The sequence below is a fragment of the Schistocerca piceifrons genome, chromosome 9 (assembly GCF_021461385.2).
Source record: "Schistocerca piceifrons isolate TAMUIC-IGC-003096 chromosome 9, iqSchPice1.1, whole genome shotgun sequence".
Lineage (NCBI taxonomy): Eukaryota > Metazoa > Arthropoda > Insecta > Orthoptera > Acrididae > Schistocerca > Schistocerca piceifrons.
The window spans coordinates 211,633,862-211,705,950 of record NC_060146.1 but is presented as its reverse complement, the minus strand read 5'-3'; the positions used below and the strand labels follow the sequence as shown (position 1 = coordinate 211,705,950).

Below are 72,089 nucleotides of genomic sequence, written 5' to 3'. Positions count from 1 at the left end.
TCTTATTCCCACATATCTCTGATACTTGACAAAAGTGTCTATACATTTATCTTCATGACTGTGTATAGTAATATGGTAATCTTATTAGGCACAGACTGAAACTAGACTATAGACTGGTACAGGCTAATGCAGACTCATACAGACTGGTGAAGACAAATGCAGACTGACTAATCGGAGGTCTGTACACTCGTTATAATACCTCGAGCGTTCAGGTATCACTGCACGAGTGTGATCCCCGAGGAGAAAATGTTCTACGTTAGCAGCAATCTCATTGGCTGCGTTACATATTAATACGCGGATCGGTGGAAGCAGAATTTGGTCCGTCTCTAAGGCAGCGCCATCTCGTAGTGCAGAGACGGACGAGCGCTGTGCCTGCGCTGTTGTGCTTAGCGGGGCGCGCTCTAGTGGGAAAGTTGTGTACGCGCTGACTACGCAGAACTATGTACACAAGTCTAGCTTGCATTTATGACTACTCAGTTAAATAGAGTCACGTAAATGGAAAGTGTTGCACCGCGAGGCACCAGTCTCGGGTTTCTCGAGCTTTGTGGAGATATTCATCACTTAATGGGCACTACATGATTAAGTGTCAGTGTCATGTCTGGGCCCCACAGGCAAGAATACAGCCTCGTATTCTTCGTGCTGCGGAAGCCATCCGCCTCTGAATGTCGACTTGAGGAATTCTTGTCTTGCGCGAAACATGTACCGTGTCTGTACGTGGAGAGGGCTGTCTCCCCATCGCTTCCCACATGTGATGCGTGTGTTACAAACCAGGCTACTCAGCAAAAAAAAAAAAAAAAAAAAAAAAAAAAAAAAGGCTCTGAGCACTATGGAACTTAATTGCAGTGGTCATGTGGTCATCAGTCGCCTAGAACTTAGAACTGCTTAAACCTAACTAACCTAAGGAAATCACACACATCCATGCCCGAGGGAGGATTCGAACCTGCGACCGTAGCAGTCACGCGGTTCCACACTGTAGCGCCTAGAACCGCACGGCCACTCCGGCCAGCGGTACTCAGCAGACCAGTCGAGTATCCGTACACTCCTCGAGCATTTTGGTCTCTCATTATCCTGCTGGAATATGCTATTTTGTATACTACTGACTGACAAGAGAGTTTTTTTTTAAATACATTATTGATACAACACAAGATATTAATACAATTGAAAACAAGTATTATGATACAACATTATGTTATACACACTAACCCACCACCTTATTTAATTATTATTACACAGGGTGGCGCAGCGGAACGGGAAATTTTGAACGTTACAGTTGGCAGCACTGTAACGCCGGCAGAAGTTCGAAACTTTGCACAATTGATGTGAACGCATTGCCATTTAGTAATCATGGAGAATTGGACTGGTGCGGAATGTGCAGTAGCTTTGAGAGCGTTTTACAGAAACGGTGATAGTGCGACTGCCGCGCAGAGAACATTTCGACAGCATTACCAGCTTGGACGTCATGGGCGTGTCCCATCTGCGCATGCAATTACAACGTGGGTGCGTAATTTTGAAGAAACAGGATCTGCCTTGAAAAAGAAACCTCCAGGTGGCATTCCAATGGTACGTACCCCAGAGAACATTGCAGCTGCTTGAGCTGCAATTGAGAGAAGTCCTCGCCGCTCCGTTCGACAGCACGTATCTTCGCTAGGGATTAAGCGACGAAGCTTACAAAGAATACTGCACGAATTAGACTTCCATCCCTATAAGTTGCAGGTTGTTCAACTCTTACATGAACGAGACCCAGCGTCACGTATGGAGTTTAGTAGCCAGATATTGGCTAAAATCAACGAGGACGCGAATTTCCATTTCCACCTGAACAAACAGAATTTTTGTTACTGGGCGCAGGACAATCCTTGTGAGTTTCACCAGCGACCTCTACATAGCGCCAAGGTCACAATATGGTGTGCTGTATCATGTCATAGTGTTGTCGGCCCTTATTTTTTTGAACGTGAGGATGGTAGTGCAGTGACGGTAACATCCGCTCGATATGTTGAAATGCTTCAAACATTCTTTACACCGAGACTGTACGAGCTTAATCTTAACGTCGAAAACATGTGGTTTCAGCAGGACGGAGCCACGTCACACACTGCTCGACAATCGATGGCAGCAGTTCGTCAATTGTTTGGAAGACGCATTATTTCACGTAACGGTGGCATTGCATGGCCTGCGAGATCCCCTGATCTTAGTGTGTGCGACTTCTTCCTGTGGGGATATCTCGAAGGCAAGGTGTACCGTACACGTCCTGCAACAATCCATGAACTGAAGGAGAACATTGAAAACGAAATCACTGCCATTCCCCAAGATTTGCTACACCGCGCATTCCAGAGTTTTCATAACAGGCTGTGAACGCCGAATGGGAACACATCTTTCCGATGTCATCTTTAAAAAGTAAGCCGGCCGGTGTGGCCGTGCGGTTCTAAGCGCGTCAGTTTGGAACCGCGTGACCGCTACGGTCGCAGGTTCGAATCCTGCCTCGGGCATAGATGTGTGTGATGTCCTTAGGTTAGTTAGGTTTAAGTAGTTCTAAGTTCTAGGGGACTGATGACCTCAGTAGTTAAGTCCCATAGTGCTCCGAGCCATTTGAACCATTTTTTTTTACAAAGTAAAGAGACACTTTTGGACATTTTGATTGTAAAGACGTACTGAATAATGGCATACTGAATACATTCACATTCGTTAATAAATTACTAGTTTCGTGAATTTATTCATGGAAATGACGTTATTTCGAAATTTCCCGTTTCCCTGCGCCACCCTGTACATAACAAAGCAGCTTATACTAATTGGTTAATGATGGCACTTGCTATGGACAGGGTTAATCTAACTGTTTGGCTACACTGGGTTATTCTGAGACTATCTACCCTGCAGCGTTGCAGATGTGCCAGATGATGTACAAACCTACTATTAAGGCCTGCTCACAGAGCTAATCCAAGTGAGCGAGCCCCCAGCATTGGGCTGGCCATCTACTTTAAAATCGCTGCAGTCCCTACCAATGTTAGTAATGTTAAGAGTTTACCATTCGTGCGACATTCTGGCTATAATTCAGCCTCCCCGTCAACAATTACCGCATCAGTCCTGTTGACACATCCAGCACCCCCCGCTGCGTGACTGCACGGGATGGAGTGGTATGGGCATCAAGAATCAACCAGTTATTCTACAGGCACGCTGACATGGATCTGACAGTCAGCAGTTGAACCGAGTTTCATCTTCAAAGACCACAAGATGAAATTCAGTGTGCTAGCTGAGTCTGGATCCACACGTTGAAAGATTTTGTTGCTTGTAGTCTAGTGTGAGTGGTTAAAGTGCCATACCACCCAGTTTCCGGTAATCTCTTCCCGATAGTTCATGGTGACACTTTGCTTGTAATCTCTGCCTCGATTTCAGCTGTTGTCAACCATCTGCTCGTCAGTCAGGCAAACAATCGTACAGGGTGGCCCACTGGTCGTGACCGGGCCAAGTATCTCACGAAATAAGCGTCAAACGAAGAAACTACAAAGAACGAAACTTGTCTAGCTTGAAGGGGGAAACCAGATGGCGCTATGGTTGGCCCGCTAGATGGCGCTGCCATAGGTCAAACGGATATCACCTGCGTTTTCTTAAATAGAAACCCCCATCCACGATATTTCGACTGGGGCTCTCCGCCTAAGTACTTCTGATCTTTTAGCTAGTTTTGACGTGGTGTCTCTTTTTACAAAGGTACCTCTTGCAGACTCCTTGGCACTGATTGGCAATAAGTTTCAGGTGGGAATCACTGCTTTGTTTCGCCACGCTCTCTCCTCAACATATTTTATGTTCAACCAAAAATATTTTGAACAGATTGACGGCGTCGCCATGGGTAGCCCCTGGTCTCCCTTGGTGGCCAAGCTTTTTATGAAGGATTCTGAGGAGAGAGCACTTGAATGAGCAGACCTCAAACCAACTGTTTTTTGGAGGTACGTGGATGACACTTTCGTAAAAAAATGGCTCTGAGCACTATGGGACTCAACTGCTGAGGTCATTAGTCCCCTAGAACTTAGAACTAGTTAAACCTAACTAACCTAAGGACATCACACACATCCATGCCCGAGGCAGGATTCGAACCTGCGACCGTAGCGGTCTCACGGTTCCAGACTGCAGCGCCTAGAACCGCACGGCCACTTCGGCCGGCGACACTTTCGTAGTGTGGCCTCATGGAGAAGAAAAATTAATGGAGGTTTTAGATCACCTCAACTCCATTCATGAGAACATTCGGTTTACCATGGAATTCGAGAAAAATGGTTGCCTCCCTTTCTTGGATCTGCTAGTTAGACGGAAGAGTGACGGTTCTCTGGGGCATTCGGTTTATCGGAAGCCCACACATACTGATTTGTATTTAAATTCGTCCAGCTGGCATCACCCATCGCAAACAATGAGTGTACTTAAAACACTTGTACGCAGAGCTGATGTAGTGTCAGATGCAGATAGTTTGCCTGAAGAGCTTGCCCACCTGAAGAGGGTTTTCAAAGAGAATGGATATTCCACCCGGCAAATTAGCAAGGCACTTGCAATTAAGCCAAAGAAACAGGGAGTGGAGAAAGAAGAGAGCACTCCTACTAGAGCTTTAGCTTTTCTTCCCTTTGTTGGCAACATTTCCTTCAAAATTGCAAGAATCCTCCACGGTTTCGAAGTGAAAGTAATTTTCCGTCCACCATCGAAGATTTCCGACCTGCTGGGATCAGTGAAAGACGATCTGGTATTGCGGAAGGCGGGAATTTATAAAATACCTTGTCAGTATGGCATGCCATATATAGGACAAACATTGCGAACAGTGGAAGAACGTTGCACTGAACATCAACGCTGTACTCGCCTTTTGCAGCCTAGCAAGTCTGCAATTGCTGAGCATTGCACCTCCACTGGACACTCAATCGATTATGAGAAGGCCACAATTTTGGCCACAGCAACATCCTTTTGGGACTCCGTCATAAAAGAATCAGTCGAAATTCGCATGACAGACAATCTTATCAACCGTGACAATGGCTACCAGATAGATAATTCGTGGAACCCCGTCATCTCTGAGATCTGCTCCAGACGAAGACGTCAGAGTACTCCGGCGGTCGCGGCAACTGACAACGCCGAAGGCAGCTGAGTTCTGCAGCTCCACCAGCGAGGGCGCTGCCGGCGGGCGGTGTGGTTCGTCTGTCAATACGATTGTGACGCATGCGCGGAATACTCGCTGCACGCTATATATTACGGAACGGAGGGCGTCTTCGTCGGTCTTCGATGGCTCACCCGAGGATGGCTGGCAGGTGTCCAGTCGAAATATCGTGGACGGAAGCTAACGACGACCGGCTGCAAGCCCGAAATCTTTTTGAATACTTAGTTCGCCGGGAAAAAATTTTAATTTTCGCAGAAACCCCCATTTTTTATTACATATTCGTGTAGTACTTTTTTTCGCTTTCTGATAGATGGCCTTTTAATAGTCACAAACACATGGCTCACAATTTTAGACGAACAGTTGGTAACAGGTAGGTTTTCTAAATTAAAATACAGAACGTAGGTACGTTTGAACATTTTATTTCGGTAGTTCCAATCTGATACATGTACTTTTGTGAACTTATCATTTCTGAGAACGCATGCTGTTACAGCGTGATTACCTGTAAATACGACATTAATGCAATAAACGCTCAAAATCATGTCCGTCAACCTGAATGCATTTGGCAATACGTGTAACGACACTCCTCTCAACAGCGAGTAGTTCGCCTTCCGTAATGTTTGCACATGCATTGATAATGCGCTGACGCATGTTGTCAGGCGTTGTCGGAGGATCGCGATAGCAAATATCCTTCAACTTTCCCCACAGAAAGAAATCTGAGGACGTCAGATCTGGTGAACGTGCGGGCCATGGTATGGTGCTCCGACGACCAATTCACCTGTCATGAAATATGCTATTCAATACCGCTTCAACAGCACGCGAGCTATGTGCCGGACATCCATCTTGTTGGAAGTACATCGCCATTCTGTCATGCAGTGAAACATCTTGTAGTAACATCGGTAGAACATTACGTAAGAAATCAGCATACATTCTACCATTTAGACTGCCATCGATAAAATGGGGTCCAATTATCCTTCCTCCCATACATTAACCCTCCAAGGTCGCTGATGTTCCACTTGTCGCAGCCATCGTGGATTTTCCGTTGCCCAATAGTGCATATTACGCCAGTTTACGTTACCGCTGTTGGTGAATGACCCTTCGTCGCTAAATAGAACGCGTGCAAAAAGTCTGTCATCGTCCCGTAATTTCTCTTGTGCCCAGTGGCAGAACTGTACACGACGTTCAAAGTCGTCGCCATGCAATCCATGGTGCGTATAAATATGGTACGGGTGGAATCGATGTTGACGTAGTATTCTCAACACCGACGTTTTTGAGATTCCCGATTCTCGCGCAATTTGTCTGCTACTGACGTGCGGATTAGCCACGACAGCAGCTAAAACACCTACTTGGGCATCATCATTTGTTGCAGGTCGTGGTTGACGTTTCACATGTGGCTGAACACTTCCTGTTTCCTTAAATAACCTAACTATCCGGCGAACGGTCCGGACACTTGGATGATGTCGTCCAGAATACCGAGCAGCATACATAGCACACGCCCGTTGGGCATTTTGGTCACAATAGCCAAATAGCCATACATCAACACGATATCGACCTTTTCCGTAATTGGTAAACGGTCCATTTTAATACAGGTAATGTATCACGAAGCAAATAGCGTCCGCACTGGCGGAATGTTACGTGATACTACGTACTCATATGTTTCTGACTATTACAGCGCCATCTAACACAAAGCGAAAAGAGTGGTCCAACTAAAACATCCACATTTCTTTACGTACTGCACGAATATGTAATAAAAATGGGGGTTCCTATTTTTAAAAAACGCAGTTCATATCCGTTTGACTTATGGCAGCGCCATCTAGCGGGCCAACCATAGCGCCATCTGGTTTCCCCCTTCAACCTAGACGAGTTTCGTTCTTTGTAGTTTTTTCGTTTGACGCTTATGTCGTGAGATATTTGGCCCGGTCACTATGAATGGACCAGCCTGTATAGTCCCGTCGTTGTGCAATCCATTTGGAAGCACCTGTGTCTGTTAGTCCTGCCAGGCTGCTGTCCTGAGTTCGTTTCGTCACCAACCGTTGTAGAGTGATTCCACTGCAGACAACTGTCTCTGAGATTTGTCTGTGTGACACCGCCTTCCTCGCCCTTGCCCCCACCCTGCAACGCTCCCAACGCCTTCTCCAATCCCATCTTAACCGGTTCACCGCTTGGTGCAACCAGTGGTTGCTCAAGGTCAATCCCTCCAAAACCCAGGCGATCATTGTAGGCAAAACCACCCCTTCCTTCCGCCTCCTTGATTTCTATCTCACCGTCTATGGCCGTCCTATCGCCCTCACTCCCACCCTTAAGTACCTTGGCGTCACCCTCGACCGTCGCCTCTCCTGGACTCCCCATCTCCAGACAATCCAAGCCAAGGCACGTTCCCGACTCCGTCTCCTCAAGCTCCTTTCCGGCCGCACGTGGGGTCTGGACCCCTCCACAATCCTCCACACCTATAAATCCCTCATCCGCCCTATCCTTTGTTACGCCCATCCAGCCTGGATCTCCGCCCCCCCCCCTACCTTCTATAAATCCCTCCAAATCCTTGAACGCCATGCTCTCCGCCTTGCCTATCGCATCCGTCTCCCCTCCCCCACGCGGATCCTGTATGATCTCATCCCCTTCCCCCACCTCCTCCTTTTCCTTGAAAGGATACGTATCCTGTACACCTCACGTAAACTTGATCCTCCTCACCTGCTCATTTCCCCGATCCTCTCCCACCCCCGCCCGCTGCCGCGCCTGTATTCCCACGTCCCACCCGGTCTCCATCTCTCCACTCTCCATACCCTCTCCCAAGGTGGCTTCCGCCAGCTCCCTCTCCCTGATGATGTCCTCATCCCCTCCATCTACCCCTCCTATCAACTTTGACCCTGCCCCGCCCCCCACTTCCCGTGTCCTTTCCTTTCGGCACCCTCCCTCCCTTCTCTTCTCTTCCCTTCTTTTTCCATCTCCCTGTCCCCTCCCTTCCCCCTCTTCCCCCGGGCTTCCTCTCCCCCTTCCTCCCTCCCCCCTATCACCCCTGCCCGTGGCATCTCTGCTCTCCCCTCTCGCTCTCCCACTCCCCTTCCTCCTCCTCCTCTCTTGGCAGGTCCCCGGACTCGCACACGTATAGTGAACATTCGCGCGCCGGAGATCGTCGCCTTTTGTGTCTCGTGTGTGTGACGTCGTATAGTGTTTTTGGTGTCCGCCGTCCCACTCCTACGTTCACTTGTGCCGTCGGACTCATCAGTGTTTTGTGCGCCGTGCCAACGTGTTTTCAGTGTCGTTATCGTCACATGTGAACGACTCCGTGTTTTTTATGTCTCTGTGACCTCTCTCTTTTGCCCGTCACTTTGTTCATTGTCATTCACCATGTTTTATACTCTTGTAAAACGCTATGGCTGAAGAGCGGCGTAGTGTGCCGCTGCCAGCCTACCTGAGTTGTACAGGTTTTAAAATAACAATAAAGTAAAAAAAAAAAAAAAAAATTGTCTGTGTGAAGCTCCCATGTCCACTATGCCAATCAACCAACATGCCAATGATCTGCGCCTTTACAGCCACCGGACTTTTTGTGAAACAATCTCTACCTGAAAAGTAACGTAACGTGATACACACCCAACAGCCATCACGCACTCTCTCCTTGCTTCATCCATAGGAATGACTATTTTTTTCTGTATTGAAAGGCTTGAGCCGTCCGGAGTGACCCAGCGGTTCTAGGCGCTACAGTCTGGAATCGCGCGACCGCTCCGGTCGCAGGTTCGAATCCTGCCTCTGGTATGGATGAGTGTGATGTCCTTAGGTTAGTTAGGTTTAAGTTGTTCTAAGTTCTAGGGGACTGATGATCTCAGCAATTATGTCCCATAGTGCTCAGAGCCATTTGAACCATTTTTGAAAGGCTTGAAATATACGCTCGTAAGGGTGAGATTTTGGTCAACACATCCCTCAGACACGGAAATACGACAGTATCAGTTTGCAGGCGTTCGGTCAGGGTGTTCACGGTGTAGCATTGTCCATTTTCATCAGTGTTTAAGGGGACAACGCGTGAACGGGCTGCAATTTTAGCTTCATGGTGCAACTGACCTATAAATGAGAGGTAGCTCAAATCTCTTACACACCGTTAGGGTCATTAGTCAATGCATTTACCAAAAACTCACTGTGATATTTATTATATTTTGGTACTGACAACAATATATATAATAGTATAAAAAACGGAACACTATTTCACAGCAGTACCATTTTCTTTGGAAACACTGACTGCACAGCTTGGAAAAAGAGGCAGAGTACAGACAACATTCACAAAAGTGTTTTATACCTCCAGTGTCCTTCCCTGATGCTGATCTGTGAGAAAGACAAGTAATTTATTTTACTACAACAAAAAATATTTAAAAAATGTAGCTCAAATCTGACCGACATCATCATCATGTTATAAATTTTTCAGGAAATTGTAGCCAAGGGAGGTAGAGGAGGACATTCTAAATATCTGTACCAATTTTTGTGAGTTTAACTTTAGTCATTTAGGAGAAAAGTGTACCTGAGTGATGAAAATTCAAGTTTTCGGTAAATCGCAAAAGAAGATTTACAGATTTATTAACTTATCACTATACTCGTTTAAAACATTCCAGCTGCACACTCCAGTTGTCCTCCTGTTTCCCTATCCTTCATACTCTTTCTCTTCGTTTTTTTCTTTATCCTCGACTCTTCTGCTTCTGCAGCTGTCTCTGCTTCGGTTACCCGCCGCTTATCCATAGCAGTTAGAGCTGAAGCCATATGCCTTCCCCTCTGGATATTCAATTTCTTCCTAACATTGATCCTTGAAATTGCACCATCATTGATGTTATTATTGCATCCATTTCACCAGCGCTGTCAGCCCAACAAATACAGTTTTGGGTATCCTCTCCCTCATACAGCTCCTGAAGCTTTCATTTGCATTCTGAGAGAGACCGTGCAAACATTTCCTAAGTAGATTTTTATTTGCCACTTCCCTATATACAGGGTGTTACAAAGAGGTACGGCCAAACGTTCAGGAAACATTCCTCACACACAAAGAAAGAAAATATGTTATGTGGACATGTGTCCGGAAACGCATACTTTTCATGTTAGAGCTCATTTTATTACTTCTCTTCAAACCACATTAATCATGGAATGGAAACACATATCAACAGAACGTACCAGCGTGACTTCAAACACTTTGTTACAGGAAATGTTCGAAATGTCCTCCGTTAGCGAGGAGAAATGCATCCACCCTCCGTCGCATGGAATCCCTGATGCGCTGATGCAGCCCTGGAGAATGGCATATTGTATCACAGCCGTCCACAATACGAGCACGAAGAGTCTCTACATTTGGTACCGGGGTTGCGTAGACAAGAGCTTTCAGATGCCCCCATAAATGAAAGTCAAGAGCGTTGAGGTCAGGAGAGCGTGGAGGCCATGGAATTGGTCCGCTTCTACCAATCCATCGGTCACCGAATCTGTTGTTGAGAAGCGTACCAACACTTTGACTGAAATGTGCAGGAGCTCCATCGCGCATGAACCACATGTTGTGTCGTACTTGTAAAGGCACATGTTCTAGCAGCACAGGTAGAGTATAACGTGCTCCATTGAGCGTAGGTGGAAGAACATGGGGCCCAATCAAGACAACAATGCCTGCCCAAACGTTCACAGAAAATCTGTGTTGATGACGTGATTGCACAATTGCATTCGGATTCTCGCCAGCCTACACATGTTGATTGTGAAAATTTACAGTTTGATCACGTTGGAATGAAGCCTCATCCGTAAAGGGAACATTTGCACTGAATTGAGGATTGACACATTGTTGGATGAACCATTCGCAGAAGTGTACCCTCGGAGGCCAATCAGCTGCTGATAGTGCCTGCACACGCTGTACATGGTACGGAAACAACTAATTCTCCCGTAGCACTCTCCATACAGTGACGTGGTCAACGTTACCTTGTACAGCACCAACTTCTCTGACGCTGACATTAGGGTTATCGTCAACTGCACTAAAAATTGCCTCGTCCATTGCAGGTGTCCTCGTCGTTCTAGGTCTTCCCCAGTCGCGAGTCATAGGCTGGAATGTTCCGTGCTCCCTAAGACGCCGATCAATTGCTTCGAACGTCTTCCTGTCGCGACATCTTCGTTCTGGAAATCTGTCTCGATACAAACGTACCGCGCCACGGCTATTGCCCCGTGCTAATCCATACATCAAATGGGCATCTGCCAACTGCGGATTTGTAAACATTGCACTGTGCAAAACCACGTTCGTGGTGAACACTAACCTGTTGATGCTACGTACTGATTTGCTTGATGCTAGTCATGTAGAGCAATGAGTGGCATGTCAACACAAGCACCGAAGTCAACATTACCTTCCTTCAATTTGGCCAACTGGCGGTGAATCGAGGAAGTGCAGTACATACTGACGAAACTAAAATGAGCTCTAACATGGAAATTAAGCGTTTCCGGACACATGTCCACATAACATATTTTCTTTATTTGTGTGTGAGGAATGTTTCCTGAAAGTTTGGCCGTACCTTTTCGTAACACCCTGTATAGGCCTAACTGCCTCCATTACATCAAGTAGTAAGGAATGCTTGTGGGTATATTGTATGCCTGTAGCATTGCTCAACCAGTACGTGCACCACGAATCTTCCCCTTTTGGAAACAATCCATGTTGTGGGGTTTCATCTGTTGACACTCTCTCGAAACCATTTTGCCCAAACAGCTCGTCTCATGTTCTCCAAATCTCCTACATTTCTCCTTATTGATAGTCCATAATATTGAGTCAAACAATCAATTTCACTTTTTGTAAGAAGACCTGGACCACCTATGTGTTTTCCGTCTGACGGTTTTTTTCCACTGAAGTCTTTACATAATTTTCTCAGCGGAACTCCCACTCTTGTTAGTAGTACATGCCCAACACATTAAAACTTGTCTGTCAGACCATACGGTCTGTCATTAACAACAGGAGTGTGTCCTTTATAGTCTCCATCCCCAAGTAGCCTACATACTTTGCACCATGACTGACCTAAAAATGTTCAGAACTTGTTTCGTTTCCATGTTTCCATTTGGGCCATCAAAGTTCTTTACACAAACGTGGGTGCCAATAATTTGCACTGTAATGTCGACTATCAGTTACTGGCGATGTCATAGTATCACTGTGCTTCTTACACGAATTACAGGCAATCACTAACCGTCTTCAAAAACCTTTCCTTGCTGAAATGTCCTCGGAAACGTCAATACTATCTTCACAATTGCAGTACTTACATTTCACAGCACTCTTCGAAAGTCTTGACAGGATATTTAGGTTTACAATAACATTTCCGTCGTTATTACTGCTCACAATACTACTAGACTTGTTCTTATTACATTCAGAAAGCGAAAGTTTACGTCTAGAAACACTGCCTGTGGACACAGTTTCCACGGGCGCCTTTTGAAGCAACTGATGTGTATTATTCGGTTGGAATTGGTTGCAGCGAAACTTTCGTCTGATGCTAAATTTCTTTACTCTCGGCATTTGTAGCACGGGAAACACACACGCAGAAACAAAACAACACACAATAACTACAAAACCACACGCGTATATTCTTAGATCTCTGTTTACATTGGAACTATACCTTCTAGACACGCCTGTACTTTCGTTCCTGGAGTCAGTGCCTTCTAGAATACGCCTGTGTTAACGATCCATAACTAACGGCGGAGAAAACGGAAGAACAAAATAATGCATCACGTATTCTGAGGTACTTCGAACTGAGAGATGGGCGTGGCCCCTGTGCAACATTACGTTCAACCTCAATTTTAGAACGAACGGAAAACGATAATGCCCGTGAACTATACATTTTTGAAATCAGCACGAAATGTTCTTTTCTATAGACCAAGAAATTTTTTTTTCAAATTTCTGGTCATTTTCACGAGCATGTCCCCTTAACTGTATGTACTTGACATACACAGGAGTCTATCAAAATTATCGAAACGTCAATGTTTGTGGCGCTAATAATTCTATTTTGAAACTTCTCTATTGGTCCGTGTTCGCATACGAAAACAACAATATGGGAATTGGGTCAACCGTAAATACCAAAACACTTTTGATATTTATTTATTTATTCCCAAACTAGTTTCAGCGACAAATATCGCCGTCATCAGTAGCTTCTTTGATTCTGAAAGAACCACTTACCCATCACACACAGAGACACAAATAAGCAACAGAAGTCGTCAGAACTGCCCCTACAATTGTCATAACCTTCTCGCAGTATGCGATACATTTCTGGCGACACACGCGAATAGCAGGTTGGCATAAGAAGGTGCGAAAGTTGTGTCTTTCTGTGTCTAAAAGTAGCAAGCCGTCCAAGGACTGCGAGTACATGGCGCACGACCTAGTACGCGCCAAAACTGTATCCACAACACTACGGCAATCCCAGTTGCACAACTCTGACAAAATACATAAGGTCACGTTTTTATATTTGTTTACCAACAACCGCTCATGCGGCTGCAGATGACATGATGTACGCAAATAAAAACGGGAACAGCAAAATGCAGAAAACATGCCGGAGACAGCGGTAACAATCGCAAAAAAACATGCTGTAACGCACAGTAAAGAAGATATTATGAAGTTTTTCCAGAAAACAATGTTTTCAACCGAACAGGCATGTAACAATATTTTGCAATGCAATATTTGTCGCTGAAACTAGTTTGGGAATAAATAGGTAAATAAATAACAAAAGTGTTTTGCTTCAAACAGGACCCACAATCCCATACTGTTGTTTGTGGCACTATTCGTTGTTCTGTTAATTCACTAGCCACACAAACGTATTAAAAATTGGATATCTACATACATATGGGATCAGAAGGTAATCAATGCATTTTAACATATGTTGTTTTCACGTTTTTCTAGTTGTTGTTGTTGTTGTGGTCTTCAGTCCTGAGACTGGTTTGATGCAGTTCTCCATGCTACTCTATCCTGTGCAAGCTTTTTCATCTCCCAGTACCTACTGCAACCTACATCCTTCTGAATCTGCTTAGTGTATTCATCTCTTGGTCTCCCTCTACGATTTTTACCCTCCACGCTGCCCTCCAATACTAAATTGGTGATCCCTTGATGCCTTAGAACATGTCCTACCAACCGATCCCTTCTTCTAATGAAGATGTGCCACAAACTTCTCCCCAATCCTATTCAATACTTCCTCATTAGTTATGTGATCTACCCATCTAATCTTCAGCATTCTTCTGTAGCACCACATTTCGAAAGCTTCTATTCTCTTCTTGTCCAAACTATTTATCGTCCATGTTTCACTTCCATACATGGCTACACTCCATACGAATACTTTCAGAAATGACTTCCTGACACTTAAATCAATACTGGATGTTAACAAATTTCTCTTCTTCAGAAACGCTTTCCTTGCCATTGCCAGCCTACATTTTATATCCTCTCTACTTCGACCATTATCAGTTATTTTGCTCCCCAAATAGCAAAACTCCTTTACTACTTTAAGTGCCTCATTTCCTAATCTAATTCCCTCAGCATCACCCGACTTAATTAGGCTACATTCCATTATCCTTGTTTTGCTTTTGTTGATGTTCATCTTATATCCTCCTTTCAAGACACTGTTCATTCCATTCAACTGCTCTTCCAAGTCCTTTGCTGTCTCGGACAGAATTACAATGTCATCGGCGAACCTCAAAGTTTTTATTTCTTCTCCATGAATTTTAATACCTACTCCGAATTTTTCTTTTGTTTCCTTTACTGCTTGCTCAATATACAGATTGAACAACATCGGGGAGAGGCTACAACCCTGTCTTACTCCCTTCCCAACCACTGCTTCCCTTTCATGTCCCTCGACTCTTATAACTGCCATCTGGTTTCTGTACAAATTGTAAATAGCCTTTCGCTCCCTGTATTTTACCCCTGCCACCTTTAGAATTTGAAAGAGAGTATTCCAGTCAACATTGTCAAAAGCTTTCTCTAAGTCTACAAATGCTAGAAACGTAGGTTTGCCTTTCCTTAATCTTTCTTCTAAGATAAGTCGTAAGGTCAGTATTGCCTCACGTGTTCCAGTGTTTCTACGGAATCCAAACTGATCTTCCCCGAGGTTGGCTTCTACTAGTTTTTCCATTCGTCTGTAAAGAATTCGTGTTAGTATTTTGCAGCTGTGACTTATTAAGCTGATAGTTCGGTAATTTTCACATCTGTCAACACCTGCTTTCTTTGGGATTGGAATTATTATATTCTTCTTGAAGTCTGAGGGTATTTCGCCTGTCTCATACATCTTCCTCACCAGATGGTAGAGTTTTGTCAGGACTGGCTCTCCCACGGCCATCAGTAGTTCCAATGGAATATTGTCTACTCCGGGGGCTTTGTTTCGACTCAGGTCTTTCAGTGCTCTGTCAAACTCTTCACGCAGTATCATATCTCCCATTTCATCTTCATCTACATCCTCTTCCATTTCCATAATATTGTCCTCAAGTACATCGCCCTTGTATAGACCCTCTATATACTCCTTCCACCTTTCTGCTTTCCCTTCTTTGCTTAGAACTGGGTTTCCATCTGAGCTCTTGATATTCATACAAGTCGTTCTCTTATCTCCAAAGGTCTCTTTAATTTTCCTGTAGGCGGTATCTATCTTACCCCTAGTGAGATAGGCCTCTACATCCTTACATTTGTCCGCTAGCCATCCCTGCTTAGCCATTTTGCACTTCCTGTCGATCTCATTTTTGAGACGTTTGTATTCCTTTTTTCCTGTTTCACTTACTGCATTTTTATATTTTCTCCTTTCATCAATTAAATTCAATATTTCTTCTGTTACCCAAGGATTTCTACTAGCCCTCGTCTTTTTACCTACTTGATCCTCTGCTGCCTTCACTACTTCATCCCTCAAAGCTACCCATTCTTCTTCTACTGTATTTATTTCCCCCATTCCTGTCAATTGCTCCCTTATGCTCTCCCTGAATCTCTGTACCACCTCTGGTTCTTTCAGTTTATCTAGGTCCCATCTCCTTAAATTCCCACCTTTTTGCAGTTTCTTCAGTTTTAATCTACAGGTCATAACCAATAGATTGTGGTCAGAGTCCACATCTGCCCCTGGAAATGTCTTACAATTTAAAACCTGGTTCCTAAATCTCTGTCTTACCATTATATAATCTATCTGATACCTTTTAGTATCTCCAGGGTTCTTCCATGTATACAACCTTCTTTCATGATTCTTAAACCAAGTGTTAGTTATGATTATGTTGTGCTCTGTGCAAAATTCTACCAGGCGGCTTCCTCTTTCATTTCTGTCCCCCAATCCATATTCACCTACTATGTTTCCTTCTCTCCCTTTTCCTACACTCGAATTCCAGTCACCCATGACTATTAAATTTTCGTCTCCCTTCACAATCTGAATAATTTCTTTTATTTCATCATACATTTCTTCAATGTCTTCGTCATCTGCAGAGGTAGTTGGCATATAAACTTGTACTACTGTAGTAGGTGTGGGCTTCGTATCTATCTTGGCCACAATAATGCGTTCACTATGCTGTTTGTAGTAACTTACCCGCATTCCTATTTTCCTATTCATTATTAAACCTACTCCTGCATTACCCCTATTTGATTTTGTGTTTATAACCCTGTAGTCACCTGACCAGAAGTCTTGTTCCTCCTGCCACCGAACTTCACTAATTCCCACAATATCTAACTTCAACCTATCCATTTCCCTTTTTAAATTTTCTAACCTACCTGCCCGATTAAGGGATCTGACATTCCACGCTCCGATCCGTAGAACGCCAGTTTTCTTTCTCCTGATAACGACATCCTCTTGAGTAGTCCCCGCCCGGAGATCCGAATGGGGGACTATTTTACCTCCGGAATATTTTACCCAAGAGGACGCCATCATCATGTAATCATACAGTAAAGCTGCATGCCCTCGGGAAAAATTACGGCTGTAGTTTCCCCTTGCTTTCAGCCGTTCGCAGTACCGGCACGGCAAGGCCGTTTCGGTTATTGTTACAAGGCCAGATCAGTCAATCATCCAGACTGTTGCCCTTGCAACTACTGAAAAGGCTGCTGCCCCTCTTCAGGAACCACACGTTTGTCTGGCCTCTCAACAGATACCCCTCCGTTGTGGTTGCACCTACGGTACGGCTATCTGTATCGCTGAGGCACGCAAGCCTCCCTACCAACGGCAAGGTCCATGGTTCATGGGGGGGACGTTTTTCTAATGAAACCAAAATCCGTGAATTTCACGTGACAATGAAGCAGTGACAAGTTGTACACCGAAACTGCACTGCATGGGTGTGGTCGCAGCCCTAACTCAGTCTGCGGGTCGTTGTTTGAGACCATTGCAGTCCTCACCCTTAGCGTACAGCTGATGTTACCTGTATGTTTGGAAAAGCCTCTGTATCAGACTATTCCTTCCATGTTTCCAGTCTCCTTTGGCAGTCAGTGGATGTGCTCCACAAGCCTAATTTGGCATGCAGTACTTACGTAGCCATCAGAATTAAAGCTAGCTCCGAACTGTCTTCCGCTTCTTAATCATCTGTGTTTCATCTCTGCATGAGCACGTATCTTCGCAACCCCAACACCAGTAAGCGCTGAGGTATGTCATGTAACCCTGCTGGGGAGTACTGGTTATGTTCAAGAATGGTTCAAATGGCTCTGAGCACTATGCGACTTAACTTCTGAGGTCATCAGTCGCCTAGAACTTAGAACTAATTAAACCTAACTTGTAAGGTGTCAGGCAAATCCAACACCTTCCATGAAAACCCTGACATGATAAGCGAATCCAGTAGTATGTCACATGTTGCGACATCATATCGTATTATTTCAGCCCAATTAAGGTCTGCAGTGAACAAAGTCGGTTGCAAGAACAGTTGCAATATCATACTTTTTCTTTTCTTCCAGGTTATTGTTGAAGATGCGGAACACAGCTGCGACACTCTACTTCGCATGGAGCAACTGGCTGGACCCGAGCGACGCCTTGTAATAGTGTCGTATAAGAAGGACGACTCGTTTCTAGACTCATGCAAGTTAGGTGATATTAGTGAAGAGAGCTGGAAGGAGCTCATAGATGTCTCTGTCAGACTGAACAGTGACCAACATTCGTGCTGTCTGGCAGATCTCTGTGACGAAGAAAGTCTCAAAAAGATCTTAGATGGGAAACCTGAAGCAATACTCTCCCTATCGCAGCTGTCAGGCCCTTTGAGGATGGGTCAAGACTTGGATCCACTACCAGTGAACCACATTCCCAGAGAGCTCACATTTCGGAGGCGTGAAAAACACGAATTTTTCTCATTACTCGGAGACAGGGAAGTGTGCATCATGGATGAAGTCTCCTATAAGCTCCTCACCGAGAAGTCTATTTTGAAGAATATTATCAAGTTTGAAGACTTTGACAACTACCTCCGTGATTCAGACCCACTCTGGCCTCTCGTTGCCGTTACTAACAACATCGATCTTTCTGCAATTCGAATGATATGCAGTATATATGCAGACATACGTGTGTATGTTCTAAATAACCTAGATGACGAATGGCTATACGTTGAAGAGCAATCAAGAAGCGTATTGCAAGTTCTGAATAGCTCGAGTAATCGAGTTATCGTTGAAGGGAAACCAGGTATAGGGAAATCTACTATGTTGCTAGATATGGCAAGCCAGCTGAAGTGCCAGGATCCTTCGTGGTGGATCCTGAGAATAGACTTACTGAACTACTCGGAAGTCTTAGATAGTTGCATCAGCGGTCAGGAAGCCAGTAAGCTTATTTTGGAACGAGTGTTATACAACGAGAGAAACCTGGGCGTACTGGAACGCTCACTTCTTCAGTACTGTCTGCTGGAGTATCCTCGTATCATCTGCATGGTGGACGGCTTCGACGAGGTCTGCCCAGACTACGGAGACAAATGCTTACAGGCTCTGCAGGAGTTGGCTCCACGCTGTGGGAAGCTGCTGGTGACGACTCGACCCTCCGTGACGGGCCGCCTCGAGGCTGCCTTGGATGTTTCGGCGCACACGCTGCCTGCTCTCAGTGATGACCAAGTGGACGAATTCCATAGGGGGTCCAGCTCAGATGTAGTAGTTACTGGTGTGGTTAGAGATCTGTTGAAGATCCCTCTGTTTTCAAAAATGTATGCAGACTCATTGGAAAGTGGAGCTGAGGTAGAGGACATTGTGAGCCTTTATGAAGTTTTTTTTGAAAGGAAATTGAAAAGACTGCACGAAGAGAAGTGGGGTGATAATTTATCCGTACCTGGTAGAAGGGAAAAGATGAAGAGGGAACGGCAGGAGCACGAGAAGCTGTTGGGGTTTCTTGCAGTGACACACCTTCTCCCTAGAATTGAAGTACCTAGACGAGAGCAACAGTCCACTGTAGTTCGAGATGATCTCGTGAAGGCTGGAGTCATTTACCGATTTATTGATGATAAGCCAGTTTTCATTCACAGGACCTTTGCTGAGCATTTCTTAGCCAAGTGGTGCTTTACCGACGATGCAGCGATGTGTGGAAATGTGTACCGCAGTGCTCTTGCCGACAGCAGCTTGGAGTTTTTCGTCGAGTCTTTCGACAGAATAGCGAGTAGGGGCCGACCGCTCCTGACGGCAGTGCTCAACGGCAGTGAGAGTGACGTGAAATCGCTGCTAGAGAAGGGCGCTGAGCCCATGGAGAGGGATGAGATGGGACGCAGCTCACTGCACCTGGTACCAACCTACACTGGCGACTCTTCGCTGCTGCGGCTGCTTGTAGAACGGCTGGAGGTGGCGGCGCTGACGAGGGAGGGAGGATCGGCATCAGGTGCAGCAGAAGCAGCAGTGTCACGGGGAGCCGCGGAGGCGAAGTCAGTATCCGAGGTGGATGAGGCGCTGAGATCCGTCGAACCCCACCGGGTGGCGACCGACTCGGATTCGGCAGAGGCTTCGGGGACACCTGGGGCGTTGGGTGTTGGGGAAGAGACGGGAGCAGTTGGTCCACTACAGTATGCGAAGGCAGCGAAGGCGGTGTCTGTGGCGATGGCTGCGGAGGACGGGCTGCTGCACTGGACGCCACTGCGCTACGCTGCGGAGCGCCGGCGCTGGTGGGCAGTGCCTGCGCTTCTGGAGATGGGCGCCGAGCTGCGTCACCTGGGAGACTTCCAGCGCGGCCTTTACACACCTGAGGAGCTGTGGCGCGTTTTCAAAGAAAATGGATACAGAGCACTGTTCGATCATATACTTGGCAAGAATCAGTCCGAGATTGTCAAACAGACAAACGAAAACAAGAGGCTTTTAGAGATCCAGGTAAAGTACACATATTTACTTTTTTGGGTTAACACAAAGCCTATTCCACAGGCTCCACAGAGAATATTCTATGAAGAGAATCAAATAAACCACATTTTAGGGCTATCTGCATCTGCATTACATAAAGATTTAACATATATCCTCTGCAAGCCAATGTGAAGTGTTTAGCAGAGAGTACTTAGCATGGAAGCACATGTTTCTTCCCATTCCAGGCAGGTATGGACACCATTAAGAATTTATGCTTAAATGCCCTCTATAAATGGTGACATTACTCTGATCTCGTCTTCACGGTATGGGAGGGATATCTTGGGAGCTCAAGATTATTCATTTATTCTTTCCTTTGTATAATCTCTGGAAGTACTGTAATTGGGCTTTCGCGGGCTAATTTTCATCCTTCTTCAAGAGTCTGCAACATCAATTCTGTCAAACAAACCTGCGATTATTCGTGCCTCTCTTCTCTGTATACGTTGAATAACACCTGCTGGTCCTACCTGGTATGGGTCCCATACACTTGACTAATATTCTAACATAACACTCAGAGTTGACGCGTATGCAACATCATTTGCTACATTTCTGCCATTTTCATACCAATTAACGAAAATCTGCTACCATCATTACCTGTGTCTGATCGTAAGTTACCATTCCGCTTCACATTCCAACAATTTGTTACACCCAGTCATTTGTACAAGTAAAACCACTCAAGCTGTGACTCACTGATACTATAGTCATAGGATACTGTTTTCCTGAATTTTACGAACTGCACAGTTCTACACTATCTCACATTTGAGACAAGAAGCTAATCCTTGCACCACTTTGAAATGTTATCAACATCTGACAGGATATCAGTGCAGCATATTTCACACAGTACTTCGCTGTAACCAAATACACCGTCTGCAAAGAGATTAGTATCGTCTTGTTCGTCGACGACGTGGACCTCAACATATTTTGCTGGACCACATCCAAGGTTGTCTCTACTTCTGCCAATGACTGTCGATCTGAGGTAACATACTACATCCCTCCCACCAAGAAACCCTCAATCTAATAACAAATTTCGTTTGATGCCATTCTATATGCATTGACATAGTACCGAATCCAAAGCTTTTCGGGCGTCAAGAAGTACTGCATTCGCCTAGTTGTCTGGGTTCATAGCTTTCGGGGTATTATGTGAGAAAAATGCAACGTGGGTTTTTCTTGATCAATGTTTTCGAAATCCATACCATAGACAGACACAATATCACAAAATAATGTATCAGTAAGGTGCAAATTACGAAGTCCTTTGGGTTATTTGTTCCAAGACTTTTTGGTCAAAATTTTACAGGTGTTTGGGGATCCCAAAATGAGTATCGCTGAGTGGGGATAGAGTTTTCCGAAAGAAATATTTGGTTTATTAACATAAACGAGTTACACATTATAGCAGCAACTTAAGCCCGTGCTGACTGTTGTAAATGAGCACCGTCAGTACTGTTACAAGCATTACACCCGCTCATTGCTGCACGTTGTGACAGGAGGCTAGAATCATGCCAGGCAGCTATTTTACAGGTTCTGTTAGGGTGTTCATACGCAAACGTTTTCATTTAAACTCATAGAAAAAAACAGGCATGGGAGTAGGATCTAGTGCTGGTGTGAGAAAGAGAAAGTCCACCCCCTTCGAATCCAGCAAAGTGTGTGTTTGTTGCTTACACAGTAATATGGAAGTGGGATGATGCAGGCTACCACTGACGCCACATCCTCTCCGTCCTCTCATAGACTACAAGAGGTACAGCCTCCAACAGCTGAGGCACTATATATCGAGTGAACAGCAGGTAATGTCCCTCTGCGAAACAGAGTGGTAAGTAATAAAATCCTATTAGTTATTGTTCTACAACTGCGACTCACAATTTCACTGTTGTTAGTTACCCCGAACAGAATACGATTTCGTTGCGCATAATTTTCCACACACACACACAAGGGTCTTCCAAATGGTACGGCCAAACTTTCAGGAAACATTCCTCACACACAAAGAAAGAAAATATGTTATGTGGACATGTGTCCGGAAACGCTTACTTTCCATGTTAGAGCTCATTTTATTACTTCTCTTCAAATCACATTAATCATGGAATGGAAACACACAGCAACAGAACGTACCAGCGTGACTTCAAACACTTTGTTACAGGAAATGTTCAAAATGTCCTCCGTTAGCGAGGATACATGCATCCACCCTCCGTCGCATGGAATCCCTGATGCGCTGATGCAGCCCTGGAGAATGGCGTATTGTATCACAATACGAGCACGAAGAGTCTCTACATGTGGTACCGGGGTTGCGTAGACAAGAGCTTTCAAATGCCCCCATAAATGAAAGTCAAGAGGGTTGAGGTCAGGATAGCGTGGAGGCCATGGAATTGGTCCGCCTCTACCAATCCATCGGTCACCGAATCTGTTGTTGAGAAGCGTACGAACACTTCGACTGAAATGTGCAGGAGCTCCATCGTGCATGAACCACATGTTGTGTCGTACTTGTAAAGGCACGTGTTCTAGCAGCACAGGTAGAGTATCCCGTAGGAACTCATGATATCGTGCTCCATTGAGCGTAGGTGGAAGAACATACTGACGAAACTAAAATGAGCTCTAACATGGAAATTAAGCGTTTCCAGACACATGTCCACATAACAACTTTTCTTTATTTGTGTGTGAGGAATGTTTGCTGAAAGTTTGGCCGTACCTTTTTGTAACACCCTGTATATATATTCTCTTTGTCGGAATATGTGGCGAAATACACATCGGGTGTAAAAACAAGTGGTAATAAACGTAGTTCACCTCGAAGAGCGACATCCATTAACATAACGCTCGAACCCCCTACACCCGCCTCAGGGCGGAAGGGATGCAATCTTAAAGTGGAACCCTTATTTTTTATTGCGGATTTGGATTCTGCGTGAAAAGTGAAAAAATATGTAATTTTTGTATGAAAAATTTCTTTCATTTCTTAATACATGGCGCTGTAATCGGCAAATATGGAAATGAATTGAGAATTGTTGCAAAACGGTATTATCTCAAACAAATACACATACGATTATGACAATTGAAGTGCTTTTTCGATATTTTTGATAATGCTATTATGTGAGACGTTCCACAGTCGAATGATGTACAGACAGTGATCATGCACTGAGTACAAGGTCGGACTGTGCATGTTGCTTCAATGTTAACGATTGCAGGGAGGGGAGATATCATTGACGCGTATTTTGAGGCTCAAAGAAATGTTGACGAAGCTCAACAAAGGTATGCTGCTCCGTTCCCCGATAGGAATGTTCCGTCTGCGACGACGTTTCGCTCTATTGTCCACCTGTTTACTGAAACGGAAAGTGGTACAGCTGGAGAAAGAGTCCGACCGCTGCCTGTGACAAACCAAACTAACGCAGTGAATGTCTTAACTGAGGTTGCTGCAGATCCTCACATCTCGGCAATTTGCGCGAGGTTCAGGAATTTCGCAAAGGAGAGTTCTACGCACACTGCATGCACACAGATGGCATCGATTTCATTTATCGGTGCGCCGAGAACTGCATGGTGACGATTTTCATAGCCGCCTGAACTTCTGCAACTGGACACAGGAACTACTGGCAGTCAATGAGAATTTCATTTCACAGTTACTTTTCGCAGGTCAACCCAGTTTTACGAATCGTGGTCGGGTGAACCGACATAATATGCATTATTGGTCAGTGGAGAATTCCCACTGGGTAAGGCAAGTTGAACATCAACGCCCATGGAGTGTCAACGTTTGTTGCGGTATTTTAGGTACGCAGGTAACTGGCCCATACTTCATAGAAGGTAATCTGACTGCTCAAATTTACAGCGACATTGTGGATAATGTTCTACCGATACTAATGGACGATGTTCCACTTCAAACGAGACCGGATGAATGGTTTCAACACGATGGACGCCCAGCGCCTTATTCACGACTACCTCGAGAAGTTCCTAATCGAATCTATCATGATCGATGGATTGGACGAGGAGGTCCTCTAAAGTGGGCTGCGTGATACCCCCTTTGACTTCTGCCGATTTTTGCATCCGGGGATCACGAAAAGAGACAGTTTACATGGATGTACCAACAACTCCCGAAGATATGCGGCAGCGAATTAGCAATGAATGCGCAAACATTAGCGCAGAGACACTAATACAAGTCGGATTGTCGTTCAGGCACAGAGCTGCAGTGTGACAATTAGAGACTACGGACAACATTTCGAAATATGCTGCACTGAAACACTTGTGGGAGGCAAAGGGACTCACAGTAATCAAGCACCCCAAGACAGTGGGAGGCAATGGGACTCACCAAAATCAAGCATCTGAGATTGTGAGACGCAAGTGGCCTCACCAAAATCAAGCACCCGAGATAGTGAGAGGCAATGGGACTCACCAAAATGAAGCACCCAAGATAGTGAGAGGCACAGGGTCTCACCAAAATCAAGCACCCGAGATTGTGAGAGGTAAGGGGGTACACCAAAATAAAGCACGACGAGATAGTGAGAGGCAATGGGACTCACCAAAATCAACAACCCCAAGATAGTGAGAGGCAAGGAGACTCACAGTAATCAAGCACCACGACATAGTGAGAGGCAATGGGACTCACCTTCAATCAAGAACCTGAGCTTGTGAGAGGCAAGGGGGCTCACCAATATCAAGCACCTCAAGGTATTGAGAGACAAGGGTACTTGCAGTAATTAAGCACCCGCCATAGTGAGAGGCAATGGGACTCACCAAAATCAAGCACCTGAGATTGTGAGAGGCAAGGGGGCCCAACAACATCAAGCACCGCCAGATAGCGAGAGGCAAGGGGACTCCCAGTAATCAAGCACCCCGACATAGTGAGAGGCAATGGGACTCACGAAAATCAAGCATCTGAGATTGTGAGAGACAAGGGGACTCACCACAATCAAGCACCCGAGATAGTGAGAGGCAATGGGACTCACCAAAATCAAGCATCTGAGATTGTGAGAGGCAATGGGACTCACCAAAATGAAGCACCCAAGATAGTGAGAGGCAAGGGGTCTCACCACAATCAAGCACCGAGATTGTGAGAGCTAAGGGGGAACACCAAAATCAAGCACGATGAGATAGTGAGAGGCAATGGGACTCACCAAAATCAACAACCCCAAGATAGTGAGAGGCAAGGAGACTCACAGTAATCAAGCACCACGACATAGTGAGAGGCAATGGGACTCACCTTCAATCAAGAACCTGAGCTTGTGAGAGGCAAGGGGGCTCATTAATATCAAGCACCTCAAGGTACTTTGCGTAGCAAACGACGGAAGCCATGGCGAGGCTTAGACAAGCCAATGCGCCAGGACGTGAGATGCATGTGGCCAGTGAAGGGTTGTGGTGTTGTCAGCGGCTGCTGTGGCGACTCTCAGCGTCGCAAGGCAGCTGGAACGGTGACGGCAGTAGCTCGCCGATGACGCTCCCTCCATCAGGCGGGGGCCGGCTAGAGACTTTGTAAAATGTAAACTTTCACTGCCGGAAATGACACAATCAATAAAATATTCCTGGCCATCATGCTGCAGTCGAATGAATTTCGCAACACAACGTTTCGTCATCATTTTCGAAGGACACTTTCATGGAGGACCGCAGCTTTTTTCGGGTTTATTCGATTTGCACCCTCGCTCGCTGCTCACTGCAGCAAAATTCTCTGCTCCCGTGCAGTGGTGTGCCGTCACGTGGTTTGAACATAAGAGTGCAAATGGGCGCTATTGGTTGCCGTTATCCGCCATTGATAGGACACCATGGTGGAAAACTGGTACACGTCCTCTTCAGAAGCCGGATCCAGACGTCAACCAATTTCACTCTCTCCTCCGTCCTGTTGAAATATCTGGTGCATTTGACAATGTCTATGGCCTCTTTGAATGGCCTTTCATGGAACCCGCTTGTCGCTGTGAGTACTTGAGCCCTACCAAAATGAAAGTAATGGTCTTTTGGCTGCAAAACATGTTCCGCAAATCTCTTCCCGCGATTGCGACCATGATTGGCCAAGTTTAGGTGATCCTGCATCTCCCGGGTTGATTTCCAGATTACCGCGATGTTCTGTTTTTTCACGATTTTCCCTTTGCGGTCAGTAAATTTCCTACTGAAAGGCAGGAAAACTTTCGATTTCAAAGGATCGCTCTGATTTTTGCCTGGCGGTCTTCAGGATCTTTTTACCACTCATTATTCTGCAGCAATACGTTGCTGAGGTGTTTTAATCCCCCGCAAGCAGGTCTGGTTCACAGATGTTCCTTGCTTTATCCGACAACGTTTTTATAATGCCACGCTTTTGTCGTCGATCGTGGTTCGAATCTTGGTGTCGGTAACAGTCTCCGAGCGTGGGTTCTCTGTAAACTGTGTGGCCTCGGCTACCATCTTCTCCCTTGAAAAGTAGCACACCAAGAGAAGTTAATCTTCTGCCTGCAGCTTCCTCCATGGTAAATGGAAATGAACGTTTGGCGTCATTGGCCGGGAGGCCCCTTGCGGGGCAGGTCCGGCCGCCTTGGTGCAGATCTTATTACATTCTACTCCACACTGGATGACCTGCGCGCCGGATGGGGATGAAATGATGATGAAGACAACACGGCGCCCAGTCCCTGAGCGGAGAAAATCCGCGACCCAGTCGGGAATCGCACCCGGGCCCGGAGGACGGCAATCCGTCACGCTGACCACTCAGTTATCGGGGCGGACTTTCCTCCATGGTAAACTGAATCTTCTGATTAACACCGTTGAGGTGTTTGTGAAAATGAGCTAGTTCCTCTCCGCCATGCCTCCACAAAACAAACATATCATCTACGTAGCGGAACCAAATATTCGGTTTTTTGTTGGCACCTTCCAGTGCCTACTTCTCGAATTTTTCCATAATAAAACTCGCTATGGTTGGATTTGATGGTCTCCCTATAACCACGCCATTCAGCTGTTCATGGAACTCATCGTTCCGTTTGAAATAGGTGGTCGTGAGGCAAAATTTAAACAGCACTGCAATTTCGGGGCGAAAACTCCGATTCAGCTGTTGTAACATCTCGTTGAGATGAAGCATAGTAAATAACGATGCAACATCAAAATTAAGTATTCCCGAAATCTCATAGAACAACTAATGTGTCCTCTGGCTGGACCACTATGCGAATTAATTAACTGATAAAATGTGCCGAATTCTTGGTATAGGAGTCCGGCCGGCCCACGTATGGTAGTAATAATGTTATCAAAGACTTGACAATTAAATATGTGTGTTAACCAATGGCACTCACTATAGGTCCCATCGGAACATGTTTTTTTTTTTTTTTTTTTTTTTTTTTTTTTTTTTTTTTTTTTTTTTTTTTTTTTTTTTTGCGTCCTCGGCAATCCATAAGCTGGCGGTGGTGGCCAACTGAACTGAACTGACACTTCTGTACGCTCTGTTGGACAGAGGACGTTTTATCAGCCGTGTAACAGTTCTAATAACTTTGTCAGTTATCTCTACGTCTGCGGATCTACTAAGTCGTTAATCTTACTACAGTAGTTGGGCACATCTAAAACAAGCCTCGCATTTCACTTGTTAGAGGGGAAAATGATAGTGCTGTCGTCCTGATTCAAGAGTTTATGGCATTCCTCTCACCCACAGTTAAATTACTTTTTGGAGGCTTTGCGTGGGTCAATACTTCCACAGCACTGCGAATGCCTGCTTCCACACTGGCCTTTAGTTCTTCCGTGGGCACAACTCGCGGACTGATGGCAATGGCAAATCCGTTAATCATATCAACAGATTTTCCATAACTGTCTTATCTTTTCCTTTTAAATACTGTACTTTTTCATGTAATACAGATGCATTGATGGATACCTTGTGGAAAAGGTCTCCACTCGCTCCCTCTCAATTAGGACACCCAAACTGACAATCAATAATCCTTTTCACAGATTCACTTTGTCATGGCCAAAATTACCCACAGCCACCAGAAGCGTGAAATCTCCATTTACTTCCGGCATAAGTGCAATGCTTCTATGTAGAAAACAATGTGAAGTATCTATTTTGTCACTGTGTTCCAATTCCTCTATAATATACAAAACATCATTTGGTAGATCTGTATCCACACTCTATGAGAGCAATTTTCCCATACCTATTGATACGTTATCATGCAAACTGAGCTTTAATGAACGTGAATGCAGTTTACTTGGTTCCACCTTCATGACTTCAACGGTGTGCAGTAGAAGATCAACTTTTGCATGATGCTCATACATACAATCCGGCCTTAGGATTGTACAGTACACCCCCCCCTCCCTCCCCCCAATTGCGTGGGGCAATACTTCCATATATTCCTGAACACTCCCTACTCTAGTAGAGAAACCGTCCAATGTTGCTACGAGTGATGCCACAAGATTTTCCCCTACTCCACAAAATCTATATCATGGAGAACTCATTCCCTCCCTACCCAGCAGGTCTAGAGTAGTCGCTGACACATGACTTCCTGTGCCCACTAAAAACTTACGTTGCATTCCTTTCATCACACCGACCAAGTAACAATCTTGCCTTTCCATACGCCTTTGCAGCATTATGCTTTACTGGGAATGTCATGAATTCCTGTTGCCGTTTAACGAACTCTTACATCATTGTCCACTTTGCATTTTATGTCAGGAACCAACACCTAATGCACCACCCCCCCACACTCACAGTATTGTGATTGGCAGAATTATTTCCGAATACAGACCACATGTCCACACCTATAAAAACTCTGTTTATCCTGCATCCAAGTTGTTAAGGCAGCTTCGGTCAGTGCCATAGCAGTCTTAAGGGGGGTAGGACATCAAACGGGCCGACTTGGAGCAGGAGACGCACCACAGGACATTTTATTTTCTACTGTCTATACTTTTACAAATAAATTCATAAAACTTTGTCAGCATGACCAGGAAGGATTCAGAATTCACACTCATTGCAGTGGAAGTGCAAAAACAACAATATAATTTTTTTTTAGATATGAAATTTCATCATTTTTTCACTTACTGTTGGCTGCATTTGTTGCTATAGGTGCATTTTTCTTCACAAGTAAGCGAGATTCTTTGATGAATTTTGCACAGCATACAAACCATACTTACAGGTGTATGAAACTCTAGAATTTTCCAAATCTATTAAAAACTGTGGTGAAAATTTAGATAATTAACAACAAAATTTGATTTTTTTCTAAACATAAAGTTTAAAACGTAACAGCTCATTCATTTTTTCATAAATTAAATAGATTCTAGAGTTTCAGACACCTGTAAGCATGGTTTGTATGCTGGGCAAAATTCATCGAACAGTCTCTCTTACTTATGAAGAAAAATGTACCTATAGTAACAAATGCAGCCAATAGTAAGTAAAAAAATGATGAAATTTGACATGTAAAAAAAATTATTTTGTTATGTTTTTGAACTTCCGCTGCTACGAGTGTCAATCCTGAATCCTTCCTGGTCATGCTGACAAAGTTTTATGAATTTACTTGTAAAAGTATAGACAGTGGAAATTAAAATGTCCTGTGGTGCCTCTCCTGCTCCAAGTCGGCCGGTTTGACGTGCTGTCCCCACCTTAATGGCAGTAGCCAAATCCTTTGGATTCTCCATCCGTAGCCTCCTCAACAAATCAGGTGACAGTCCTCTCAAAAACACATCTAACAGTCTGTGTTCTGCAGGTTGCAGAATTATTTTATCCGCATCCTAGGTTATCTAATAAGTTGTGCATTCATTTGCCTACTTGTGTCCAAGAATATTTCCACTGACTCGTTTCGCTTTTGGGGCATCTCGTTAAATTATTCCCTAAATAATCTAGTATTATGCTGGCTGCAGAATCGCAATTGGAGTCCATTCCTGAGTTGTTCAGTTGTGTATGCCTTATTCAGCCCTTCATGATACATATATGCCTTTGCCTCACTCAGTAGCTATATATAGCTTGGTGATGTGCAAATGTACGTCATCTGGCCAACTACCCAGACTTCCAGATAGTGACACATCCTCAGCCAGTTTACTCCCCCCCTCCACCCCCCTCCCCCAAAAAAAGAGCCACTGTTCTAGTTGCAATAGGAACGAGAGAAGGTACACAAATGAAGTTCTTACCTCTACTGCCCCAGCTAGTTAACCCTGTATCATGATTGGTCATAGCCCATCTAGACTCCGATAACGTGCCTTGTACCCATACTGTCAGCTTGCGCTACACGCTTCCTGCATATACTGGGTGATCAAAAAGTTAGTATAAATTTGAAAACTTAATAAAGCACGGAATAATATAGATAGACAGGTAAAAATTGACACACATGCTTGGAATGACATGGGGTTTTATTAGAAACAAAAAAAAAGTATTGCTAGACGCGTGAAAGATTCCTTGCACGTGTCGTTTGGTGGTGATCGTGTGCTCAGCCGCCACTTTCGTCATGCTTGGCCTCCCATGTCCCCAGACCTCAGACCGTGCGATTATTGGCTTTGGGGTTACCTGAAGTCGCAAGTGTATCGTGATCGACCGACATCTCTAGGGATGCTGAAAGACAACATTCGACGCCAATGCCTCACCATAACTCCGGACATGCTTTACAGTGCTATTCACATCATTATTCCTCGACTACAGCTATTGTTGACGATTGATGGTGGACATATTGAGCATTTCCTGTAAAGAACATCATCTTTGCTTTGTCTTACTTTGTTATACTAGTTATTGCTGTTCTGATCAGATGAAGCGCCATCTGTCGGACATTTTTTGAACTTTTGTATTTTTTTGGTTCTAATAAAACCCCATGTCATTCCAAGCATGTGTGTCAATTTGTACCTCTCTATCTACATTATTCCGTGATTTATTCAGTTTTCAAATTTATACTGACTCTTTAATCACCCGGTACATAGCGATATGTGTGCCAAATTACGATTTTGACGCTTCACTGGTGATAAATAGTACTCTGCACAATAAACTGTAACAAATCTACAGGTCCCTCAGGTTTCACTAAATTCCTAACACGTCAATTCTATCCACTCTAGTAGTGTACAAGAACAGAGAAACAGAGGCTACAAAAATATCAAGCCCACTTACCAAAACATTGCTGTTGAAATGTACATTGCAGTTGGAGATGACGTCCTGAATGCAACTGCAGACATCAGTATTTTTAGTGGTACAATTTAAAGAGGCCAGGAGTGACAGGCCTCCGTGGTGGGTGTTGGAACTGGGTTGGCGGAGGTCAGGCAACCAGTAGAATATCACCACATCGTTGCTAAAACATTCATTGACGGCTCAGCAAACTACAGCTGACGTATGCCCGTAGAGGTCGATGCCCCGGAACTTAAGCTGTGTATGGCTGGAAAATGGGTGAAGGTGTCGTCAGACAGCCTGGCAACACATGTCCAGCCAAACAATGATGGCGAGGACGCTGACTCCGGCAGCTGGAGGCACCCTAGAAGAGGGAGCCTTGCTACTCAGACCGGGCATGTCGAGGCATGCGGAAGCATGGTGTCGACCCAGTGTGAGTGAGCCGTCTCCCGGAAAAAGTGTCTGCGCATGCGAGTAGAGGTAGGCAGCGAGGAGTTTGCTCGTACAGGCGATAGCGACTGAATTGCTGCACGAGCCCGGGCTCAACCTGCAGACCACCAGGGCAGGGTGGCAGCAGTTGAAGCAGGCGCGCAGTTGGCATGCCGGCTCGAGGTAGCAAAGTCAGCAGCGTGCACCTCAGTTCTCACAGCAGGGCCGCATATAGCACTGGCAGAGCCCGGATGTGGTGATTTGTTGATCCACATAGACATACAGACTCATAGACTCTCACAGGTTCTCCCTTGTAGCTGGTGGCTAGTGGATTCTAATGCACCTGTCTAGAAATGTATTGTATTTACACTGACATGACAAATGTCACGGGATGCCTGCTAATATCTTTTCCGACATCTTTCTGCCTGGCACAGTGCTGCAACTCGATGTGAAATGGACTCAACAAGTCCTTGGAAGTCCCCTACAGAAATACTAAGGCCCCGCTGCCTCTATAGGCATCTATAACTTCGAAAGCGTTGCTGTGGCAGGATGTAGTGCACGAACTCACCTCTCCACTGTGTCCCAAAAATAATCGATGCGTTTCCATGTTGGGCGATGAGGGATGCCAAATCATTCAGTCGAATTGTTCGGAATGTTCTTCTAACCGTTCGTGGTCAATTGTGGCCTGGTGAAATGACGTCGTTGTCTGAGAACACGGAGTACATAAAGGGCCACAAGTGGTCTGCTGGTAGCTGAACACAAGCATTTCCAGTAAATGATAGTTTCAGTTGGACCAGAGGAGCTGGTCCATTCCATGCAAACTCAGCCAACACCATTATGGAGCAAACAACAGCTGCACAGTGCCTTGTTTATAGCTTGGGTACATGGCTTCATTGTGTCTCCGCCACACTCCAACTCTACCATTACCTCTTACCAACTGAAATCGCGACTGAACTGACAGTTGTTGCTACTCTATCCTGTGCAAGCTTCTTCATCTCCCAGTACCTACTGGAACCTACATCTTTCTGAATCTGCTTAGTGTATTCATCTGTTGGTCTCCCTCTACGATATTTACCCTCCTGCTGCCTCCAATACTAAATTGGTGATCCCTTGATGCCTCAGAACATGTCCTACCAACCGATCCCATCTTCTAGTCAAGTTGTGCCACCAAATCCTCTTCTCACGTATTCTATTCAGTACCTCCTCATTAGTTACATGATCTGCCCATCAAAACTTCAGCACTCTTCTGCAGCACAGCTTCTATTCTCTTCTTGTCCATACAAATACTTTCAGAAACGACTTCCTGACATTTAAATCTATACTCGATGTTAACAAATTTCTCTTCTTCAGAAACGCTTTCCTTACCATTGCCTGTCTACATTTTATATCCTCCCTACTTCGACCATCATCAGTTATTTTGCTCCTCAGACAGCAAAAGTCACCTACTACTTTAAGTGTCTAATTTCGTAATCTAATTCCCTCAGCATCACACGACTGAATTCGACTACATTGCATTATCTTCCTTTTTCTTTTGTTGATGTTCATCTTATATCCTCCTTTCAAGACACTGTCCATTCCGTTCAACTGGTCTTGCAAGTCCTTTGGTGTCTCTGACAGAATTACAATGTCATCGGCGAACCTCAAAGTTTTTATTTCTTCTCCATGGATTTTAATACCTACACCGAATTTTTCTTTTGTTTCCTTTACTGCTTGCTCAACATACAGATTGAACAACACTGGGGATAGGCTGCAACCCTGTCTCACTTCCTTCCCAACCACTGCTTCCCTTTCATGCCCCTCAACTCTTTTAACTGCCATCTGGTTTCTGTACAAATTGTAAATAGCCTTTCGCTCCCTGTATTTTACCCCTGCCATCTTTAGAATTTGAAAGAAAGTGTTCCAGTCAACCTTGTCGAAAGCTTTCTCTAAGTCTAAAAATGCTAGAAACGTAGGTTTACATTTCATTAATCTGTCTTCTAAAATAAGTCGTAGGGTCAGCATTGCCTCACGTGCTCCAATATTTCTACGGAATCCAAACTCATCTTCCCCGAGATCATACATCTTGCTCACCAGGTGGTAGAGTTTTGTCAGGGCTGGCTCTCCCAAGGCTGCCAGTAGTTCTAATGGAATGTTGTCTACTCCTGGGGCCTTGCTTCGACTTAGGTCTTTCAGTGCTCTGTCGGACTCTTCACTAGGCCATCGTTTTCCAGTCGTCTGCAGTCCAACCGATATGGTTACCAAGTCAAGAGAGGCGCTGCACGGAGTGTCGTGCTATTAACAAAAGCACTAGCGTCGGTTATTTGCAGCGGTAGCCCATTAACGCCAAATTCCTCCACACCGTTCAAACGGATACTTTCTCCGTACGTCCCTAGTATTCCTTGTCTGTCAGCACTGACAACTCTACGCGAATACCGCCGCTCTCGGTCGTTAAGTGAAGGACCTCAGCCACCGTATTGTCCGTGGTGAGAGGCAAAGCCTGAAGTTTGGTATTCTCGGCACACTCTTGACGCTGTGGATCTCGGAGTATTGAGTTTCCTAACGATTTCCGAAACGGAATGTCCCATGCCGTCAGAGCCCTGACTAATTTTAAAAGTAAAAGCAATGGAGAACTTAAGAAATACCCTCAGACTTCAAGAAGAATATAATAATTCCGATCCCAAAGAAAGCAGGTGCTGGCAGATGTGAAAATTACCGAACAATCAGTTTAATAAGTCACGGATGCAAAATACTAACGCGTATTCTCTACCGACGAATGGAAAAACTGGCAGAAGCCGACCTCGGGGAAGATCAGTTTGGATTCCGTAGAAATGTTGGAACACGTGAGCCAATACTGACCCTACGACTTATCTTAGAAGCTAGATTAAGGAAAGGCAAACCTACGTTTCTAGCATTTGTAGACTTAGAGAAAGTTTTTGACAATGTTGACTGGAATACTCTCTTTCAAATTCTGAAGGTGTCTGGCATAAAATACAGGGAGCGAAAGCCTATTTACAATTTGTACAGAAACCAGATGGCAGTTACAATAGCCGAGGGGCACGAAAGGGAAGCAGGGGTTGGGAAGGGAGTGAGACAGGGTTGAAGCCTATCCCCGATGTTATTCAATCTGTATATTGAGCAAGCAGCAAAGGAAACAAAAAAAAAAAGTTCGGAGTAGGTATGAAAATCCATGGAGAAGAAATAAAAACTTTGAGGTTTGCCGATGACATTGTAATTCTGTCGGAGACACCAAAGGACTTGCAAGAGCAGTTGAACGGAATGGACAGTGTCATGAAAGGAGGGTATAAGATGAACATCAACAAAAGCAAAACGAGGATAATGGAATGTAGTCGAATTAAGTCGGGTGATGCTGAGGGAATTAGATTAGGAAATGAGACACTTAAAGTATTCAAGGAGTTTTGCTATTTGGGGAGCAAAATAACTGATGATGGTCGAAGTAGAGAGGATATAAAATGTAGACTGGCAATGGCAAGGAAAGCGTTTCTGAAGACGCGAAATTTGTTAACATCGACTATTTATTTAAGTGTCAGGAAGTCGTTTCTGAAAGTATTTGTATGGAGCGTAGCCATGTATGGAAGTGAAACATGGACGATAACTAGTTTGGACAAGAAGAGAATAGAAGCTTTCGAAATGTGGTGCTGCAGAAGAATGATCAAGATTAGATGGGTAGATCATGTAACTAATGAGGAGGTATTGAAGAGGATTGGGGAGAAGAGAAGTGTGTGGCACAACTTGACAAGAAGAAGGGATCGGCTGGTAGGACACGTTCTGAGGCATCAAGGGATCACCAATTTAGTACTGGAGGGCAGCGTGGAGGGTAAAAATCGTAGAGGGAGACCAAGAGATGAATACACTAAACAAATTCAGAAGGATGTAGTTTGCTGTAAGTACTGGGAGATGAAGAAGCTTGCACAGGATAGAGTAGCATGGGGAGCTGCATCAAACCAGTCTCAGGACTGAAGACCACAACAACAACAAGAAATACAGGCCCTAGCGTTTGATGTATCTTCAGTATATTGAAAATTGGAGTGAAAATGTCACGGAAAATATTGGAATTGTAGTCTCGGGAATGCAATAAGCATACTAAACTGATAGCACAGAGGTTTCCGGCTGCCAGGCATCACATTGTATACTGTAACTTGAGACAAGCTGACATCTCATCTTGCACGTGTTTATCTGGCTTCTCCGAAGAGCATTAAATATAGCTCAAAAGGAATTCTAAAGGAGCTTTACTAATTTATTTAGCTTTTGAACACTTCGTCTTCTGTCGACAGGACTTTTATTAACTTTTTGAAAAGATGAGACCTCGTCTGCTGTAAGTCCTTCATCCACAGGCCTATAAAAAAGGGAATTGGAGCTAAAGCGGTCTTTTCTTCGGCACTGTGTTGAGTCCAGTGCCAGCAGAAAATTGAATCCCTTTTGTGGAATCACTTGCTGGGCTCCGTGGGAGGTGTGGGTGTATGCACGTGCGAGATGTCGTTGCCTGTAGAAATGTCGCTTAGCAAGGGCCCACTTGTCTTTTTGCGCTATTATTATCAGGGCGTTTCATCTTGTTCAAAGTTGTCGGCAGATGTCCATGAGTGACGGACTGCGCGTGTAGAATTCCTCAAAAACGTAATGACCTTTAAAGCAGAGACGAATACCATGCTAGCATATTTTACAATATTTCTCGTTATATACGTATATGCGGTCACATTTCTTTCGCCAGATGAAAAGTAAGTGGGAACATTTGGTATCGTACCATTTGCAAAGCTGTTATATTTGAGTTTCACATGTACAAAAATAATTCCCAGACAATATTGGTTGGTCGTAGATGTCTTCACTTAATTTCTCTTTGACGCCTGCTTCTCTTAAAATTCTTCATCAAAGTGGTGGTTGAAATCTGCTGCTGAGGCAGTGCGAATTCAATAGCTAATCCCTTCTTTTTTTTTAATTTCACTGAACCGAGTTCAGTGTCCAAAGGACCTCACTATGTTGTTATCTTTGTTACGCAGGTTGGAGTATCTATCGCGTGTGTGGACATGTCTGTATTGCAGTACATAGCAATCGGGCTTCAAGCTGATGCTCAGGTAAGTCCAAACTAACAGCAAATGTTCTCGTTCCAGACTAAATGATATTCTTTATGCTGGCTTTTAAACGAAAAATTCACTTTGCCAAAAAAAAAAAAATTATCATGATGTGACTATTGACTGGTGAATACGCCTGATATTTGTCGTGAGCAACTAGATAGCCCCGCTTTCAATCTTAGTAAAGTGGTGAAGACTTTGTTATATACAGGATGGGGCAAATGAAAGAGGCCCCTTGCGAGTGGACGTGAGTGTATGCATATAACCACACCCTGTGACGCGCACACCACGTGTGCACCGGCCACGTGATTCACACCGATTCATAGTGTAGTGCGGGCCGCGTCGTGGAAACGGTGGGGTCAGTTGTGTGCTGAGAATTTTGACGGCGTCAAAGTGCTAGTAAAGAGTTGCCACGCAACGCTAAGTCCGAAAATGGAGTCAGACTGGATCTGTTTTGAACAAGTCAAAAGAATTCCGAAACGCGCCCACACACCAGAAAATGTGGCTGCAGTTCAGCTGAAAATGCTTCAGAGTCCTACCTAATCAATCCGACGCCTTCCGCAAGAGACCGGCATATCACTTCGATCATGCGGACGAATACTCCACCTGGACCAGCACACGCATTCCTACCCAGTGTCTGTTGTCCAAGTACCAAAAGCAGCAGGTGGCCCTCAGGAGCGCCGGTTTTGTGAGTGGCTGTTCAGTGAGATGATAATGAATGATTTGGACGTGGATCTGTTCTTTATGTCTTATGAAGCCCGGTTTCACCTGGGTGGTTATGTCAACTCACAGAATTACAGGTTGTTGGCAGCGGGAATCCGATTGACTTCCACGAGGCACCATTGCATCATCGGAAGGCTGGGGTTTGGTGTGCAGTTTCTGCACGCCGCATTGTTGGTCCCATCTTCTTCCATCAGACGCACACTTACATCGCCAACATTTTGAAACCATTTGCGGCGGCACTAATGGAGGAGCGAAAGAGCTGCAGTTACTTCCAACAGGACGGAGCAACTGCCCACACAGCCGCCCGAACCTTGGAGCGCATTTACACAGGCTTCACGCCTGACAGAGTTGTTAGCAGGGGTTAGTCTAGTCGCGGCTCTAGCTGGCCCCCCCAGGCCACATGATCTGTCAATGTGCCGATTACTTTGTGTCGCGAGACCTCAAGTGTAAGGCATATCGAAACAAGCCTGACTGTCTTCCAGAACTGCAGCAGAACGTTTCGGGTGAGACCGCAGCAATTCCAGCAGTCCAGCTTCGATCTGCCTTCAGCAACTTGCTGAAGGGGCTCAAAAGTGCCAATACATGAATGATGGTTACTTTCAACATCTGCTGTAGTCAGCCCTGCATTTCCTTTCCTCCTCTCTGTTTCTTTATACTGTGGAACTCTGTTCTCTGGGCCATTTTTATTTGCCCCACCCTGTACTTTTACTAATGATAAACGCCATTGTGTTTCACTGCAGCACCTGCAGTTAGGTTTAGGTGAACGAGTTACAGAAATATAACTAAATTATATTACAACCACGGGCATTGAAAAAATGTTATGTTTTAGGCGACAGCTAAATTTATTTCTGTTTCCATTAGCAAAATATATTTGGAAACAACTGATACCTTTCCATGAGCCACTACGATAAAAAGATAATAAGCAGCCAGTTTCCAGAGCGCTTGTGATGATATTCGCTATTACTTTGAGCCAAGTGGAGCGTTGGCAGGCAGACTCGTTACGCAACTGGTTCGTGCATCTCATTCTGGCTGTGCACGCTACGTAGTTTCACAAGAGACAATGGAGGACATCAGACAAACGTTTCTCATAAGCACATGTAAGTCAATTCGTCAAGCATCTAGGCAACTTGATGCACCTCGATCAACATTGCATCGTGTACCTCACCAGCGTCTTCGTATGCGTGCTCGCAAAGTTCAAATTCTGCAACATCTGACACCGAACGACAAACCACGCCGACAACAATTTGCTGCGAATATGCTGCAGCGTATTGATATTGTTGCCAGCTTCCTGGAAAGATGTTTCTACTCAGATGAGGCAACCTTTCAGTTAAGAGGGAGGGTTAATAGGCATAATGTTCGGGTTTGGGGTTCGCAAAATCCGCACGTTGTCATTGAACATGTTCGAGATAGCCCTAAACTAAACACGACACGACACGACACGACACGATTGTTGGACCTTTCTTCTTTGCGGAACAAGCAGTGAATTGGTCAGTGTATCTGGACATGTTGGAACAGTTTGTATACCCTCAGATACAAGACTTGCAACTCGACATCACATTTTAACAAGCTGGAGCTCCGCCGCATTGGCCAACGGCTGTTCGCAAGTTCCTGGATAGGAAATTCCTCAGTCGTTGGAACGGACGCGGAGGACCCATTACCTGGCCACCATGTTCACCCAACATTACGCCACTTGATTTCTTCATGTGGTGATTCGTGATGGACGCGTGTATGCGACCAAAGTAGACGATATTCCTATGTTGCGACATCGTATCACTAATGCGATTGCAACAATAACAGAGGAAATGTTACAAAGAACTTGGCAAGAAATTGAATATAGACTCGATATTCTTCGTGCTACAAATGGTTCACATGTAGAGGTGTGTTGATGATAAATAAATAAATTGTTTGAGATGCTCTACAATGTGGTGCATTTTTCATTGTCTTCATTGTCGTATCTACTGTGTTTTATGTTCGTTCCTGGGTCTTTGAAATCAGGGAGGTTTGAGTGGGACACCCTGTGCTAATGTTAGTAACTTTGTGTGCTAATGTTAGTGTGACCTCTGTATTACAATTATTCTTTGATACAACATCTATGTAAACGTTTTGTTAATAATTTATATCACCATAATCAATGCATGTATATAATTTCAAAAGTTATGTTCCGTTGAAGTCTTGGAATGTTCAAACTGTTCTTGTAGAACAGGTTCATCGACAGGGTAAAGTGTTCACATCTTGTGCGCTGAAATAGGCAAGAAGAGCAGAAAGGTTATTTGATATAGCCTCCGATGTGAGAGAATTTTGACTTATCATTCATGGGGTAAATAGGTTAGATCCGAAGTACGAAAATCAGACGGTAAGAAGAAAATTTCAAAACTTGTTTTACACCATAGCCATAACGATTTCGCCGCCTTTTTTAGTAGCCACAGAAGATATCCACAACTACCGCCTGGGTCTTAACTAATCAAGTCAGAATTGTATAATTGCATGTACGAGTTACGCGGTTTCTTTTTCCATTACAAGTTTGTGTTATTTTAACTCTGTGTTGAACACCTATATCCTTAGTCATTTACCTAGATAGGGCTGCAGTGTTTCTGAGTATCCTGTTTTACTGAACTGAAAAGTAATTGCTTTCCTTCATGATGAGAAATAGTTCACGTAGAGTAATATATTTCTTTACTATTAGTGAGCTTTTTTTTTCTGAAGTACTCCACGCGTTTCTTTATATGACGTTACTCAGTGTTTCACCAAAGAACAATTACGAAGAAAAGATCTAAGGTGCTTTGCTTAAGTGTTAATTTTATTGAAATTTCAGAACAGTATTAAAGTTACATTCACAAAACTGTGATAATTCGGAGTAGTTACTGACTAGTAAACTTGAAGGGCGAGCATAAGGAATAGTTCCTGTACAGCTTTGTAACAATGTTCTCCATTTGACTGACGAGGTCATCCATTTGAAAGGCATGCGGCCATACAGACTTGACACGTACCAGTAGTAATTCCATGGAAACGTCTTGATCGCTAGAAACTTTATTTATGACGCGTTTCGAGTAATCATCATCGTTATTACTGTGGCAAAATTTACACAAAAGGAAATTAGAAAAGTTTATACATAAATATTACAAGACCAGTGTAACATCAGGAACGAAAGTACATACCAATTACAAGGACACACAATGTGCTTGGGAAGCCTCGTAGAAGTATTCTATTTCTCACTTGTATGAGCTTTCCTAAGCCTATTGTAAGTGCCTGTAACCAGTATCTACTTCCGTTCCTAATGTTACATTTTCCTTTTAATATTTATGCATGTTGTTGTTGTTGTGGTCTTCAGTCCTGAGACTGGTTTGATGCAGCTCTCCATGCTACTCTATCCTGTGCAAGCTTCTTCATCTCCCAGTACCTACTGCATCCTACATCCTTCTGAATCTGCTTAGTGTATTCATCTCTTGGTCTCTCTCTACGATTTTTACCCTCCACGCTTCCCTCCAATACTAAACTGGTGATCCCTTGATGCCTTAGAACATGTCCTACCAACCGATCCCTTCTTCTAATGAAGATGTGCCACAAACTTCTCACCAATCCTATTCAATACTTCCTCATTAGTTATGTGATCTACCCATCTAATCTTCAGCATTCTTCTGTAGCACCACATTTCAAAAGCTTCTGTTCTCTTCTTGTCCACACTATTTATCGTCCATGTTTCACTTCCATGCATGGCTACACTCCACATGAATACTTTCAGAAATGACTTCCTGACACTTAAATCTATACTCGATGTTAACAAATTTCTCTTCTTCAGAAACGCTTTCCTTGCCATTGCCAGTCTACAATTTATATCCTCTGTACTTCGACCATCATCAGTTATTTTGCTCCCCAAATAGCAAAACTCCTTTACTACTTTAAGTGTGTCATTTCCTATTCTAATTCCCTCAGCATCAACCGACTTAATTCGACTACATTCCATTGTCCTCGTTTTGCTTTTGTTGATGTTCATCTTATATCCTCAGGGAGAGACCACAACCCTGTCTCACTCCCTTACCAACCACTGCTTCCCTTTCATGTCCCTCGACTCTTATAACTGCCATCTGGTTTCTGTACAAATTGTAAATAGCTTTTCGCTCCGTGTATATTACCCCTGACACCTTTAGAATTTAAAAGAGAGTATTCCAGTCAACATTGTCAAAAGCTTTCTCTAAGTCTACAAATGCTAGAAATTTAGGTTTGCCCTTCCTTAATCTAGCTTCTAAGATAAGTCTTAGGGTCAGTATTGCCTCACGTGTTCCAACATTTCTACATAATCCAAACTGATCTTCCCCGAGGTCGGCTTCTACCAGTTATTCCATTCGTCTGTAAAGAATTCGCGTTAGTATTTTGCAGCTGTGACTTATTAAACTGATAGTTCGGTAATTTTCACATCTGTCAACACCTGCTTTCTTTGGGATTGGAATTATTATATTCTTCTTGAAGTCTGAGGGTATTTAGCCTGTTTCATACATCTTGCTCACCAGATGGTAGAGTTTTGTCAGGACTGGCTCTCCCATGGCCGTCAGTAGTTCCAATGGAATGCTGTCTACTCCGGGGGCCTTGTTTCGACTCAGGTCTTTCAGTGCTCTGTCAAACTCTTCATGCAGTATCATATCTCCCATTTCATCTTCATCTACATGCATAAGCTTTCCTTATTTTTCTTTTGTGTAAATTTACCAGAGTTATCCGATGATGATTACTCGAAACGCATCATAAATACAGTTTTTAGCGATCAAGACGTTTTCATGGAATTACTATATGCCAAATTCTAAGAATGTTTATATTTTATGTATTTGCAGCTAAACGTGATTTTCATAATGTGTTTTAACTGAAATTTTCAGCTTTGGAATGAATTTCTGATACAGTAATGTTTTGGGCCGCAAGGTTAGTTGTTGAGCCAGTGTTGCAATCCATACTACAATAACAATATAATGAAGTGCTGTTATCAATTTTATAACATTTGTGTGCTTCAATAAGTAACTGGCTGCAACTGTTCTATCTATAGTTGATTCTGGTGCCTCGTGTTTCATTTGTGCGCCAGCTAGTATAAGTAAGTGAAAGCTTCCTGATAAACGAAATGGTGATCGGTACACGTAATATGACTATCTGAAGACTGTTCCAATCCCAGTGTCTGTCAATAATTAAACTGATAAAAAATTCTCATGTCCCAGTTAGCGGTACTCCACCATCAGCAATTAATTGCCTATGATGATCATTAACCTCTGTGCTTTAATATACAGATAGTAAGTGTTACTCAGAGCCAGTTGTTGTTGAAACGTTTCTGTATTCGTTCTGTGTTGTGCATACCACACCACCGGTACAATGCTTGCTACAATGTGCTACTGGCTCGAACCCTATGTGCAAAACAGAATATCAGTACCAAGTAAAGTCATTTCTAGTAGTTAACATACTTTACTAACAGTGCTACTATTTGATTACAATTTTTCCTAATTAGGGTGTCGGCCGTTGTCTTTTGTAGTTTGCACAAAGCAAACCTTGTTTCTGGCAGAACCGTGGTTCGAGTCCCGTTTGTTCTACCTCTGCTTCCTCCCATTAGAATTCTTTCGAGAAACGAAACATAGTCCGAATGTCTCTCCATGACGCACGATAGCGGTCAAATCAAAATTCCTTTCAGAGAAGTAAGACTGACGGCATATTGCTAATTTAGTAGAGCGGGTAGTGTTACAAGATCTGCACAGTTAAATCTCCCAGTTGCGTTTAAATAGTTTCATTATCCGACCGACGTTCGGACGTAGCCTATAATCGGGGAATGAAACATCTAGTTTACATCTGCTATAGATCATTTCATTAAAGCGACCTAATCTGGCGTTTATGTTTACAACCAGATTATGGGCTGGTCCGATAATAAAATACATTACATGCGGCTGAGAGGTGTTGCTCTGTAAACACGATCTTGTTAGGATATTCGTATTGTCTGATGTTTCTTTTCTGTTAATGTAAATAGTGTATGTTTCCTGGGAAACAAAGATTTGTTCATGATGTTTAGGCAACTTGTGTAGCACAATGCTCCAAAATGTTTATGAAATACAGGGTGTTTCAAAATGAATGTACAGGTTATAAGGCACTGTGGCAGATATTACATTCACCTTACAATCGTAAATAATGCACCAAATGAAGGAGAAACGCAAACAGTTTTTCTTACAGATCACACATCGGGTCGATAGGCGAATTGTTCCGAAACCTTGATCAATCTGTCAGGAGTAACCTTTGCAATAATACAGTTTCTAAAGCCGGATAGATCAGCTGGTATCGGAGGAACATACACATGATCGCGTCAGATCGTGCGTGACCGTGGAGGTCATGCATAAAATGCTGTGTCAACCGACCCCTGCGCCCAATCCACCCGTCGGGTACGGCGCCGTTTAACCACCCGCGTACTAAGTTACGCCAGAGAGGCTCTAACATTCTGCATGGTGTCTGTTTGTTCTAAGTCGTGTCTTCCTACCACTTTCGCGCAACGACGCTCTGAGCGTGTTTTTTAAGGAACTGACTAGTTTGAACCTGGGACCTGTTGCTGGTAAGGAGACGCCAGACCACACATGACATGTAGAGTTCAGAAGAGTTCAGTGAGACTAGCGATGATACAATCAAATACTTAATGATTTCAGCGTCAGTTCCACTGCACATCCTGTAACTATTTTTAGTTAGCTGGTAAAATAACGTCGAGAAAGCAGTTAAGTTTACCATTGGAATTTTTATTCTACTCACAAAACATTGTTTATAAATAGCGCTATTGATGAAAGGAAATATTTTAATACAGGATGATAAAAACCAACTGCGTTCAACAAAAATGTGAACGAATATTCCCTGCATGGGTTTCCAAGTTCTACAATGAATCGAAGGATGTATGCCATATCACATCTATAATCTAGGTTTAAATTAAGTTTCATAAAAGAGAACACTATCAAAATTGGTCTACAGTCTCCCTCAATTATCTTTAATTACTTATTTAACTTGTAGTAAATTACAGTGGCTGATGTGGCTTCTCAGTAATTATATAACAGAAAAATCATCGCATATCAGATTTTAACTTCAAGTGGCAAATGTGAACACCATGAGCTTTAATTGACGATCGACACTAGTATTACGCAAAAAGGGGGTGTAACAGATGAGACTTCTGCAGTTCTGAGTGAAGCCTTACGCGCTCTTATGCGGCATCGCGTGCGTTCATTACCTTGCTGTTGGTTAGTCAGTGTCAGGGCGCAGCTCCACACATCTCGCTGTCTCGGTAACAACTCTCTCGAACTTCTCTTTACTACAATTTACTGAAGTGGGTTTAAGAAAAAGGTATCTGGCTGTGTTTTCAACTGACCAATCAGGTCAATGTTAACTTTAAACTCCGCCTACAAAAATTCTATCCAATGAGAAACGTTATACTTTTCGTGGTGGGGCAATGTTTTTAAAGTTTGCAACGTAACAGAGACGCGTATAGTCTCACGCTCAAACGTACAGCTGGTGTGGCCCTTTTATTGTTATTGTAAGATCTATACTGTCCTTCTGGAGGGTTCTATCTTTTAACGTGGGCTGGGGGGTGGTCTTGGCGGTTGGCGGGAGATGTGGGTGTCCCTTATCGTAGGACCTTCTAGCTTACACGATTCTGCTTTCGGCTTCTGTTCTCGTTTCTCCCCTCGGAACTGCGTCTGTTTCACGGTGGGAAGGTATGACACGCATTTAGGCCTTCTTGTGTTAGTCTGTGGTATTCCAGTTGCTCACTCGTTGATCGTATTACTTTGGATAATTTAACGTCAGGATTTATTCGGAGCTATGTGTCATACTGCCGGATTTGCTATCATGTCAGGGTTTTCATGGAAGGTGTTGGATTTGCCTGACACCTTACAAGGCAGCACACCATCTTGCTCCCAAATGAAGATATGTTGATTAACTTCTTCCCATTGAGGCACAGGCCACAGCTGTAGCACATCAGGGTAAGAAACATCAGTTACAGTTTAATCACCGAAAAAGAAAGCCCCTTTAACATTCAGCCCCCAAGGGCTAAGTGTGAACGACTCGCACTCGTTCAACACGTTTTTCAGTCACTATTTTGTCATTCCATACTCTTCCCATTGTGCACCGGTATACAAACAAAACTGTTTCAGTTGCTCTTTCAATTTGTGTATTACACTACTGGCCATTAAAATTGCTGCACCAAGAAGAAATTCAGATGATAAACAGGTATTCATTGGACAAATTTATACTAGAACTGACATTTCATTACATTATCACGCAATTTGGGTGCGTAGATCCTGAGAAATCAGTACCCAGAACAACCACCTCTGGCCGTAATAACGGCCTTGATACGCCTGGGCATTGAGTCAAACAGAGCTTGGATGGCGTGTACAGGTACAGCTTCAACACGATACCACAGTTAATCAAGAGTAGTGACTGGCTTATTGTGACGGGCCAGTTGCTCGGCCACCACTGACCAATTTTCAATTTCAATTGGTTTTCCAATTGGTGAGAGATCTGGAGGATGTGCTGGCCAGGGCAGCAGTCGAACATTTTCAGTATCCAGAAAGGCCCGTACAGGACCTGCAACATGCCGTCGTGCATTATCCTGCTGAAATGTAGGTTTTCGCAGGTATCGAATGAAGGGTAGAGCCGCGGGCCGTAACACACTGAACAAAGTGCCGTCAATGCGAACAAGAGGTGACCGAGACGTGTAACCAATGGCACCCCATACCATCACGCCGGGTGATACCCCAGTATGGCGATGACGAATACACGCTTCCAATGTGCGTTCATCGTGATGTCGCCAAACACGGATGCGACCATCATGATGCTGTAAACAGAACCTGAATTCATCCGAAAAAATGACGTTTTGCCATTTGTGCACCCAGGTTCGTCGTTGAGTACACCATCGCAGGCGCTCCTGTCTGCGATGCAGCATCAAGGGTAACCGCAAGCTGTGGTCTTCAAGCTGATAGCCCATGCTGCTGCAAACGTCGTCGAACTGTTCGTGCTGATTGTTGTTGTCTTGCAAACGTCCCCAAGTGTTGACTCAGCGATTGAAATGTGGCTGCAGGATCGCTACAGCCATGCGGATAAGATGCCTGTCATCTCGACTGCTAGTGATACGAGGCCGTTACGATCCAGCACGGCGTTCCGTATTACCCTCCTGAACCCACCGATTCCATATTCTGCTAACCGTCATTGGAACTCGACCAACGCGAGCAGCAATGTCGCGATACGATAAACCGCAATCCGACCTTTATCAAAGTCGGAAACGTGATGGTACGCATTTCTCCTCCTTACACGAGGCACCGCAACAACGTTTCACCAGGCAACGCCGGTCAACTCCTGTTTGTGTATGAGAAATCGGTTGGAAACTTTCCTCATGTCAGCACGTTGTAGGTGTCGCCACCGGTGCCAGCCTTGTGCGAATGCTCTGGAAAGCTAACAATTTGCATATCACAGCATCTTCTTCCTGTCGGTTAAATTTCGCGTCTGTAGCACGTCATCTTCGTGGTGTAGCAGTTTTAATGGGCAGTAGTGTATTTACAATTGTAAGTTGAACGTAAGAAATGCTACAACGCCTTAAAACTGGTATGTTCATTGTGAAACGCCCTGCAGTTTACACAAGTAAGAACAATTACGTATCTGTTAGAGAAGCAGTCGACATTCTTTGATGATCAGAAGGTGATAAAATGTGTCTAAATTAATCGTTGATGTCATTGTATTCAGTCTAAGAGCTCAATACAATTTACAGGTGGTGAAGCTCTCTGCGTTTAAGACACTAGACATAGTCAAAAAGACAGTAAGTGATGGATCTACAGCACTGGAGGTTGAGCTAGACCAGTGGAGAGAGATGCTTCCTGAATATGTGACTGACAGTATAGTGCAGCAGCTGACAACAGCCGGTGACGGTACCACGCTGCGCGGTACACTTGGTGCGGCGATGTTGTGCGGCGCAGTAGTAACAGGTGATGCAGAATGTGTACGACTGCTGATCCAGGCTGGGGTTGACCTCAATGTACAGGTCAGTAGTGGTGTGACAGCTACACATGTGGCAGCAGCTGCTGGGAATGTCGACTGCTTAGAGTCTCTACTCTCTGCTGGTGCTGACTTCAATGTGAAAGACAAGTCAGGTCGGACTCCCCTGCACTGCGCAGCAGAGATGCGCAGGGCACAGTGTGTGAAACAACTGCTGCGGGCCGGCGCAGACGCGCTTGCGCAGGACTCGGAACGGAAGAGTCCGCTGCATTGTGCAGCATATGCAAGGGCTGCGGAATGCGTCAGGCTACTGGCCAATTCAGCCAAAAACCTGGAGGTTAGAGACCTGAAAGGCGCCACAGCACTGCACTACGCTGCAAAGAATGGCGATGTTGAAAGTGTGGAGCACCTGTTACGTGCAGGGGCTCGCAGCAGCCCACTGAGTGACACCCTGGGCACACCTCTGCACGTGGCAGCATCGAATGGCAACGTCGACTGCGTGAGGCTGCTGCTGCAGGTGGAGGCCAATCTGACGGCGGGAACTGCTGGTGGATCAACTGCGTTGCACTTGGCCCCGCGTGGATTCAACCCAGACAGTGTGAGGCACCTCCTGAAAGCTGGTGCGAATATCCGGGAGAAGGGTGATTTCGGTTTGACTCCGCTGGCCATTGCAGCAGCATACCGCAGACCAACCTGCGTGAGGGTACTGGTGGAAGAAGGAGCTGACGTAGACGAGAGGGACAGCAATGGTTGCACACCACTATACTATGCAGCATCCAGTGGCGAGACTGAGATTGTGAAGCTACTGCTGGACGCTGGTGCAGATGCACTTGCCCAGGACTCGCTAAGTAGGACACCACTGCATGTAGCATCACACAAGGGGAATGCAGAATGTGTCAGGCTACTGGTGAAGAAAGCAGCTAATGTGGACAAGAGGGACAGCCACGGTGTAACACCACTACACTGTGCAGCATACAGTGGGAAGACTGAGATTGTGGAGCTACTGCTGGACGCTGGTGCAGATGCACTTGCCCAGGACTCGCTAAGTAGGACATCACTGCATGTAGCATCACACAAGGGGAATGCAGAATGTGTCAGGCTACTGGTGAAGAAAGTAGCTAATGTGGACAAGAGGGACAGCCACGGTGTAACACCACTACACTATGCAGCATACAGTGGCAAGACTGAGATTGTGAAGCTACTGCTGGACGCTGGTGCAGATGCACTTGCCCAGGACTCTCTAAGTAGGACACCACTGCGTGCAGCATCAGGAGAGGGGGATGCAGAATGTGTCAGGCTACTGGTGAAGAAAGGAGCTGATGTCGACAAGAGGGACAGCAACGGCGTAACACCACTACACTATGCAGCATCCAGTGGCAAGACTGAGATTGTGAAGCTACTGCTGGACGCTGGTGCAGATGCACTTGCCCAGGACTCGCTACGCAGGACACCACTGCATGCAGCATCAGGAGAGGGGGATGCAGAATGTGTCAAACTACTGGTGAAGAAAGGAGCTGATGTCGACAAGAGGGACAGCAACGGCGTAACACCACTACACTATGCAGCATCCAGTGGCAAGACTGAGATTGTGAAGCTACTGCTGGACGCTGGTGCAGATGCACTTGCCCAGGACTCGCTACGCAGGACACCACTGCATGCAGCATCAGGAGGGGGGGATGCAGAGTGTGTCAGGCTACTGGTGAAGAAAGGAGCTGATGTCGACAAGAGGGACAGCAACGGCGTAACACCACTACACTATGCAGCATCCAGTGGCAAGACTGAGATTGTGAAGCTACTGCTGGACGCTGGTGCAGATGCACTTGCCCAGGACTCGCTACGTAGGACACCACTGCATCCAGCATCAGGAGAGGGGGATGCAGAATGTGTCAGACTACTGGTGAAGAAAGGAGCTGATGTCGACAAGAGGGACAGCAACGGCGTAACACCACTACACTATGCAGCATCCAGTGGCAAGACTGAGATTGTGAAGCTACTGCTGGACGCTGATGCAGATGCACTTGCCCAGGACTCGCTACGCAGGACACCACTGCATGCAGCATCAGGAGAGGGGGATGCAGAATGTGTCAGGCTACTGGTGAAGAAAGGAGCTGATGTCGACAAGAGGGACAGCAACGGCCTATCACCACTGCACTATGCAGCATGCAGTGGCAAGACTGAGATTGTGAAGCTACTGCTGGACGCTGGTGCAGATGCACTTGCCCAGGACTCGCTACGTAGGACACCACTGCATGCAGCATCAGGAGAGGGGGATGCAGAATGTGTCAGACTACTGGTGAAGAAAGGAGCTGATGTCGACAAGAGGGACAGCAACGGCCTAACACCACTGCACTATGCAGCATGCAGTGGCAAGACTGAGATTGTGAAGCTACTGCTGGACGCTGGTGCAGATGCACTTGCCCAGGACTCGCTACGTAGGACACCACTGCATGCAGCATCAGGAGAGGGGGATGCAGAATGTGTCAGGCTACTGGTGAAGAAAGGAGCTGATGTCGCCAAGAGGGACAGCAACGGCGTAACACCACTACACTATGCAGCATCCAGTGGCAAGACTGAGATTGTGAAGCTACTGCTGGACGCTGGTGCAGATGCACTTGCCCAGGACTCGCTACGTAGGACACCACTGCATGCAGTATCAGGAGAGGGGGATGCAGAATGTGTCAGGCTACTGGTGAAGAAAGGAGCTGATGTCGACAAGAGGGACAGCAACGGCGTAACACCACTACACTATGCAGCATCCAGTGGCGAGACTGAGATTGTGAAGCTACTGCTGGACGCTGGTGCAGATGCACTTGCCCAGGACTCGCTACGCAGGACACCACTGCATGCAGCATCAGGAGAGGGGGATGCAGAATGTGTCAGGCTACTGGTGAAGAAAGGAGCTGATGTCGACAAGAGGGACAGCAACGGCGTAACACCACTACACTATGCAGCATCCAGTGGCAAGACTGACATTGTGATGCTACTGCTGGACGCTGGTGCAGATGCACTTGCCCAGGACTCGCTACGCAGGACAGCACTGCATGCAGCATCAGGAGAGGGGGATGCAGAATGTGTCAGGCTACTGGTGAAGAAAGGAGCTGATGTCGACAAGAGGGACAGCAACGGCCTAACGCCGCTGCACTATGCAGCATGCAGTGGCAAGACTGAGATTGTGAAGCTACTGCTGGACGCTGGTGCAGATGCACTTGCCCAGGACTCGCTACGTAGGACACCACTGCATGCAGCATCAGGAGAGGGGGATGCAGAATGTGTCAGGCTACTGGTGAAGAAAGGAGCTGATGTCGACAAGAGGGACAGCAACGGCCTAACACCACTGCACTATGCAGCATGCAGTGGCAAGACTGAGATTGTGAAGCTACTGCTGGACGCTGGTGCAGATGCACTTGCCCAGGACTCGCTTAGCAGGACACCACTGCATGCAGCATCAGGAGAGGGGGATGCAGAATGTGTCAGGCTACTGGTGAAGAAAGGAGCTGATGTCGACAAGAGGGACAGCAACGGCCTAACACCACTGCACTATGCAGCATGCAGTGGCAAGACTGAGATTGTGAAGCTACTGCTGGACGCTGGTGCAGATGCACTTGCCCAGGACTCGCTACGCAGGACACCACTGCATGCAGCATCAGGAGAGGGGGATGCAGAATGTGTCAGACTACTGGTGAAGAAAGGAGCTGATGTCGACAAGAGGGACAGCAACGGCGTAACACCACTACACTATGCAGCATCCAGTGGCAAGACTGAGATTGTGAAGCTACTGCTGGACGCTGGTGCAGATGCACTTGCCCAGGACTCGCTACGTAGGACACCACTGCATGCAGCATCAGGAGAGGGGGATGCAGAATGTGTCAGGCTACTGGTGAAGAAAGGAGCTGATGTCGACAAGAGGGACAGCAACGGCGTAACACCACTACACTATGCAGCATCCAGTGGCAAGACTGAGATTGTGAAGCTACTGCTGGACGCTGGTGCAGATGCACTTGCCCAGGAGTCGCTACGTAGGACACCACTGCATGCAGCATCAGGAGAGGGGGATGCAGAATGTGTCAGGCTACTGGTGAAGAAAGGAGCTGATGTCGACAAGAGGGACAGCAACGGCGTAACACCACTACACTATGCTGCATCCAGTGGCAAGACTGAGATTGTAAAGCTACTGCTGGACGCTGGTGCAGATGCACTTGCCCAGGACTCGCTACGTAGGACACCACTGCATGCAGCATCAGGAGAGGGGGATGCAGAATGTGTCAGGCTACTGGTGAAGAAAGGAGCTGATGTCGACAAGAGGGACAGCGACGGTGCAACACCACTGCACTATGCAGCATCCAGTGGCAAGACTGAGATTGTGAAGCTACTGCTGGACGCTGGTGCAGATGCACTTGCCCAGGACTCGCTAAGTTGCACACCACTCCACTACGCAGCCTTCGGGAGGAATAAAGTGTGTGTCATAATGTTACTGTATGCAGCCTGGGTCAGACACAGAGCAAGCAAATGAAGCTGGCCATAGACCACTCTACTGCCCAGCTACGTCTGCTGTTGAGGTCAATGTTCCGGCGACGCAAAGTTCATGTGAGTGAGGTGTTCAAAATTTACTTCTCGTCTAAAGGTCGTTTAAAAGACGCACTGAGCTGTGCATTCAGGGAAATCAGCACTCGTTTGAACACCCTTCTCCTACCAGAACATCAACCTCAACGCAGCTTATGGTAAGCTTGTACAGTCCAACCGAAAACTCTGAACGTTTCAAATTCAGTAAATAAAATTTTAAAAGCTTTGATGTAAACTCATTTGTACACAGTTGGTTTAAATACATAAAGTGCCTGACAGAGAAAATATAATGTTGTGTTAAAAAAATTGTAGCTCGTTGCTGTACTCCCACAAATAACTAAATAAACTATGTTTATATTCTGTAATAACGTTCTTTACCTTTACCTGTCTACAAAAATATTCCTTTAACTTTTTATTTTGTAAGTTACAGAGAAATACGTCTCTGACTACCTAAAAGAGCCTGCATGTTACGGTAAGCACATTGTTAGTTACATATGATACAGAATACAACATCAAGAAATTAGCCGTGAAAAGCACGACAGTACACACAAACCACAGGAAGGCAGAATTAATCTCTGATCCCTGGCTGGGAGAGGAAATTATGAAACACAGCCAGTGCAGATAGGGGAAAAGAAAGTGATGTCACTGACAGAGAAATGGAAAGTGAAAGAAGCGCAACTGGGAAGACATGCGACCATTTGGTTTACTCTTTGCACTAGAACTGACTGCATTCGTTAATATTTCGTGACCACACGCACTTTCCTGTAGGTTTTCAGCCATGTCACTCACAAATTATTTTCGTCTTGATATGTCACTGCAATTTACTTCGAGCATAAAGTATACACGAAAGAAAAGACTTAAGATTTAGGTTAACTGTTCCTCCATTCGTCTCTCTGCACAGTTCACATATATGTATTAAAAAAATCAACTTACGCACTCTCCTCTGTGTCTTTAAACGACAAACCGCCCTTTTGCCGCCCACTCCCTTTTCCAACGACGCATTGCTCGCACTCTCCTCTACAATCGCAGCCCAATGATGTCCCGATACAATGGAAGATATATCTCCCAACGCGAGACGCTTTCAAAGTATACAGCAACACATTTGTTCTCAAAGTAGCCGACACAGGCGCACTGGTAGAACGATTGGTCGCCTCACAGGAGACATCTCACAAAGAACGTCCAATGCCGCCTCAAGCTTTGACACTGGGTTCACCTCGGCCCAAAAGAGAGTCCAGAGGTCCATTCTTGAATGTCATACCCCATTGAAGCCCTTCCTTGATGATTAGACCCCGAATTTAAATAATACTCGTGTCAACAACTTTTCTAAGTATTAACAGATATTTTCTACACTGCCGAAAAAAATTAACACATCTGGTAAGATGATTTCGATTTCGATCCCATGACGGCATATTGCACTAGGGGTTTAGTACATCTACTGATAGTGGGTTCAACGCCGCCCGGCAGCATATAGCGCCCTGGCAGAGCTACCAGAGCTGAGTCTGCTCTATTAGAGAACTCCCACAGCCAGAAGGCCCAGCTTGGTGCAGACGTGTGAAGCAAGCAGGCAATCGTGCCACAGACAGGCACCCGTGCTTCCGACAGCCAACTGAGCGAGTTTGAAACGGTGCAACGTCCCCTTAGGAAAATTAAGAATGACTGTGCTGGTAAACCTCTTACGTTATTTGAAATTCGAACAGCTGAGCAAAACAGGACGTACTCAGACATTTCCCTCTTTACTTCTCCTGATCATCACTAATCTGACACGCAACATTTTTTAGCACGACGCAATCTGACTTTCAATAATCCCTACAAAAGAATGGCCCTGACCAACACTAACCTATACCTTTCGTGAATCACTCACCCCACAAAAATCTTCGTTACTCAAACTGCTGCAATACAGCGTGCACCAATACTGCCAGCTGAATAAAAGATTCTAACTGCTGAAGGCACTAACTACTGATAGTTAGCAAATGAAAGATTTTGATAGAAAACAAACAATGTATTTATCTTACTAATGTTCAAAAGTCATCATATACATACAGGGTGTTACAAAAACGTATGGCCAAACTTTCAGGAAACATTCCTCACACACAAATAAATAAAAAATGTAATGTGGACATGTGTCCGGAAACGCTTAATTTCCATGTTAGAGCTCATTTTAGTTTCGTCAGTATGTACTGTACTTCCTCGATTCACCGCCAAGTGGCCCAATTGAAGGAAGGTAATGTTGACTTCGGTGCTTGTGTTGACATGCGACTCATTGCTCTACAGTACTAGCATCAAGCACATCAATACGTAGCATCAACAGGTTAGTGTTCATCACGAACGTGGTTTTGCAATCAGTGCAATGTTTACAAATGCGGGGTTGGCAGATGCCCATTTGATGTATGGATTAGCACGGGGCAATAGCCGTGGCGCGGTACGTATGTATCGAGACAGATTTCCAGAACGGAGGTGTCCCGACAGGAAGACGTTCGAAGCAATTGATCGGCGTCTTAGGGATCACGGAACATTCCAGCCTATGACTCGCGACTAGGGAAGACCTAGAACGACGAGGACACCTGCAATGGACGAGGCAATTCTTCGTGCAGTTGACGATAACCCTAATGTCAGCGTCAGAGAAGTTGTTGCTGTACAACGTAACGTTGACCACGTCACTGTATGGAGAGTGCTACTGGAGAACCAGTTGTTTCCGTACCATGTACAGCGTGTGCAGGCACTATCAGCAGCTGATTGGCCTCCACGGGTACACTTCTGCGAATGGTTCATCCAACAATGTGTCAATCCTCATTTCAGTGCAAATGTTCTCTTTACGTATGAGGCTTCATTCCAACGTGATCAAATTGTAAATTTTCACAATCAACATGTGTGGGCTCACGAGAATCCGCACGTAATTGTGGAATCACGTCATCAACACAGATTTTCTGTGAACGTTTGGGCAGGCATTGTTGGTGATGTCTTGAATGGGCCCCATTTTCTTCCACCTACGCTCAATGGAGCACGTTATCACGATTTCATACGGGATACTCTACCTGTGCTGCTAGAACATGTGCCTTTACAAGTACGACACAACATGTGGTTCATGCACGATGGAGCTCCTGCACATTTCAGTCGAAGTGTTCGTACGCTTCTCAACAACAGATTCGGTGGCCGATGGATTGGTAGAGGCGGGCCAATTCCACGGCCTCCACGCTCTGCTGACCTCAACCCTCTTGACTTTCATTTATGGGTGCATTTGAAAGCTCTTGTCTACGCAAGCCCGGTACCAAATGTAGAGACTCTTCGTGCTCGTATTGTGGACGGCTGTGATACAATACGCCATTCTCCAGGGCTACATCAGCGCATCAGGAATTCTATACGACGGAGGGTGGATGCATGTATCCTCGCTAACAGAGGACATTTTGAACATTTCCTGTAACAAAGTGCTTGAATTCACGCTGGTAGGTTCTGTTGCTGTGCGTTTCCATTCCATGATTAATGTGATTTGAAGAGAAGTAATAAAATGAGCTCTAACATGGAAAGTAAGGGTTTCCAGACACATGTCCACATAACATATTTTCTTTCTTTGTGTGTGAGGAATGTTTCCTGAAAGTTTGGCCGTACCTTTTTGTAACACCACTGTATATATATATATATATATATATATATATATATATATATATATATATATATATATATATATATGTGTGTGTGTGTGTGTGTGTGTGTGTATATATATATATATATATATATATATATATATATATATATATATAAATTCATGACATCCAAATTTCCTTTCTCTGACGGACAGACGTCCAGATCGTCCACTCTTAAAATTCTGCCATCTCTCTCCCCACATCCCCCACTGCTGACGCCTCACCTCCATCTGCGCAACACTACGCGCTGCTCATATCCAACCGCCCAACACTACAATAGCGAATATTCCGACAATACCAACCGCTCACAGACTAGACACAGCACAGTCAGTGATTTTCATACAGCCTACTTACAACGGGTCACACTGTTGCCTTCGCGTCCGACCATCCTGATTTAGGTTTTCCGTGATTTCCCTCAATCGCTCCAGGCAAATGCCGGGATGGTTCCTTTCAAAGGGCACGGCCGACTTCCTTCCCCGTCCTTCCCTAATCCGATGAGACCGATGACCTCGCTGTCTGGTCTCCTTCCCCAAACAACCCAACCCAACGCAACTGTTGCCTTCCGAGTGTTGGGAAGGTGGTTGCTGAGAATTCCTACACAACTTGGACGTGAAGCGTCAGTAGTGCAATGATGCTGTTGACAGTGGTCACGTGAACATCCTCAAACCCATATACGAGGTTCTGGTCGTCCACGCAGCAAGGACGCCCGCCAGGAGCGTGGTATTGTGAGGCCAGCAGTGGCAGACCGTACGTCTACCGCAGCACAGATAACAGGGCATGTCAGCACTAGCGTGTCTACATGAACTGTTGCTAACCGGCTATTAGCAGTGGGAGCACACGCACACACAGCTCTGGACAGTCTTCCACTCACGCCACTCCACTGCTGACGTCAGAGGACCACTTGCAATGGCGCTCTGTCGTCTTCAGCGATGAAAGCAGATTCTGGCTGCACGGAAGTGACGGTCGCCTGTGAGTACGACGTGGACCTGGTGGGCCCTGTCTCGCAGAGTGCATTCGTCCAAGACACACGCTGGCCCCTTCGCAGGCCTTATGGTCTGGGGTGTTGTAACCTCCCCCTCACTTATCGACCTTAATGACAGTGAAAAATTAAACCGCGTTGTAGGGAAGCAGCCTACTCACGCTGTAGTAAATTCACATCAGTTTCCATTGGGTGCCAGCCAGTCTGCTGTAACTAGCTCTGACGTCATAAATGTTGCGCAATACCTTAAAAATCAAGCAAATGACCTAAAACTTTTCTAACATGTCAGGAATAATACTAAATTAATGTGTGTTAAATATCAGTTCGATAACTTCAGCCATTTTCAAAATTTGGACGTTTTTCTAAAAAAATCATTGGCGCAACAGAAAAGAGCTAGAGACTTCAAAATTTATATTTAGATTCATCTTTCATAATGATTTAATAAAAACAGTACTTTGGATTTCACAAATTAAGATTTTAGTGGAAATTCATGATTTTGTGGTTTTCATCTCAAAACTGAAGGAAGCAAGATAGATTAAGTAGGTTAATAAATAAGGCTAGGATGTTTAGATTTAAATAGGTTGGAGGTCCGCTATGACTATGAAGATGTGAAAAGTTTCTTTTGAATACCTATAAAATTATAGCGATAGCGGATCTCAAAAGGGCCAGTTCAGAGCTCATCTACTGCGTGCAGTGTAATTTAATTAATTCTCTCGCCCAAAATATTTAACTTAACCACGTCAAAATTTTATTATCAATACTTACCTGCGTGCTGAATGCACGTTTAAATTAAGAGCTTCTTCGGCCATCAGCAAAAGAAGCTATAAATTATTATGTAACTTGAAGTGGTGCGTTACTAGCCCAGCGGCTAGGCGAGAGAACCGATTTGATCAGGCGTTCCCTTAGCCGTCCGCACCGCGGCTATATATATATAAGAACGCTGCGCGAGGAAGGAAGGCCCCAGTTCTCTCCAGACGCTGAATGACACGCCATCTGTGTCGGGAGCCGCATCGCATCAGTGTCACTGCTACAAACAGCCTCGGGTGCCGTATTAAGTTACTAGAGATACGCGGAACCATGAAAACATTTTATGTGAAGTGTTAATTCTGGGATGATTTTCATTATCTAGCTTCAGTTTGCGTATTGTCGTATTTTCACGTGCCGTCGCGGGACAGACATTCTACCAAATATTTAGCGTGGCGTTTGATGAAATATTTTCATCAAATTATGGCGAGCATTCTTTTTAACATTTAATTCGCACATTTATAGTTGCATCAGCGCATTAGACTCTGAACTGCTCTGTTAGTTAGGTTGTAGGGATACTTGTGTTTTCTTTTTTTTTATCAGTGAATTTCAGAATATACTCAACTATTTTGGAAAACCGTTTTTGATTAGAAATCCCGGACAATCTCCTAATTCCTCAGAGCTATAAGCTGCAGCTATAATTGTATCTCAAATGAAGTGGGCACTAGGATCTCCAATTACTGGCTCCATGTTTTATTAAATCACTTTCTGGGTGCCAAAAAGTAAATAGAGAGCCAGTGTTGAGAACGGCGAAAGACAGCATTAACAACATTCTAAAAGCCAGAAACTGATTCTACATGCAATCATTTATACAGTAGATTATGACACAAACTAATCCGCCGCCCCACATATGGTGCATCGGCCGGGAAATCAACTAAGTGAAAGTGATTTTTAACTATTCGGATTCGCGAGTGAAATGCGACACGCAACTGAGTATAGAACAGTGAATGTGTTACGTGTTTATGTGGACGACGCAATTGGATTAACAACGCCTCTGGATTGACGGAGCTGGCACTGAGTCTAGCGGTGCTGCCGGCATCGCGAGAAGCCAGTTTCGCCTCACCGCAGTCGTCCGCTGGAGCAGCCGGCGCAGAGCCTGCAATTGCGGGCCACGCAAACACACAACAGCCGTCGGAGAGCGGTCTGCAGTTCAACGTGCCACGTCGCATCAGGAATCCTGGTACGCCGAGCCGGCAACGCCATACGTCGTGCAGAAGGAACTAAGTTAAGTGAAAAGCTGTTAAAACTTTTACTAACCTGCACTAAAAGACTGTCGGCGATGGAACCGCCAAAAGAAACTGAGTTTAAACTTAAATTAGAACCTATGTCTGTTGAGGGAACTGTAAATCCAGACAACGGTTCAAGTGTAAATATGCAGGAAAGTAGTAATGTTAAAGTGAAATATGAAGTATTGTCTCCTGACAGTAGTGTGCGAAGGGGCAATGATTCAATAATAGAGACCCCTGTAGTAAAGCGGAAAGTAGAAATTGTAAATTTATTGGATGATAGTTTCTCTGATGAATTAAAAATGAAACAGTCATCAGAGATGGTAGAGTTTAAGAAGGAGAAGTTAGAGATGACTAATCAATCAGAAGTTTCATTTAATTTTGATGATTCGGGTATTGGAGCTAGTTTTTTGTCACCTGAGTGCGATAAAAAGCCAGCCAGTGAGCAACCCAAAGATGCTGGGGCTGTTGATCTAAATGTTATATTACAAGCAATAGCTGCCAGTAATGCACAAATGACAGCTGAATTAAAGTCTGAAATGGTGGCCAGTCAAACAAATTTTAATAAACGGTTTGAGGCAATGGACAATAAATTAGAATCCAATAATGCTGAATTAAAGTATGAGATTATGGCCAGCCAAACTAATTTTAATAAACGATTGGAGGTAATGGACGATACCTTCAAGGCTGGTTGCAATAAGTTGAAAGAGGATCTAGACAGTTTGAATTGTAAAATTGATTACAATCATGAGGATATTAAGAAAAAGGTTGCTCAACAATTTTCTGAAATGTATAAGACAATAAAATCCGAAGTCGCTGAGGTTCGCAAAGACTTCCAAATGGAAGATGCGAAGCTGGAGCACAAGTTAACAGAAAAGATCGAGGCGGAATCTGAACTGTGCTCAGATAGATTTAAAGATGTTAATACAAAAGTAAGCATATGTCAAGCAGAAGTAGATGCGATCAAAACTGACACTACTCAGATTGTACAAAGAGTAGATAATGTTGAAATGAAAGTAGAAAATATCAGTACTAACATTGCTAACATTGAGAGTAAAGTAGCTTCAGTAACTTCTGGTAATGGTAATATACAACAAGTTGTAGCTGCAAACGCCGCTTTTATCGGGTGTCGGCAGTTCTTGCGGTTCGATCCAGATAAAAATATCCACCCGCTAGATTTATGGAACGATTTTGAAGATGTGATTCCACCAACTTGGTCTGAACGAGAGAAAATCTCGTTTATTAGAAGCCATTTAGCAGGTGACGCCATGCGTTGGTCAGCTGATGTTATGTTGAAGTGTAAAACATTAGCGGAGTTTAAAACAGCTTTCATTAATGAGTATTGGTCTAGTAATAAGCAAAATGAAGTGTTGAGAGAATTTTGGAGTGGAAAACGCTTCAATGCAGGCAAGGAATCTATTAAAGAGTTTGCTAGGTCATGGATTTCACGTTTGTCACATTTGGCGGAAAAGCTAAAACCAGAAATGATTATACTAGGTCTTGAAGCCAAACTGCCATGGTACTGGCAAACTAGAATTATATCTGCCCCTAGAGACAATCTGGATCGTTTCATTGAGTATTTGGAACGTGTAGAACGTGTTGCTGCCAATCAGGAGCAAGCACGTAATAACCGAAATGCCAATAACAATAATAGTAATTTTAGGAACGAGCAAAATGGCACTGTAAACATCAGAACAGTAGGTGTTCGCCATCCTAAGAGAGGTAGGAATTGGGGAAATTATTATCCGAACCAACAATGGCGTCCTAGGTTTAATAATGTTGTTCCAAACAGAAATATGCATGTAAACAACAGTACGGAAAGTAATGCTGTGCCAGTCAACTATAATGAAACTAAAGGAAACAGCAGTAGGCCGAGGCAGGAAAACTAGTTCCCGTCTATGAGGACACTGGCGCTCACCAGGCGGTTACTTTTCCTATGCCAGTAGTTAAGGGAATTGGTAAGACAGATCAGAATACTCAAACTGAACAGGTGGATGAAGTGTCGGTAGCATCTAAGGATACAGCAGAAATATTAGATCACTCACAGTATTTGATAGATACCGTGTTAGAGACGCTTTCTAAGTGGGAAGAGAAAGAGAAGGCGCAGCAGTGTAACGATAGGGACGAGCTACAAAATACTGAATTGACAGGTGAAGAAGCAGAAGAAATTCATGCTTATATCTACGATGAAGATGATGTGCTCTTATCTAAAGTGCCTGTGCAGGATGTTGATAATGTACTAATAGATTTAGGACAGGAGATAAGTGAGAATGTAGAGGGTAGGCTGTTGAGGGTCGATGAACCCAGTAGCTGTGACCAGTTGTCACTTGAGAAGGAAACCGACGATAATGGTGAAAGTGGTTTAGCTGTAACTAGTGTTATGCCCGGTCTGGAGGCGCAGAATCGCTCAGACTACAGTAATTCGGGTCATGTTCAGCAAACTAAATGTAATGAAGTCGTGCGGTGTTTCGATTTAAAATTAATAGACCGACTGGAAAAGGCAGCTGAAAATGTAATTCAGGAAACCCCTACACACTGTGACCTAAATGTAATGAAGACAGATGTCGATCACTTTAGTTGGAGACAAATCCAAAAGGAACTATTAGATGAAAGTGAGGAACCACCTGTACAACCCAGAATAAGCCACCCTATAATAATAGTGAATATGTTGGGTATCAATGTACGTTGTCTCTTAGACAGTGGAAGTGAAGTGAGTGCAATATCTCAGTCCTTCTTTGATGCATTACCTGGTAAAGACAAGCTTACTGTAATGAGGGTATCAGGACTAAGAATAATTGGTGCTACTGGCAAGGTTTCAAAAACGGTAAAGCAAGAAGCTTTACTGCCCTTTAACATTAATGGTAATTTAATTGATCATCCATGTTTAATTGTAAATAATCTCAGTATTGAGGTTTTAATTGGCATAGATTTCTTGTCAAAATATCAGAGTGTTGTTGACTTTGAAAGAAGCCAGTTAAAAATGGTTTTGCCAATAACCGGAGTAATTACAGTCCCTTTTAGTGATAAACATGTGGTAACTGATGATGGAACTTGGGAGCTGCCTATACGAGTTCTGAAAAATAGGAGGTATTGGGACGAGGATGTTAATCTTGGTACAAGTAAGCTAAACACAGAAGAAGAAGAAGAAGCAATTATTTTAGACAAAATAGAAGCTAAATTGCAGTAAATCGATAAGATTTCAGCCAATCAGAAGGAAGAACTGAGACAGGTTCTAAAAAGGCATCATAAGGTATTTTCAGATCGACCTGGCAGATTCATAGGTAGCCAATGAATGCTGTAGGGAGGAGGTTGTTCTGTAACCTCTACACAGTGTGGCAGCTGTGCAGTCCCAGCTGTGTGAGATCTTCTTTCCATTTCAGGTCTCACTCATTCTTCCTCTTTCCTGTCCTCAAAAATTTCGACTTTTTCTTTCCAAATACTAAAATTTTCCGTTATGACTATCAATACAGCATTAAGCTAATGAATGCTGTAGGGAGGAGGTTGTTCTGTAACCTCTACACAGTGTGGCAGCTGTGCAGTCCCAGCTGTGTGAGATCTTCTTTCCTTTTCAGATCTCACTCGCTCTTCATCTTTTCTATCCACGTAAAATTTCTAACTCTTCTTTACAGCATTAAGCTAATGAATGCTGTAGGGAGGAGGTTGTTCTGTAACCTCTACACAGTGTGGCAGCTGTGCAGTCCCAGCTGTGTGAGATCTTCTTTCCATTTCAGGTCTCACTCATTCTTCCTCTTTCCTGTCCTCAAAAATTTCGACCTCTTCTTTCATACATTAAATTTTCCGTTATGACTATCAAGCCATGAGTTATGTAACCATTCTATCTACCGATTAGTGAAGAAAAATACCTTATGTGACAAACCTAATAGTGACAAACAATAGAGAAGTATGACGTAATTAAGATATAAAATGTATTTGAGTAACAAGTATGCATAAAACCCTGGTAATATTGTAAGTACAAAGTGTTGTTTTATTGGAAATGGTCCACCAACAGTAATTTAAAAAGATATATGAATTCATGTACAAGCAGGATCTGAAGTGGTAGTGAAACCTAGTGTATGCATTAGAGCTAACTAATAAATAGTAAGAAAGAGATTGCTTAGTGTTATGAAAGATTATGCAGATAAGTTGTAAGAATAAACTCACCTGGTGTAGCAAGGAAAGGCAGTGTAATAGAATTGAGCAGTGTTTGTGGTTGAGACGTGAAGGACACGTCCCTGAAGTATTTATAAGGTTGGAGCTGGCCATTATTTTAGTGTAGTGTGTGACAGGATACACCTACACGTATTGAGGTTATGAGTTGGAGGCGTGAATGCGACCATAGGTACCCTTATGTTAGATGAGACAGAGCAGTTCATGGTGTCCTATAGGTTTAAGGAATTTAGCATTACGCTCGTCCATAATTAATTAATGCACTTTAGTGATAGGTCTGAGAGAGACTACCTGAGGTTTCAGCGTCCGATCGAGTGGAAATGGATTGCCACGTGAGCAAACTAATCAGCTGCAATACACTATGAATATGAAATAAATGTGCTATCCTATGCTTTAAATATTAATAGAGTGAGTTTTAAATAAGTACATACACCAGCAAAATAAATAAATAACATACTGACAGACGTGAAACATTATTTTAGCTCAGCATAAATACACTTCAAAGTAAGTAAGTACGTAATTTCAGATGTGGAACTGACAACAGCAGAGGACCAATAAGTGGATTTAGTAGTCAACTAAACGTAGTGTGTTTTGAACACTCACAACTGTACTATTACCAAAAGTTACTCACATGTACAAAGAAGCTGAGAAAACAACCACTAATCATACTCATGCTATATCTAAGAATAAGGTAATTAAAGATGAGTCAGTTAAGTGCTTAAAATACAAATGTATCAGGAATGTACCGAGCATTGGTTCAGTGTTCCGGCCCAGAAATAAGAAATTCAGATTAAATATGATTTATGATTGTATGCCTTAGGAGCATAAATTTTCTCCAGTACGTGACTAACGGCGTTTTGAGCCATTTGTTTACCGATTTTATGACAATTAAGTAACCGTGAGAGTAAAATTAAAAAGGTTCTGTTAACTTTGTTCCAGCAAAATATTGGACGATAAAATGTATATATCCCCATTTCATTGTGACCCACCCATAGATATTAAGTGAACAGAGTCTGAGGCACTCTTTTTGTTTGTTCTATAGGACAAACCAGATAATGGCAGCCTGGTAGCTGCGTGAAAGCGTGGAGTGACTTGGACACAACTCACAGTGACCCCTCCCCTTTCCCCCATGTAATTTAGAGAGAACGTGAAGGACGCACACCATAGCGACTTCCCCTCCTCTACCCTTGTGAATGGAAGTGTAGGACGCCAGCCAAAGCGGCTACAACCACGTGTGTAAAAATTATTTGTGAAATTTTCTTTCAGGTTTAGAAAAGACTGCTAAGAGATAATCATCTCTTTACGTATCATGTTATTTTCTTTGAATTTGTGTATGTAAAAACGTATTTAATGTATTTAATGGATCTAAGATTTTCATAATTTTTCAATTTGTATGTGTTTGTTTGTCTAAGGCAATATGTATGCCAAAATATTTCATTGACTTTGCTTAAAATTTTGAGTAATGACATTGTTTAAAAGGCAGTGAACATGCCTACAATTTAAATAATTAATGTAGGTAATCAGTTTTCTTTAATGTTTCTACAGGTTTACATTTCAATTTTAATTCTTCATAGGGAGTTAAACTGTACTCTTGCTTCCCTTTTTGTAATTAAATTTTTTTCTCATTCATTAACATTCATAAACAAAAAAATTTAAGTAGAGGGTGATGTAGGGAAGCAGCCTACTCACGCTGTAGTAAATTCACATCAGTTTCCATTGTGTGCCAGCCAGTCTGCTGTAACTAGCTCTGACGTCATAAATGTTGCGCAATACCTTAAAAATCAAGCAAATGACCTAAAACTTTTCTAGCATGTCAGGGATAATACTAAATTAATGTGTGTTAAATATCAGTTCGATAACTTCAGCCATTTTCAAAATTTGGACGTTTTTCTAAAAAAATCATTGGCGCAACAGAAAAGAGCTAGAGACTTCAAAATTTATATTTAGATTCATCTTTCATAATGATTTAATAAAAACAGTACTTTGGATTTCACAAATTAAGATTTTAGTGGAAATTCATGATTTTGTGGTTTTCATCTCAAAACTGAAGGAAGCAAGATAGATTAAGTAGGTTAATAAATAAGGCTAGGATGTTTAGATTTAAATAGGTTGGAGGTCCGCTATGACTATGAAGATGTGAAAAGTTTCTTTTGAATACCTATAAAATTATAGCGATAGCGGATCTCAAAAGGGCCAGTTCAGAGCTCATCTACTGCGTGCAGTGTAATTTAATTAATTCTCTCGCCCAAAATATTTAACTTAGCCACGTCAAAATTTTATTATCAATACTTACCTGCGTGCTGAATGCACGTTTAAATTAAGAGCTTCTTCGGATATCAGCAAAAGAAGCTATAAATTATTATGTAACTTGAAGTGGTGCGTTACTAGCCCAGCAGCTAGGCGAGAGAACCGATTTGATCAGGCGTTCCCTTAGCCGTCCGCACTGTGGCTATATATACACTCCTGGAAATTGAAATAAGAACACCGTGAATTCATTGTCCCAGGAAGGGGAAACTTTATTGACACATTCCTGGGGTCAGATACATCACATGATCATACTGACAGAACCACAGGCACATAGTCACAGGCAACAGAGCATGCACAATGTCGGCACTAGTACAGTGTATATCCACCTTTCGCAGCAATGCAGGCTGCTATTCTCCCATGGAGACGATCGTAGAGATGCTGGATGTAGTCCTGTGGAACGGCTTGCCATGCCATTTCCACCTGGCGCCTCAGTTGGACCAGCGTTCGTGCTGGACGTGCAGACCGCGTGAGACGACGCTTCATCCAGTCCCAAACATGCTCAATGGGGGACAGATCCGGAGATCTTGCTGGCCAGGGTAGTTGACTTACACATTCTAGAGCACGTTGGGTGGCACGGGATACATGCGGACGTGCATTGTCCTGTTGGAACAGCAAGTTCCCTTGCCGGTCTAGGAATGGTAGAACGATGGGTTCGATGACGGTTTGGATGTACCGTGCACTATTCAGTGTCCCCTCGACGATCACCAGTGGTGTACGGCCAGTGTAGGAGATCGCTCCCCACACCATGATGCCGGGTGTTGGCCCTGTGTGCCTCGGTCGTATGCAGTCCTGATTGTGGCGCTCACCTGCACGGCGCCAAACACGCATACGACCATCATTGGCACCAAGGCAGAAGCGACTCTCATCGCTGAAGACGACATGTCTCCATTCGTCCCTCCATTCACGCCTGTCGCGACACCACTGGAGGCGGGCTGCACGATGTTGGGGCGTGAGCGGAAGACGGCCTAACGGTGTGCGGGACCGTAGCCCAGCTTCATGGAGACGGTTGCGAATGGTCCTCGCCGATACCCCAGGAGCAACAGTGTCCCTAATTTGCTGGGAAGTGGCGGTGCGGTCCCCTACGGCACTGCGTAGGATCCTACGGTCTTGGCGTGCATCCGTGCGTCGCTGCGGTCCGGTCCCAGGTCGACGGGCACGTGCACCTTCCGCCGACCACTGGCGAAAACATCGATGTACTGTGGAGACCTCACGCCCCACGTGTTGAGCAATTCAGCGGTACGTCCACCCGGCCTCCCGCATGCCCACTATACGCCCTCGCTCAAAGTCCGTCAACTGCACATACGGTTCACGTCCACGCTGTCGCGGCATGCTACCAGTGTTAAAGACTGCGATGGTGCTCCGTATGCCACGGCAAACTGGCTGACACTGACGGCGGCGGTGCACAAATGCTGCGCAGCTAGCGCCATTCGACGGCCAACACCGCGGTTCCTGGTGTGTCCAATGTGCCGTGCGTGTGATCATTGCTTGTACAGCCCTCTCGCAGTGTCCGGAGCAAGTATGGTGGGTCTGACACACCGGTGTCAATGTGTTCTTTTTTCCATTTCCAGGAGTGTATATAAGAACGCTGCGCGAGGAAGGAAGGCCCCAGTTCTCTCCAGACGCTGAATGACACGCCATCTGTGTCGGGAGCCGCATCGCATCAGTGTCACTGCTACAAACAGCCTCGGGTGCCGTATTAAGTTACTAGAGATACGCGGAACCATGAAAACATTTTATGTGAAGTGTTAATTTTGGAATGATTTTCATTATCTAGCTTCAGTTTGCGTATTGTCGTATTTTCACGTGCCGTCGCAGGACAGACATTCTATCAAATATTTAGCGTGGCGTTTGATGAAATATTTTCATCAAATTATGGCGAGCATTCTTTTTAACATTTAATTCGCACATTTATAGTTGCATCAGCGCATTAGACTCTGAACTGCTCTGTTAGTTAGGTTGTAGGGATACTTGTGTTTTCTTTTTTTTTTATCAGTGAATTTCAGAATATACTCAACTATTTTGGAAAACCGTTTTTGATTAGAAATCCCGGACAATCTCCTAATTCCTCAGAGCTATAAGCTGCAGCTATAATTGTATCTCAAATGAAGTGGGCACTAGGATCTCCAATTACTGGCTCCATGTTTTATTAAATCACTTTCTGGGTGCCAAAAAGTAAATAGAGAGCCAGTGTTGAGAACGGCGAAAGACAGCATTAACAACATTCTAAAAGCCAGAAACTGATTCTACATGCAATCGTTTATACAGCAATTATCCAGCAGTTCAGTTAATTTTCTACAAACTCACTCGCCGCCCCACAGCGTGTACCTAATGGAAATTTGGGAAAAGCAATCGTCACCGAAGTTAATCTGTCGGTAAAGAGGGAGGAAAGGGTTACATCTAAATGAAAGGAAAAATGCAAATGAAACTGGTGGGAATTAATTATGAAAAGGGGTAAAGTTAATAAAGAAAGTAAATGTGCGGCCGTTACGTTAAGAATTAACTAGCGGTAATCAGATATTTGAGATTTGGGGGAAATTACGGCCGCCAGTCCTATGGACAATTACTATAATAACTGAAAATGAAAGATTTCTACATAAATGACTTAGTTGACAACATCGGTAGCTCCGTGAGGCTATTTGCAGATGACACGGTTGTCTACAAGAAAGTAGCAACATCAGAAGACTCGTACGTACTCCAGGAGGACCTGCAGAGGATTAATGCATGGTGCGACAGCTGGCAGCTTTCCCTAAACGTAGATAAATGTAATATAATGCGCATACATAGGGGCAGAAATCCATTCCAGTACGATTATGCCATAGGTGGTAAATCATTGGAAGCGGTAACGACCGTAAAATTACTTAGGAGTTACTATCCGGAGCGATCTGAAGTGGAATGATCACATAAAACAAATAGTGGGAAAAGCAGGCGCCAGGTTGAGATTCATAGGAAGAATTCTAAGAAAATGTGACTCATCGACGAAAGAAGTAGCTTACAAAACGCTTGTTCGTCCGATTCTTGAGTATTGCTCATCAGTATGGGACCCTTACCAGATTGGATTAATAGAAGAGATAGACATGATCCAGCGAAAAGCAGCGCGATTCGTCATGGGGACATTTAGTCAGCGCGAGAGCGTTACGGAGATGCTGAACAAGCTCCAGTGGCGGACACTTCAAGAAAGGCGTTACGCAATACGGAGAGGTTTATTATCGAAATTACGAGAGAGCACATTCCAGGAAGAGATGGGCAACATATTACTACCGCCCACATATATCTCGCGTAATGATCACAACGAAAAGATCCGAGAAATTAGAGCAAATACGGAGACTTACAAGCAGTCGTTCTTCCCACGCACAATTCGTGAATGGAACAGGGAAGGGGGGATCAGATAGTGGTACAATAAGTACCCTCCGCCACACACCGTAAGGTGGCTCGCGGAGTATAGATGTAGATGTAGATATAGATTAATGCACATATAATTAGCACTAAAAGCGTGGCAACTGAAGGTTGACACGTGTTGTGTGAAAACTGAAAGTTTGTCAGAAGTAATAAATTTCGCTACACTCTGACTTAATTTAGCAAAAGAATTAATAAAACCGGAAAATCGAAAGTTAATTTAGTGACTGTTAAGTTAATAGTGAGCTTTCTTTCTGAAGCATATCGAAATTCAGTGAAATACGGTTAGTCTTTGGCTACCTCAACAATCATTTCAAAAGCTACTTGAATCCACGCAATTTAGAAATAATAGATTTAACTTCGAACTTGAATTAAATGATTCTGAACAATTATCAATAGTAAAATTTAGTACGTACCAAGCTGAGCTGCAGTCACAGGTAAGCTAAAATATGCTAATAAAACTCGCACTCTTAATTTGTGCTCGTGTAATCTAAATATTGTAGCCAGCTATGAATACTTTAACTGAACTTTGAAATTAAAGCAGTGAGATTGAATTATATTATTTTAATGCTGGCGTTTGAATTTCAACGACACTCGGGTTCATTTCGGAAAAGGAAGGGACCCTGCTTGGCAATGCAATTGGGACAATGAGCAACAAAGGTTCATGCTAAGTTGCTGTAATTTTGTGATGCAACAATTTTAAAAGCTGAGGTCTGCCATACAGTTCTAAAACTTTACGTGCTTCCAGTCTTCCTTATTGGTTGATCGAAGGTTTGAAGCCGTCGATCGAGGAGATGGCGACAGTCACTCATTGTCGGCCGTCGCTGTTGCAGAAGCTGGATGTTGGCGCGCCTTCTTTTCGACACGGTCACCAGACGAAACGGGCTCTTGGTGTGCGCCAGCTAAGGCTTCCCGTCCGCGACACCATGTCAGAAACTATCATCGCAAGTCGAGCGCAATTACATACTGCCAAACCCCGAAAGCGTGGCAACTCGCGGGAGCGTCACACAACACACCTGCTCAACCGCACTACTCCAGCCAGACTCCCTCTCTGCCCGCGCTCCATGCCGCAGAGTTAACACTACCAAAGATCCTAAACACTTTCGTTCTTCACACGACCTATCGATGTATTCGTTCGATATCATAGTTTTCCCTAGGCAAGACCCAGCGTAAAATACAAATAATATTTACAAAACAAACCAATTATACATCGACATAAATGCATAAATATATATATATACAAATAGTAAAACTATTACAATATATAAAGACATAGAAATGTCATATCTTCAGGTGACAAAATAACGAAAAAATTTAGAGTACAATAGATGGAAATAGGAGGATATGCATTTCCGGCGTTACAGTGTGATAAACGTCAGCTCTCGTTCACCTTTGGTGTTTCCGGAGGGGACGCTGACCAGCGATCGGTACGGTCAGAACGTTGTTAGACCCATTCTTTTGACGGTCTTGCAACAGGAAGGTGATGTGTTGTTCCAACAGGATAACGCTGGCCCACAAGCTTGCCGTGAAACTCAGCTTACTCTGCGAGAGGTGCAGCGACTTGCCTGGCGAGCACGATCTCTGGAAGTGTCTCCAGTCGAGCAAGTGTGTGTTATGATGGGACGACAAGTGACCCGTATGACTTGTCAAGCGACAAATCATACAGAACCGGCTGAATAGGTCGAGCGGGCGTGGACTAACGTGTCCCAAGACACAATTCGCCGTGAGTAGGGTCGGTTGGATGCCAAAGTCAGTCCCTCCATTAGAGATTGGCAAACTCATTCATCCTTGGGAACTAGTTCACTGCTGATCGTTCTTTTTATGGAACCGTTCATTTTTACTCGTTCACCGTTCATTGGTGCTTGGTATATGGTTCTTATGAAAAACTGAAAACTAATAGTGTAGGTGACTGAAGGATGGAGGGCACCAAGAGGGGGCACTTTCCTCCCCCCTCGAGTATAGAGTTTTTATTCATTACAGAATTCTTCCACACTTTTAGAAGTAATTTCTGTGATTCTGCAGAACCTCTCGTTTAGGCAACTGTAGCCTTGTGTGGCTGATCGCAGGGAAATAATATGGGCTGGCGCACGGAAAACCGGCTCCGAGTACAGACTGCTCGCCAATTATGGACGATGTGTTGCCTGTTACGAGCAGATACAACAAACAGACAAACATGTAATAATTAGGCAGTAAAGAAATTACAAGCTAATGCAAGCAACAATTGCGAAACAATCGATGACGATGTGTAGAGAGCTGGAGAAGAGAACATGAAAATCTCACGCGACGCGCATGGGCTATAGCTCATGTAGTCTTGTAAACCTGTTGGTGGCTGTCTCCCAACTTAATAGACCGCAAGTGTCTTGTATAAAATTCTTCGTTTCGACTTCCACTACATAGCTATGCTACGTTGTAAACAATAATCGTTTACACCCTGTATATACTTCACGTTGTCTCTGAGTTCGTAGGCGAATTAGAGACTTTATGGAAGCATAAAATAAAAATGTGATTTTCTCATACTTGCGTCACACGCAAAGACACCACACTAGCAGGTAATGCAAACTGGAAACAATCAAACTTAAAAATAATTATAGCCTTCCTAAATGTAATGTTCTGTACATGAAAGATACACGAAAACCGTTTTATATGAATTTTCTTACACTGAAGATTAAGCAAATTACTGAAACTTAGCTGCTAAATCAAGTCGATGAAACCAAAAAAATATATCAATAAAAAAAAACTTGCCTTGTTATAAGTATGTCTTCTGCTGTTCATCGATATAATGAAGTGAGCTGATGTGCCCTTTTGTTACCTGAAAAGACGTACCTATCACATACAACGTAATTTTTATGTAATTTACGTAACTATAAAACACTTTTTGATTACCGGTCGTGGACGCTGAATAGCCAGAATCAAGCGCAAGTACAGTCTGGAACACATGTAAAATGGGCGAGCGCAGTGAACGAAACGAACAACTGGATACTGAACTATCGAGGAGCAGTCGGCAGTGGAACTGAGACAGGTGGACATGCGAAGAACGACGAGTGCGGCCGAGGGAGACCGAGACTGAGGCGAGCACGTGACCGAGGCTGGAACGAGAACTGCGGAATTGACCGCCGCGACCGAAGTGAACTAGTGAACTATGAACCCATCGTTCCTCGTTCCCCGGAAATATAAGTAGACCGCCGCGACCGAAGTGAACTATGAACCGATCGTTCCTTGGAATTCGTTCCTCGGTCCTTTCGTTCATCTTGGTGAGCCGTTCCTTTGCACCCGTTCGTTCGCGAACTACCCATCTCTACCCAACATTGCCGCCCGTGGAGACTACACCACTTCTTAACATTGGTGTTTCTGCACGGTCGATACCTGGTACCTCACAACCGCTTAATTTGTGTACGTAAGGATTTCATGTAATCCATATGCACTGTTGCAACAATAAATTTTCTGTGAACTAGAAACCTCTAAAAGAGTGCACTATTTTCCTTTCTGGCAGTATATCTGATTAAGGCTCCAGAATTTAGCTGGC

The 72,089-nt window shown here is 44.3% G+C and overlaps 1 protein-coding gene across 1 annotated transcript; it reads left to right on the top strand.

Annotated features, from left to right (window-relative positions):
* The first annotated feature begins 36,752 nt into the window (after positions 1–36,752).
* Positions 36,753–52,002, top strand: LOC124716870 (serine/threonine-protein phosphatase 6 regulatory ankyrin repeat subunit A-like). The gene is made up of 2 exons (XM_047243423.1): positions 36,753–36,800; positions 47,269–52,002. The coding sequence occupies exons 1-2, from the start codon at positions 36,753–36,755 to the stop codon at positions 52,000–52,002; spliced, it is 4,782 nt and encodes a 1,593-aa protein (XP_047099379.1).
* Positions 52,003–72,089: the final 20,087 nt, after the last annotated feature.

Bases quoted from the DNA above. Each gene is read 5' to 3' on its own strand.
- LOC124716870 (XM_047243423.1), top strand. From the start codon at position 36,753: ATGTCTGTATTGCAGTACATAGCAATCGGGCTTCAAGCTGATGCTCAG. The intron at 36,801-47,268 runs GTAAGTCCAAAC...TACAATTTACAG, and splicing joins GGCTTCAAGCTGATGCTCAG to GTGGTGAAGCTCTCTGCGTT.